General features: G+C 43.1%; 3 protein-coding genes across 4 annotated transcripts; 2 read left to right on the forward strand and 1 right to left on the reverse strand.

Annotated features, from left to right (window-relative positions):
• The first annotated feature begins 7,283 nt into the window (after positions 1–7,283).
• Positions 7,284–30,814, forward strand: LOC126381358 (uncharacterized). Its single transcript, XM_050030852.1, has 3 exons — positions 7,284–7,301; positions 8,228–8,348; positions 30,223–30,814. The coding sequence occupies exons 1-3, from the start codon at positions 7,284–7,286 to the stop codon at positions 30,603–30,605; spliced, it is 522 nt and encodes a 173-aa protein (XP_049886809.1). The 3' UTR covers positions 30,606–30,814.
• Positions 14,306–20,578, forward strand: LOC126381354 (uncharacterized). 2 transcript variants are annotated; one of them, XM_050030847.1, is made up of 2 exons: positions 14,306–14,710; positions 15,159–20,578. In XM_050030847.1, exon 2 carries the CDS (start codon positions 15,182–15,184, stop codon positions 16,499–16,501), a length of 1,320 nt encoding a protein of 439 aa, XP_049886804.1. In that variant the 5' UTR covers positions 14,306–14,710; positions 15,159–15,181; the 3' UTR covers positions 16,502–20,578. The 2 variants fall into 2 exon arrangements, with proteins under 2 accessions (XP_049886804.1, XP_049886805.1); XM_050030848.1 differs by having other exon boundaries at positions 14,306–14,672.
• Positions 30,815–45,083: 14,269 nt separating the features above from the next.
• LOC126381360 (nascent polypeptide-associated complex subunit alpha, muscle-specific form-like) lies at positions 45,084–48,222 on the reverse strand. The gene is made up of 3 exons (XM_050030853.1): positions 47,790–48,222; positions 46,608–47,576; positions 45,084–45,862 (listed from the first exon to the last, which is right to left on the reverse strand). Exons 1-3 carry the CDS (start codon positions 48,220–48,222, stop codon positions 45,084–45,086), a joined length of 2,181 nt encoding a protein of 726 aa, XP_049886810.1.
• Between the last annotated feature and the right edge of the window lie 23,867 nt (positions 48,223–72,089).

Below are 72,089 nucleotides of genomic sequence, written 5' to 3' on the forward strand. Positions count from 1 at the left end.
AAGAGTAGTCTGGATAAACTTATTGTTAAATACTTGGGTAAGAAGGACAATATTTACAATGTTTGCACTAGATTTTCGAATACGTTTACGAATGAAGTAAAAAATATAAAACACATATGTTCTACAAGATTCTTGGAAAGGAAAGACTATGTTAAACCAGCTAATATATCATTTAGGTACAAACAAATAAATGCTTCCCTGGTCGAAAAGTATATAGATAACCTAAGTTCAGAAAAATCACCGGGAATTGATAAGATAAGAGTGAAGGATATCAAGTACATTAAAAGAGAATTAAGTCCGGTGCTTGCATTGTTTGTTAATCTTTGTATAACACGCGGTTCATATCCAGATGAGCTCAAAAAGGCAATAATCCGACCCATATATAAGCAAGGAAGCTACTATGAGTATGAAAATTACCGGCCTATTGCAATATTATCTATAATAAATAAAATAGTAGAAAAAGTAATAATTAGCCAAATCAGCATTTTTTTGGAAAGACATGATATTTTATCGAGTGCCCAGCACGGCTTCAGACCTAACCGCAGCACCTCCACGGCGCTGGCACAATTTGCTGATGAAGTCAACAATAGCCTAGATAATTTACGACAGGTGGTATGTGTTTTTATAGACTATAAAAAGGCATTCGACACCTTAGACCATGAAATCCTATTACAGTCAATGGACGAGTGTGGGATCCGCGGTCCGACGAATTCATGGTTCCGCAATTACCTAAAAAATAGAACAATCCGCACAGTGGTCAGCGGCGTGGAGGGTGCAGAGTGTGACGTCGTGTTGGGTGTCCCAACTGGCTCCGTGTTTGGCCCAGTCGGCTACGTGATGCACGTTAACAGCGTGCCTAACGTGGTGCAGCACTGCAATGTGTATATGTATGCGGACGACATGTGCCTACTTTATTCTTCAAAGGATATACATGAAATTGTTAAATATATACAAATAGACTTAAATAATATTACCAAATGGGCACATGATAACGGAATCATTATAAATCAATCTAAAACAAAATGTATGCATATACACTCACCATATAACAGATCAGCTGTTAGGTTGAATCTCGATGACGTCAGTATCGTCTGTCATACCTACGCGTGCCTGCACGCGGCCGGTCACAGCTGTCGTTGCGATAAACTTTGTTTTGTTGATACATTTAAATACCTAGGCTTGTATATCGATCGCAAATTTAACTGGAAGGTACATGTTGGCGAGGTTTGTTCGAAACTTAGAGTATTGCTAGGAAAATTTTATTACCTTAGTTACATCCTAAATAGACGTACACTTCGCATGGTATACTTTGCATTGGTTGATTCGACCTTCAGTTATGGTTTAAGTTGCTATGGGCGAACCTTCGATACGTACCTTAAAGACATTAAAAACCTACAAATTAGATTCTTAAAGTTCTTAATTAGCCCAAATACCAGGAAGAAATATTGTGACGACTACGGCAGATTATTTTCTTTACTCAAAATACTCCCGGTTGATGCCAAAGCAGAATACCTAATAGTTTTGGAAAATTACTATGATGACTACTTCAGAAAAATTGTTTCAAATAAATATAATACCAGAAGAGTTAGACAAAGAACTTATATTTGTCCAAAAGTAAGAAACTATTATGGCCAACGTACCAACAAATACCTTTTGCCAAAGGTGTTTAACAGAAGATATTTCTTGAGAGAGGAGAATGAAATATGTAAAAGTACGTTAAAAAGAAAACTTAAAATATCATTATTTGAGAATTTATAACTACCTACTACACAAATATCACATGCTTCTGACAGTGCTTATTTCAATTTTTATATTGAGTGATAAATGTAAGTTGTGCTAATTCTGTTTTGCTAGCAAATCTTTTCTTTGAATATTACTCTTATTTAAAGGTAGGTATTATAATTAGACTAAGGTAACGAGTGCAGGCTTGCCAACAAACTGCCTCTGCAGTTTGGCGAGACTATTGTTATGTAAATATTATAATACCACTTTGTGAATAAATAAATAAAAAAAAAAAAAATGTCCCGATGATTCGGTCCGAATGTTGGAACCATGGGTGGTGGAGGGCCCCTTCGCGCTAACGCCCTTAGGCGCGTTAAATTACGAGAGACTGTGTAACCGTTACGAATACCGTGACGTTGCCGTGAGTGTATATCTTATGCTGTGACTTTATCTAATCGTGATACAGGAACTATGTGGAAGTAAATAAAATGATTGTGATACTATTGACGGCCATTATTGTCTTCTAACGCCCACCCTCCATTCTGATGATGATGTTACGACACGACCCACTGTTACGACAGACATATTACTAGTGTCAGAATCCCACCTGACTAAAAACAATAACATCAAGATACGTAATTATAACACTTATGCAACGAATCATCCAGATGGTACTGCTCATGCGGGAGCAGCTATAATTGTGAGATCCAGCATTAAACACTATGAACAACCACAATTCCAAAAAGCCCACATACAAGCAGCAACTATAGCTGTAGAAGATCGAAATGGAATGTTCAATGTATCCGCCATATACTGCCCTCCAAAACATATTATAAAACAGGAGCAATACGATGAGCTATTCAATACCCTTGGTTTACGCTTTTTAGCGGGAGGAGACTGGAATGCCAAGCATACACATTGGGCTTCTAGACTTTCTAGCACAAGAGGAAGAGAGCTCAAGAAAAGTATCGACAAGAATAACCTCACCACTATCTCAACAACGGATCCGACCCACTGGCCAACCGATCCCAACCGACTTCCTGATGTCATAGACTTCTTTATTGCAAAAGGCCTATCGAGACTCTCCTACCAAATACAAACAATTTTGGATTCTAGCACTAACCATGTCCCGGTAATACTGAAAATTGGCACCACAGTCCTCGGCAAGGATAACAATCTCAAACTATACAATAAGCGAACAGACTGGAACTCCTTCCGCGAGCTGGTACATAAGAGCTTAAATCTAAAAATATCTTTAAAAACGGAGTCAGATATAGACGACGCTGCTAGATATATAACATCGGTTATACAGGAAAGTTGTTGGATAGTCACCCCAGAAACCACCGAACGTTCTCCGCAGAGTAAAATATACTCAGATATTATACGCCGCAAAATACTAGAAAAGAGAAGGCTACGACGGGTATGGCATACCAGTAGACACTCAAGCGACAAAACTGTGTTGAACAAAGCTATTCAAGAACTGAAAACCCTCATATCTGAAGCCAACAACGCTGCTCTAGATAACTACTTAGAAGGTCTATCGGCAACAAAAGCAACCAATTACTCGTTGTGGAGAGCTTGCAAGCATTTTAATCGACCATTACAGCACAAACCACCCCTTCGGACCAGAGACGCTCAATGGATTAAAACTGGACAAGATAAAGCTGAGGCCTTTGCAAATCACCTCAGCCATGTATTTAAACCTAACTTTCCTAGACCAAATGCAGATGAATCGGACATTGAATTGATCCTCAATCAGGACCTTCAACTTGACTTGCCCTTAAAATTGGTGACACCTAAAGAAATCTACATGAATATTAAGTCCATGGAGAACAATAAAGCACCGGGCTATGACAAAATCGATAAAAAGGTCCTAGAAGAGTTACCCCGAAAAGCAATTGTGTACCTTACTGTGTTATTTAATGCTATCCTGAGAATTGGATACTTCCCGGACTTATGGAAAGTATCCCAAGTTATAATGATCCTGAAACCTGGAAAACCTATTCATGAGGTCACTTCATACAGACCAATCAGTCTTCTGCCGACAATGTCAAAGCTATTGGAGAAGTCTCTACTACATAGGATGCTAAAAGTCATGAAAGAAAAATCTATCATCCCGGATCACCAATTCGGCTTTCGGAAGGAACATGCCACCATAGAACAGGTCCACAGAGTGTGTAGAACAATTAGAACGACCTTTGAGAAAAAAGAATACTGCTCATCTGCTTTCCTCGACATACAACAAGCCTTTGATCGTGTCTGGCACAAAGGCTTGATGTTTAAAATAAAATTATTACTACCACATACATTCTATGGAGTCTTGAAATCTTATATAATTAATAGGATATTTCAAGTAAGAGAGGAGAACAACACATCAGGCTTTCATGAAATATCTGCTGGGGTACCACAGGGTTCTGTGCTTGGACCTGTTCTATACACATTGTATACTTGTGATCTACCACAGACCCCAGACGTGACAGTGGCAACGTTCGCTGATGACACAGCTATACTCGCTTCAAACAAATGTCCAATCCAGGCCTCTCGAATCCTACAAAACAGCCTTAACAAATTAGAAGATTGGATGGCTAAGTGGAGAATCGCAGCCAGTGTGTCTAAATCGGTACATGTAACATTTACTCTCTGCAGGGAGGATTGCGCACCTGTTACTTTAAACGGCACACAATTACCAAAACAAAACTCGGTAAAGTACCTAGGCATGCACTTAGACCGCAGACTTACATGGAGAAAACACGTTCAAACAAAACGAGATGAAATTAACCTAAAGTACAAGGGTCTATATTGGCTGCTGGGTCGAAACTCTAAACTAACTACTGACAACAAGTTACTAGTTTACACAACAATTCTAAAACCGATTTGGACATACGGCATAGAACTGTGGGGCTCTGCCAGCGCTTCTAATGTAATGGTAATACAAAGGGTGCAAAACTACATATTAAAACATTTATACAACGCACCATGGTTCATCAAAACAATAGAAGTGCACGAAATTCTAAATGTACCAATGGTCAGAGAAGAAATATGCAATCGTGGAACCCAGTACAAAAAAAGATTAGAAATGCACCCAAATCAGCTTGCGGGGCAACTAACTATTCCAGAAACCATACGTCGTCTAAAAAAGAAACGAGACATTTTCGATAAGGACAGTCAGACCGAATGACTACTTTAAAGAAAGGACCGACTTCGCTGGGAGTAGCGTCCTCCATGCCATATAAACCCAACTCATCTGTTTATAGTCAATGAGACTGATCGCAAGATAAAAACACAAAAAAAAAAAATCCTATTAAGTACATAAAAGCCAGGAGACTCTTTGTTATTGAAAAATGAAGCTTGTACCAGTAAGTTAGATTCAATTTATATTGGACCATTTAAAGTAGTTAAAGATTGTGGAACTAATGTTATAATTTTAGATAAGTCTAATAGGGAAAAAACTGTTCATAACAGAACAGAACAAAAATGTATTTTAGTTAAGAATATTAGGTTATACTTAGAAGAAAAAAACTTAATTATAACCTTTTTTTTTTAAATATTGCGTGGGTCGTATAGTGTGGAGTAGATTATGTACTGATTATATATGAATACTGTGTACCCATTTTGGAGTAGTAATAAATCAGATGTAGTCGCGAACACTTGTCTTGTTTCTTTTGCTCTCCCGATCGTCCATCCTTACAGGGTATCGCGACGTGGGTTAGCTTCTTGAGATGTTCTATCCACTCCGTCCACTGTGCGGCGAGGTCGGTGTCGATCGGCTGGTCCCATTCGGTGTTTCTCCTCCATACTTCTTGAAGGAGTTGTTTCGCCTTAGATGTGACAGGCGAAGCGAGACCGAGAGGGTCGAACAATGACATGACTATTTTGAGCGCCTCACGCTTGGTGGGTTGTTTTCTGTTTAGCACGTCTTGTGGCAGACGTGCTAAATCGAGGTTGAAGGCTAACTCGTCGCTGTACGGCTTCCAGATGAGACCTAGTATACGTTCGGTCTTCGTGTTTTCGTCGAGTGAGACTGACTGAGTTGTCGTCGATGGCTCCGAGAGTGCTGTGAGAACCTCTTGTGAGTTTGAGGTCCATTGTCGTAGCTCGTAGTGCGCTTCGCTGTGTATCTCGCGTACTCTGTTCGACGTAGCTACGGCCTGTTCTATTGTCTCAAAGCTCTGTAGATAGTCATCGACGTAGTGATTGCGGACTATTGCGTCGTACGCGTCCGGGTCTGTGACTTTGTGCCGCTCGGCGTTGCTATTCTTTATGTAGATTGCTGTCGCAAGTGATGACTTTGCTCCGAAGATGAGCGATGTCATGCGGTACTCTCGGGGAGTCGTGTCGCCTCTATTGTCGCCTCGCCAGAGGTAGCGGAGGGCGTCCCGGTCTTGTTCATGTATCTTGACTTGCATGAACATTTCCTTGATGTCGGCGGACACGGCGTACTTGTGTTGGCGGAGGCGCATGAGTACCCCCGGTAGAGACTGTAATAAGTCGGGACCGGTGAGCAGATAGTCATTGAGTGATACACCTTGCGTTTTGGCTGCGGCATCGTGTACGACGCGTACTTTTCCCGGTTTCATCGCGTTGAGAACGGGGAAATGAGGTAAGTACCAAGTTCTATTGGCTGTTTTGGTACTCGGAGCGGGCTCGGCGTAGCCCTTTTCTATAAGCGCTTCCATCTGTTCGTTGTATTTCTGTTTAAGTAGTGGATCTTTATCTATCTTTTTTTCTGTAGACAGTAGGCGGTTGTACGCGTTGTTGTAGTTGTCGGGCATGGACGCGTTGTCTGTGTGCCACAGTAGCGACGTTACGTAACGACCGTCGTCGCGACGTGTAGTGCGTTCGGCGAGTATGTTGAGCGCACGCTGTTCGGGGTCGCTTTGTGGCCTTTTCTGTTCTATAGCGAGAGACTCGATGGCGAAGTACTGACGGAGCTGTTCGTCCATACTATCTTCGGGTGTGGGTGCGGTAATGTAGTTGATTCGATGTCCTATAGTGCGCGTGTGTGCGCCGTGTAGCACCCAGCCGAGAGGGGTGAGGGAGGCGAGCGGTTGATGCCGCGCCCCTCTTCTTGTTTCTGTGGCGAGGAGTAGCTCCCAGTTGTCCTGTCCTATTAGTATCTTCGGTGTCGCCTCGTAGACTAGTTATTGGGCGATGTCGGACAAGTGGTGGCACTCGGTGAGGTCGGCGTTTTCGATGCGTTGCGGTGAGAGCTGTAGGTTTTCTATCGTCCGGGCATGCGTGTCGAAGGTGTTAGTCGCCCCGTGTAACGTGAGTGTTACACGCTGTGATTTCCTGACTCCTATGTCGGTTGAGAGGGCTTCTATGCGTAGCGGGTCGCTCGGTCCCTTTATGCCGACTTGGTTGGTGATGTCGGCGTCGACTAGGGTGACTGTGGACCCGTCGTCGAGTAAGGCGAAGGTGTCGACATCGCCTTGTGGACCGGAGACTTTGACAGGGAGGATTTTTAAGAAGGTGTGAGTTCTTCTCGTCGTCCATGCCGTGCTGACTGTTTCTGTTTTCTCTTCGGGGACTTCTCTTTTCAGGAAATGTAGCATAGTGTAATGAGTGCGGTTGCACTGGTTGGTGTTGCATGCTCGGGCTTTGCACTCATGTTTGAGAGTGCGTCGAGTGAGGCATCGAAAACATAGTGACTTGTTTTTTGCCATTTCCCATCGTTTGTCTGTGTTCGCGTCGGTGAACTGTTGACATTTTACCGCCGTGTGTCCCGTCTTGTCGCATACGGGGTGTTTGCGCCTAGCATAAATTTCATAGCAAAGTCTCACAAGAACGTGTTGATTAATATTAGTTTAAGTAATATTTTTATATTTGAATTGTAAGGTAGATCATTCTTTTTTCACTTTTTCGTTCGGCTTTGTCTCGCACACACTATCTGTACGTCGTAATTTATATAATCCAAAATTATACCAAATCGAAGACATTATCGAGTTTCATTGAAGAAATTCCATTCTTGGGCTTAAACAAGAAGTTTTTGGCGACCGGACAACGACAACTAACAAAAGAAGACCTACTTACAAAATATTTCTACACACGAAATACAACGTGTCACATACCCATTACGCAGTTACTCGTTTCAAGAAATATCTAGAAGAAGAAGATTGGGTGTACTGGGTTAAGCAAAGACAGCGTGCATTCCTAGACAACGAGTCAGCTAAAGATCGTGCTGGATCATCGCGCAGTGTCGTCATTTCACCGAGTTAAGTGCCATTCCTTTGTTCTCTTCCATACCTTCTAAAATTACTTACTTATCTAAATCCATTCCTACTACCTAATTCCATTAACATTCATCTAAATTTATAATACGCCGTTTCCACTTGTTCAATTTCTATATTTTTCGTGTAAAGTATATTAGTAAAATACCTATCTACACTTTGATTTCTTTATAATTATTATATTTAAATATTATTCACGTTCAATCTCGAATAATTAACGTCACAATAGGATATTTCATATCGCAATTTCAAGTGGATTTGCCGAACAATTCCAGGAATTGCGTCGCATTCTTCTCAGCCTCGGTGCGCTTATCAGTGAAGTACCGTTATCGCCGGCATCAGCTGTGCGGTGCGGACTACGCGGCTGCCTACCCTGTGTGCCGCCGAAAGGGGAGCGTGAGACTATTTTGAATTTTATTCCTATTTTAACTAAACTCAAACTTTGTAGATTTTATTAAATTTTCGTCAAATAAGTGCATTATATATCTTGTAAACGATAACTAAATTACTTTTTTTCTGATTTATAGTACATTATTACATATTTTAAAATATAAATTCATTAAAATGTCATATGACGGTGGTGAAAAATCTACCCTCTCTTTAAAAGATATATTGGCACGACGCAGCTCCATCAAGGGACAAATAACGAAGTTTAAAAACTATATAGATAAAATAAAGAAGTCACTTGCGCTGTCTAACACGGAGCTAGCTGAATTATCTTTAAAACTTAATAAATTTGAAGGGTTATCTACAAAGTTTGATGATTTGCAAACTGAGATCGAGGTGTTAAATGCTCAAAATATACAAGTGGAGCTTGATGAACGTGAACGCATTGAACATGATATTATTCAAAATATAGCTATAGCTAAGACTTTAATACAAAAATACAACCAAGCAGTTGATGATGATCACAGTAAACGACGACCATCCATGTCCAATGCGGACAACGATCATCAAAAGGTGAGTTTCAAATTGCCACAGATTCAAGTTTCGAAATTTGACGGATCTTACTTCCGTTGGTTGGAATTTCGGGATACATTTTTAAGCCTAGTACACAACAATGGTAACATTGCAGACATTCATAAATTTCATTATTTATTATCGTATCTCGAAGGTGACGCGGCACGCATCATATCAAATCTTGAGGTTTCCTCGTCTAATTACAAGGAAGCTTGGAAACTGCTTCGCGAGCGGTATGATAATAAAAGAATACTTATTAGTCATCATTTAGATTCATTATTTAATATTCAAACGTTAACCCGTGAGTCTGATAGGTCTTTACGTTTCTTAGTCGACCATGTCACTAAAAATCTACGTGCGCTGTCTAGTCTCGGTCAACCTACAGGCCAGTGGGATTTATTAATCATCTACATCGAGGGTTGAAAGGCAAATGGGTTTAAGCGACATTTTGTGAACTTTACAGGAGAGCCATTTAAAGTTTTATTTTTTCGAAAAAAATTCATATAAAAAAAACTACTGGATCAAAAGTGTTCAAAATGCTAAGAATTATTTTAAATTAAACGTTGCACAATTCTGTATTTATTTGGTTCGAAAAACACATCAGTTATAGATTTTAGAAGTCGCTTAATACAAAATGCCTCAATTGAACTAAATTACAGTTGAAGGAAAAACGGTTGATATCCACTAGAGCCAAATATTGGCTAAAAGCAAAATGCTTTAAGAGACCTCTCACTTATTAGTTTGACTAAAGCTAAATGAGTTAAACGACTTCTTAAAAAAAGAAGACTAGAGGCAAATCAGCTTAACCTCCATAAAAGGTTATATGACAGGGAAGGAAAATATCTTAAGTGACCATCCGCTACTAATTTCAATTGTATGAAATCCAAATATTAGTAAGATCGGAAATAAAGTCGGTCCATAAGCCGTTTTTCCTGGGAGAGATTTTAGTCGGGCAAGGCATTTGTACCTTACAATATTAGGAAAAATCACGGCGGATATAATGAGTAAATCGATTTCATTAAGAAATAGGATCTAGAATATAACCATAAAGATTGTTACACATGCTTAATTCGACTTTTTAAGTATATGGTAAACCGCGTATGATGGCGGATGACAGATGACTGTCACCAACTGAATGCGGGCAATAAAAGAAACAAATAGCTTTGAAAAAGTCTTAATATGCTTATACTCTGTGCTGAGTTTAATCTCACTATCACAACCTGTTTCCGATTTACTGAAAAATTTAAGACCACGTGGCTGGATGCAAGTTCCAAGTACTGGCTCCTACTAGATGGTACGCGGTACTAGGACAGACTGCAGTGAAGTACTGATTGCTCTCATATTAAGAGGCGGCCAGGGGTGGATAGATCAGCGACTTCTTTGATCAAAATTTCTGTTACATTTGCGCCTAAGACCTCCACTTCGAGCTGGCCATAAGATACCTTCGAAGTTGACAAACAATAACAGAACTCGATCATGCTTTTAAAGCCGAGATACGTCGGACATCGCAGCAGACACATCTGTCGATGAGATAATATAGATGATAATAATAATAAATAGATGGTGTTCCTTTGCCGAGCATTTTTATAGCTGTGCTCTGCTCTACCGAAGTTATTGGTTGGTAAACCAGACCGCAAAACTAAGATTGGTGCGATGGTTCTAACGTGAAAATCAGCTCGTGGGGAACTACAGGCGGGCTTTTCTGTCACCATATGTCTCAAAAACAAATGCCAGGTGGAATAAGCTTGTGAAATTCAGCTCTATGCTGATTCCTATCAATTCAGTTCCAGTAGATCATGCTTTTAAAGCCGAGATACGTCGGACATCGCAGCAGACACATCTGTCGATGAGATAATATAGATGATAATAATAATAAATAGATGGTGTTCCTTTGCCGAGCATTTTTATAGCTGTGCTCTGCTTTACCGAAGTTATTGGTTGGTAAACCAGACCGCAAAACTAAGATTGGTGCGATGGTTCTAACGTGAAAATCAGCTCGTGGGGAACTACAGGCGGGCTTTTCTGTCACCGTATGTCTCAAAAACAAATGCCAGGTGGAATAAGCTTGTGAAATTCAGCTCTATGCTGATTCCTATCAATTCAGTTCCGGTAGATTTTCGACAGCTTCAAGACTGTTTTCGGCCACAAACTTTGAAGAGAGTTTAAATCTACAACAAGGAAAAGACCCAACGCCTCACTGATCAGAAAGACTTATTAGCAGCGCTTTGGACACATTTTAACGATGTCTTAAATCCCAATAGTAATACCAGTGACTTGTTTGTTACAACATATCGGTCGAGTTTGTTACAACAAGGTCGGGGGTTTCGCTTAAGATCTAGCGGCACCCCCGACCTTTGAAGAACTTCTTACCGCGCTAAGAAGGATGACAAATACCAACACATCAAAAATACCATCTGAACTGTATAATATGCCTACACATTAATAACTGGTTATACAAACTCATCCTGAAGATATGGGAGTCAGCTGCTGGAATGATTTTAGCCTTCTTCCTCTTTGCGAGTCGATGGCGATCGATATTAAATTTTAGCCTTAACGTTATTCTATCCCATGATGCAGAAAAGGTACTTCCGGAAACCCAATGATGATTTTGTCCGGACAGAGATATGGGGGTACGGTTTTGTTATTAAATAGATTCAGGCCAAAAGGCTTGAACAACATCGGCCTTTGTTATGTGCTGCGTGAGGCTTCACGCGGCTTGTGGATTGCTCTAAAGAAAACAGATTGTCCTGAAAAGTTATGACTTATCCTGATACGACAATATCATGACGACATGATGACGACAGTTTGATTTAGAAGTAACTTTTCAGAGCTATTCGTCGTTACCTACGGCGCGAAACAAGGCTATGTCATAACACATGGAGCCATGGTTCCTAGTCTATTTTCTTTATATATCGCTTCTGTATCACGCATAAGTGGGATACTCTGTGGAATTGTTATTTATAGCTTAATTGAAATTAAGGCTAAAATGAATAAGATTATTTTTGATCTCTCACGTCTCACATCTATGCGTCAGTTAACCAAACTTGCCGAGGAATGGCCGATTCAATTAAGTCACACACCAGAATATTTATAGTTTTGTGCAAAACCCTTTTAAAATAACCATCCAGAGGATGCTCCGGGGATGTAGCTTCTTCCAATGTTGCTTTAAAGGGCGCTGAGCTGGAGGAAATTTCAAAATTAAAATATTTGGTTTCTCAAATATGAAATGACTCCAAAGTCATCGGAGTTGCCAGCCCGGATAACAGGTGCGGTGGCAGCCTTTGGAAAACTTAAAATATTAGTGTACAAAGTCTCAGCGGCGTACTTGATACGTAACACTTTAAATGTCTAAGGTCCATCCTTCGCATAAAGCGGCAAGATGGTTTTCCAATAACAGAAGTATTACGTCGTTCTGGCATATTCGAAATAGAAGCTCTCATCATAAAACATCACCTACGATGGTGCGGTCACGTCATGCGAATGGATGACAGAAAGGTTTTCTATTTCGAGATGTCTAGAAGGAACTGTAAACAAGGTGGACAATACCTGCGGTACAAAGACGTACTCAAGCGCAACCATGTGGCTTTCAACATGCCAACTGATAGTTGGGATGAGTGTGTCTGAACCTGGAATAGCGCGTGATATAGTCCTCGAAAATCTTAGTCCAAGACGCCTAATACGGAAAACTCAACGGAAACCTTCCTACAATTACACGGTAAACTCGGCTGGCCAGCTTGATTGTATGCCATGTGACCAGATCTTCAATTCGAAGTTCGGTTCCGCTAGCCACGTCAAAGTCTACCACAACAACGACTTGGGATAGACACAAATAGAAGTCACCATCAACGGATACGGCTTGGGTGACATGATGACACGCACACTCCCGGTCTTCCCAATCGTAATTTTTAGCTGTGTGAATCGCCCAACCAGGACCTGCCCATACTTATTTTGATATGTTGAAGTGATGCGGGCACAAGGTTTCATACAAAATTGCGATGACTGAAATGTTAACATTATTTCTTTTTTGTTTTGGAAAAACGTTTTAAGTCCTTTCAAAAGAAAATGATAGTTGTTTTATACGACAAAAAATTTAAAAAAATGTAGCATAAATAGCTGAAGTCAAATTCTATGAATATTTTCGGTAAAGGCAAAACAGTTCAAGTGCCAATTTTACTTTTAAACTGTCGAAGGCAAAACGGTTGAAGCGACAATATTTATAAAATCTGGATTATAGCAAAATGATTTAAGCGCCAAATCTATTTTCGTTTCGTCTAAGGACAAATGATTTAACCGACTTATCTATAACAAAACACTGTCAGGGAAAACGCTTTAACAGACTTCGAATCATGAAAATGAAAAGACATAACAGCTTATGTGACCGACTCATATCCCGGAATACGACTGATATGCCACCCGCCCAGAATTTTGTGCATTTTTTTGTCGGTTAAAACACGGGTTTTTAAAAATGTACCCAAAGTGCTAATTGGTTGAAGCGCCAAAAAGTAGCTTCGATTGATCTGAAACCAAGATCAGTCGACGCGGAAAAAATCGCTGATTCCGAATATTATATATAAGTCAATTTCGCCCAAAATGTCGCTTAAACCCATTTGCCTTTCAACCCTCGATATGTTGTCAGCTAAATTGGATAATCGTACCATCGTGAAGTGGGAAGAATATCGTAACACCTTAAACGATGTTCCAAGCTTGGAACAATTTAAGAAATTTTTGATTTATCGTGCTGATGTTTTAGAATCACTTAATCGTAACAAATTTGTTAACAACAATAACAATGCTCCCAAACAACAGTTTAATCCGCGTCCCTTGCAACCAACAAGCAAATTCCAATCGAATCAAAATAATATTTATAATAAACCAAGTCAATTTCAAAATACTAAAACTTTTGCTACTACAACCCAACCACAACAATATCAATCAAAGTCGTTTCTATGTGTAGTATGTAACGGAAATCATAGAATATATGATTGTCCCACATTCAAATTAAAATCCATACCAGACAAGATGTCATGCGTATCACAGTATAAACTATGTGTGAACTGTCTTCGGCAAGGAAATCCTGTTAGTGAGTGTCACATGGGCCCTTGCCGTCAATGTAATCAGAGACACAACACTCTTTTGCATAATCCAAAGGTTTCAGTAAATTGCAATATTGATGAAAATCAAAATGAAGCCGTCGTAGCGTTTTCACAACAAAGATCAAATCATGTGGTTTTGTCTACCGCCATGATAAATGTTTGCAACCCGCTAAATAATAAGGCAGAAAGGGTTCGAGCACTCTTGGATAGCGGTAGCCAATCTTCCTTCATAACAAAATCTCTGCAACAAAAATTGATGTTAAAATGCAATCCAATAGATACATTAAATGTAATTGGAATTGGTAACAACTGTTGAAGCGCCTGTCGTCGTATGCGGAGCAAATCATTGTTTTAATGAGTAGCTATTACTTTTCCTGCAGGCGCTTTCTTCCTGAGTTTTAGGGCGTGGTTCAACCCCCCTCACAATAAATAAGTCATCAGAACGTGCAAGTTGTATTTATTTTTTTTGAAAACCTTCTGGAATACCTATAGCGCTAAATCCATTTCAAATCAAGTTAATTCACAACATGGTCCTTCGAAGCTGGATGTTGAGTGGATATCATCAGCAATAGGAATTTGGAGTTTGGAACAGTTTGGAGGTTATGACGATTGAGGCAATTATATGGTGTTAAGTCAAGATTATTTAATAACCCAGCACTCTAATCAGGTATTATCTAAATGTGAAATTACTCATTTGTATATCAGGTTAGTAAAGTGCATTTAAACCTTTTACTAGTACTATTATTGTTATTGCGCATTGTGAATGATATTTTGTTCTCAAATGTTGAAAAATTGTAGTCAAATCGGTATAGTTAGCTTAGCTACATGATTTCAATTCATTTTTAGAGATATATAATAATTATTTCATTAGTCGTTCACGTTATTTATTTTGCGTAGGTACATTATAAATGTAAAAGTGTTTTTTCGTGGCAAAGTCACCAAATAATTTCATAAACTTATTGTATTAGTAATTTTCAATTGTCATTTACTGTGTTACTTGCACGTTTATTATTGTTATTACACTTATTATATAAGATTAATATTTCAAAGTAGGTCCGAATGTGTTAGATATTTGTTCCCCATTTGTAATTGGTACTGTATACATTCTTTATTTGCCCATTCTAAGGTAATTAACATTGTAATTACATTCCAGGTTGACGTTGTTCGACTCCCAGAATGGCCGGGGATGAGGTGGTAAAGGATTTAGTGAAAAAGAGAGGCAGTTTTAAGGGACGATTGACTGGTTTCATTAACTTCTGCACAGAGTTATCTAAGAAAGAATTAACTAGTTCTGACGCGAGGGAATTGCAGTTGCGTTTAAGTAAACTTCAGTCTTTGTATGACCAATATGACGAGGTGCAGTTGCAGATAGAATGTTTAGTGTTAGAACCTGAGCCTCAATATACCGCACGTACTGAGTTTGACGCGCAGTACTACCGTGCTTTAGCCGACGCCGAGGAAATGTTGTCTACATTTAATAAGGCTAATGAGCCGCCGGCACCTGCGGGTAGTGATAAGAGCACTCATACAAGTAACCGTAATCAGCTCGTCAAGTTGCCTACAATACAGTTGCCAAAATTCAATGGTGTTTATGAGAGTTGGTTGGAGTTTCGTGACACTTTCACTAGTCTTGTTCACTCAAATGACGACATTGACGCAATAAATAAATTCCACTATTTACGCGCATGTTTAGAAGGCTCTGCTGCCGTGGTAATTAATTCCATTGAGTTCTCGGCTAGTAATTACTCAGTGGCATGGAAACTGTTGTGCGAAAGATTCGACAATAAACGTCTGCTAATTCATAATCACGTCGCAGCGTTATTCAACATTGAAAATGTCAAAGAGTCTTCTGCTCATTTAAAACGCTTAATTGACCAACTTAATAAAAATATTCGGGCTTTAAAGTCCTTAGGTGAGGCTGTTGAGCACTGGGACACCTTATTAATTTACATTGTGACTCAAAAGTTGGACCTCAAAACCTTTAGAGAATGGGAAGAGTACAAGGGCCGCTTAGAAGAGGATGACCCTATCACATTCAAAAAGTTCATTAAGTTCATACGTAATCGCGCGGACTTGATTGAGACGTTAGAGATGTCACGCAGTGGTCCCGCAAGTACCTGCAACAAGTCCAATCCTAAACTGAAGTCTATGGTCGGTGTGCAAAACACTTCTAATGCGCAATTGTCATCTAAGGTTTGTCCTAAATGCAAGGGTAATCATACTTTAACTGATTGTTCTTCCTTTTTGGCCTTAAGCAACGAAGAACGGCTGAAGTTAGTCCCCACTTTCAAAATATGTTACAACTGTTTGACAGCCGGTCATTTTGCAAATCGTTGTAGGAAACAAGGGTGTAAAATCTGCAAACGTCGTCACAATACATTGTTGCATACAACTGAATATAAATCGATTGCAAATGCACATAATGAGAATGTTCACTTACCTTATAATGAGCCTTCCACTTCCAAGTCGCACACCATCGTCTGGAAATTGTACTAGTGAGAATATGGTCCTGTCTGCAAACGCCACTTTAACTTCTTCGGGTAATACAAATCAAAACGATGTTTTATTATCAACCGCTCTAATTAAATTGTGCGACAATGATAATCACGAACACGTGGTTCGCGCCGTACTCGATAGCGGTAGCACGTCGTCCCTGATCACTGAGCAACTTTGCCGGCAGTTAAATTTAAGAACCAGTCAGATTGATAGGTCGATTCTGGGCATAAACAACGTGACCTCACACGTAGGTAAAACTTGTCAGGTTAATATGAAGTCATTGGATGACAATTTTGTGGCTGACATCAATTGTTTTGTTTTACCGTCAATTACAAACTGTGTACCCAGTCGTGAGGTCGACATAAGTGATCTTAAAATACCTTCAGACATTTGCTTAGCCGATCCAACATTTTATAAGCCCGCTGATGTGCATATGTTGATTGGGGCCGATCTCTTCTGGGATCTGTTAGGATCGCAGAAAATAAAGTTAGGCGATAAAAAACCTGTTCTCTGCGAAACCAAGTTGGGTTGGATTATATCAGGTCCTGTTTCTAGCTGTCATGCTACATTATTGTCGAATGATATTCGCTGTAATCTGCTTAAAACGACGCACAGCCCTGGTAGCGCTGATAATTGTGGCATCGATTTGACTCGATTTTGGCAGCTGGAGGAAATTGATTCCAAGTCAAATCATTTTTCACCCAGTGAAAAATTATGTGAGGACCATTTTATTAAAACGACTACCCGTCTCGATGATGGTCGTTTCTGTGTCCGTATCCCATTGAAACAAAATCCTGATGTTTTAGGGAAATCATTTGACCGAGCCGTCCAATGTTTATATTCTCTGGAGCGTAGACTGAAAAGCAAACCTGATTTGAGTAAAATGTATTACGACTTCATGGCAAAGTACCAATCGTTAGGTCATATGTCTGAGTGTCAGCAACCTGATTCGAACTGCAATGCCTATTTTATACCCCATCACGGAGTCTTACGCGAAAGCAGTACAACCACTAAGCTCAGAGTGGTGTACAACGCAAGTTGTCCTACAACGTCCGGGGTTTCCATGAATGACATCCAAATGGTTGGACCTACGGTTCAGGACGACCTCCTGTCTATACTGATTCGTTTTAGACAGCATAAATATATATTATCGGCAGATGTCGAAAAAATGTATAGACAGATTGTCGTCCATCCGTCTGATAGGTATTTGCAACAGGTCCTCTGGCGCGATAATACGTGTCAACCTGTCAAGATCTTTCAACTCAATACCGTGACCTACGGCACGGCTAGTGCCCCTTATCTTGCCACACGATGCTTGCGGCAGGTCGGGCTCGATTGCAAGGATGATAGGATCGCTGAAATCATCAAGCACGACTTTTATGTCGATGACCTGCTTACCGGTGCTGACGAACTGAATGAGGCCCTTAATATACGCACAGAGATTACTAACGCATTTGCCCAGGTAGGTATGTTATTAAGAAAATGGAAATCTAACGAATCTCAGTTAGTGCCCGATAGTGAAACCGCACTCCTCGATTTAAATATAGGAACTCATGAGCCTAGCAAGCTGTTAGGTCTTGGTTGGCACGCAGATTCGGATGAACTTTGCTTCCCGATTGGTTTTTGTTTACCAAATGGAAATAGTAAGCGTGACGTGTTGTCAGTTATTGCACAGATCTTCGATCCATTAGGTTTATTAGCTCCAAGTGTGATCGTTATGAAAATGTTGTTACAGAGATTATGGTTAGAGAAGGTCTCATGGGATGAACCCTTATCTCAAAGCATCCGCAATCTTTGGGATGAAGTTTTAAAGACATTACCATTATTGAACACCATTCGGATTCCTCGTGTAATTGTTTGTAACATGTATAAGTTGTTACAACTACACATTTTTACTGACGCGTCAGAGCGTGCATATGGTGCGTGTGCGTATGTTCGCACTACTAATAGGGATGGTCAAGTTTTGGTTCGCTTGTTAATGGCTAAAAGTCGTGTAGCCCCAATCAAAGCCACGACTATTCCGAGGCTTGAGTTGTGTGGTGCTCTCGTGGGTACTCAATTGTTTGAGAAGATAAGTAGTTCACTTCGGGCTACAATTGATGAAGTTTTTTTTTGGACTGATTCTACCATCGTATTGGGTTGGTTGCGTATGTTACCTTCTAAACTTCAGCCGTTCGTACGCAATCGCGTTGCTGAAATTTTAGATAAGGCAGGCAGCTGCACTTGGCTTCACGTCCCAACTGATAAGAACCCTGCTGACCTAATATCGCGCGGTATGAATATTAGTGCCATGCTTAATTCGGAGTTCTGGTGGACAGGTCCCGATTTTTTAAAACAAGAACCCATTCAATTACCTTCTCAGCCCACACATTCTGGGAAATTACCGGAGACTAAACTTGAAACTACATTGAACGTTACTGTTACTGATAACAATAATGAATTAATTGACTTTTCGCGTTTTTCTAATTACTCACGGCTTGTACGTACCGTAGCTTACGTTCTGCGGTTTATTAACCGCTGCAGAAAGCAGTCATTGTCGGCCGATTATTTGAGTAGTGAGGAGTTACAAAATGCACTGAATTTGATCATCGTGAAGTGTCAAGACGAATCCTTTCCAGAATATAAACTTCTATTAAATAATAAAGATTTACCGAAAAAGAGTCCGTTACTAAAATTTAATGTTTATCTGGATGAGAATAAAATCATGCGTGTTGGCGGTCGTCTTGACAATTCCGATTTTTCTTTTAGTAAAAAGCATCCTATCTTATTACAGTCCACTCATTATGTTACAAGACTAGTTTTTGAATCTGAACACAAACGGTTGATGCATGCTGGTCCCCAATTGCTACTGGCATCTATCCGAGAAACTTATTGGCCCATAGGGGGCCGTAATTTGGCTAGGGCTTGCTACTATAAATGCGTGTTATGCAGTCGTATGAAGGGTAAGGTTATTAACCCCTTGATGGGAAACTTACCACGGCAGCGTCTTTCTGGATCATTTCCATTTGAGAACGTCGGCGTCGATTACGCGGGTCCCATTATGTGCGCTAGTCGTCAAGGTCGTGGATGTAGATTGGTGAAGGTGTATATTGCGGTATTTATCTGTTTTTCCACTAAAGCTATACATCTAGAGTTAGTGGGCAACTTGACGAGCAATCATTTCTTACTGGTATTACGTCGATTCATATCGCGCAGAGGAAAACCTGTTAATCTCTATTCAGATAACGGTACTTCGTTTGTTGGTGCATACAAAGACATTTCCAATTTTTTGAAGACTAACTGCAATTCTTTAGGTGAAAGTCTATCCAATGATGGCATTACGTTCCATTTTATCCCATCTTATACCCCTCACTTTGGAGGCCTCTGGGAGGCGGGCGTGAAGTCAACCAAGTACCACTTAGTAAGAGTGTTGGGAAATTGTCACTTAACGTATGAGGAGCTTAACACCACACTGACGCAAATCGAAGCCATTTTGAATTCACGGCCTCTGACTCCATTATCTTCCAATCCTGCAGACTGCACTCCTTTGACGCCGGGACACTTTTTAATCGGAAGACCGCTGACTTGTTTGCCTCAACCGGATCACCAGGACCGACCCACTCACTCTCTGTCACGTTTTGAACGCATCGAGCAGATTCGCCACCAATTTTGGAACCGGTGGAGTAAAGAATATATTGCCGAGTTGCAGCATCGAGTAAAGTGGCGATCGTGTAAGAACGAGTTGAAATTGGATTCTCTGGTTGTGGTGAAAGACGACCAGCTACCGCCGCTTAAATGGAGGTTGGGCAGAATCGTCGCAGTTCATCCGGGTCCCGATGGCATCGTCCGCGTGGCTGACATTCGAACGACGACTGGAATTATTCGGAGAGCATTCAGTAAGCTTTGCCCGCTGCCTGTTTCTTCAGAAGCTTGTTGAAAACGCTGTTTTCAACGCCGGGGGGCATGTTGAAGCGCCTGTCGTCGTATGCGGAGCAAATCATTGTTTTAATGAGTAGCTATTACTTTTCCTGCAGGCGCTTTCTTCCTGAGTTTTAGGGCGTGGTTCAACCCCCCTCACAATAAATAAGTCATCAGAACGTGCAAGTTGTATTTATTTTTTTTGAAAACCTTCTGGAATACCTATAGCGCTAAATCCATTTCAAATCAAGTTAATTCACAACAACAACTGTTGTACTAAAGTCATGGAAAGTTGTGTTACTCAATTTCAATCCCTGCAAAATACTTACAATGTCACATTATCTTGCTATGTTCTTGAGGATCTGACAGGAGATCTACCAAAGGCTCCAATAGATACGCAGAACTTGAATATACCCGAAAGTATAATATTAGCCGATCCTAAATTCAATGAACCTGCTCCGATTGAAGTGTTAATTGGAGCAGATATATTTTGGGATATCCTGGGTAGTGAAAAACGCTCCCTAGGGCCCAACAACCCTAAATTGCAAAATTCAAAGCTTGGCTGGATAATTGCCGGTCCTATAATTTCTAAATATACAAATAATCATAACATTCATTGCAATCATACCACTATTTCAAAACCCGGTATTGACCAAATGCTTACTAAATTCTGGGAGCTTGAAGATCTTCCACAAAAGAAGATATTGAGTTCCAACGACATGTTATGCGAAAAACACTTTCTAAATAATACCATTCGCCTAAGCGATGGCAGGTTTTGTGTGAAGTTGCCCCTAAAGGACTCGCCTGACTGCCTTGGTAATTCTTACATACAAGCTAAAAAACGACTGCTAAATATGGAAAAACGATTTCGCAAAAATCCACAATTAAAATCACAATATTCAGAATTTATTCGTGAATATGCAGACTTGGGACATCTGTCTGAGTCTCCTGTTCCTATTCCAAATACATCATATTTTTTATGCCATCATGCCGTTTTTAAAGATGATAGCGAGTCTACTAAAATCAGAGTAGTATTTGATGGGTCGGCTCCCACTACGTCTGGCTATTCTGTCAATGACATCTTAATGAAAGGCCCTAATATGCAAGACTCTCTCTTTTCCATTCTGCTCAGGGCACGTCAATACAAATACATATTGACCGGTGACATAGCTAAAATGTACCGTCAAGTTGCAGTCGACGAAAGTAACCGTGACCTGCAGTTGATTTTATGGAGAGACGATGAGTCGCAGCCTATCAAGACTCTGCGACTGAGTACTGTCACTTACGGTACCGCAAGTGCCAGTTACCTGAGCACGAGATGTCTTTGGCAGGTGGGGGAGGAGTGTGATGACGAACTGATCAAAACCATAATCCAGAAGGATTTTTACGTTGACGATCTAATAACCGGTTCTGATGATGCAAATGAACTCCAGTACATTCAAAATTCAATTTCTAATGCTCTAAATTCCGCTTGTTTCCCTCTGCGAAAATACAAAACTAATTTACCTACACTTTTTCAAAACTCAGACATTAATACAAAGGAAAAACTCACTCTCAGTGAGTCATCAAATACTCTAGTACTAGGGTGGGATCCATCGAATGATAAATTTCATTTTCCTGTCAAAATAGCTGTCCTTCAAAATGACGAAATCACTAAAAGGTCTATAATGTCACATTCATTTCGTATATTCGATCCTCTCGGTTTATTGAGCCCCTGCATAATTCAGTCAAAAATATTGCTACAAAAGATATGGATGAAAGGTATTGATTGGGACCAGGCTGTACCTGAAGACATAAAGGCAAAATGGCATGAAATTGCTAGTAATTTTCCCTTGCTTTCAGAACTTCAAATTCCTCGTAGAGTTGTATGCGATTCATCAAAATCAATAGAGCTTCATTCCTTCAGTGATGCCTCACAGTCAGCCTACGGAGCCTGTATTTATATGCGATCATTGAATGAGAATGACGAGGTAACAGTAAGATTACTTTGCGCGAAATCAAAGGTCGCGCCTCTAAAACCCAATACCATACCTCGTCTAGAGCTTTGCGCAGCTCTACTAGCAGCAAAACTATGCGAAACTGTTATCGACTCTATCAGGTACACTCCTACAAGCATCGTACATTGGTGTGATTCTAACATCGTACTATGTTGGATTAAAGGTGATCCTAGTAAACTAAAAACATTTGTAGCTAACCGAATAGGTGAAATAATAGAAATGACTGATAGGGCATCCTGGCGTTATGTCCCAACTGATGCAAATCCTGCTGATTTGATTTCGAGAGGTGCTAATGCTTCTCAGCTTTGTAATAATGCATTATGGTGGACAGGTCCTGCCTACCTCCGTTGTAGCGAAGATAGGTGGCCTTTACTAAATAAAACAGAAAATATCGATTTACCGGAAATAAAGGCTAATACTGTTATAACCACACCTGAAGCAAAATTTGACTTTACTAAATATTCCAAATTTTCTAAACTACAAAGAATATTTGCTTATATTTTACGATTTTTACATAATTCTAAATCAGTAAATTATAACAACAAGCTTACTGGAATCTTAACTGTGGACGAATTGAACAATTCATTTCACTTTATTTGTCGTGTATCACAAAAACAATCTTTTATTTCAGACTACAGAAAAATGCAGGAAAACAAGCAATTAGAATCAAAATGTAAACTATTATGCTTGTCGCCATTCATGGATACTAATACCAATCTAATTAGAGTCGGTGGAAGGATAGGTACTTCTAATTATCCATTCAATAAGCGACATCCTATTCTACTGGATTCTTCTCACCACATATCTAAGCTCTACTTTGAACGCGAACACATACGGAATCTTCATGCCGGCCCACAATTATTATTATCCATTATTCGAGAATCAGTATGGCCTATCAACGGTAGAAAGTTAGCACGACGTATTGTCAAAAATTGTGTCACCTGTACACGTGTTCGCGGCCAAACTTTATATCCTAAAATGGGAAATTTACCTGCCTATCGTGTTTCCGTTGACTACCCTTTTAAATCGGTAGGTGTTGACTACGCGGGCCCCTTCTTTATTCTAAATCGTAAGGGGCGCGGAGCAAAATTATTGAAATGCTATTTATGTTTGTTTGTTTGTCTGCGTTTCAAATGCGTTCATTTAGAGGCTGTCAGCGACCTTACCAACGAAGCCTATATTATGACGCTACGTAGATTTGTTGCCCGTCGAGGAAAACCAACGGAGATATATTCCGACAACGGCCGAAACTTCGTTGCCGCTGCTAAAGACATTACTAAATTCCTAAATGATAATCAACAATCTTTATCTGAGTTTGCATCGGAGGAAGGAATAAAATTTAATTTTATACCAGCTTATGCCCCTTATTTCGGTGGCATATGGGAAGCCGGAGTAAAATCGGCTAAATACCACATTAAACGTGTTATGGGAAATTCTAGCGTGGGGTAGCACAGATGGAATTGAAAATCGGGTTTAGTTCGCCACACTAGTTTTTTATTTTATATTAGTGAACACTGTAACAGCTTTTGCAACAGAACAGAGAGTAACTTAAACTACGGGGCGCAGCGGCGCAGCGCGTGCGCGGACGGTTCGCTCGGGCGGCGCGCAAACGGTCTATCGCGTATGAAGCTCGGCGGCAAACTGAGTGAGTGCGAGTGAGCGAGAGTCAACGAGCGCGCTCGCGCATGCTACTCGCGCAGGCGCGCGGGGGGAACGACGGCGCGGCCCGACCGAGCCGTTCTATACGTTCTATTATTATTAATATTTTTACCTCCCGCTACAACCTCCCCCTCCAAATCACCGGATCGACCCGATGGTGACTTGGCCGGACGACCCTTTTTACGGGGGTGTTCTATGAGGGTAGCAGTCCCCACATAAGGGGTAAGGGCACTAGCATGATACTTCCCTCTGATGGTACCTTGCTTATCCTTAAGCAGAAACGAGGTTGGGCTGACAATCTCAGATATCTCGTACGGTCCCTCGCGACGCGGGGCAAATTTACTACTAAAACCCTTAGCGGCATTACTAAGCCGGTGAGACTCAACGAGGACGAGGTCTCCCACCTGGTAGGAAGAAATCGGGCGGCGATTCTTATCAGCGACCTCCTTTCTACGATCCTGTTGCTCTTCGGTTCTCCATTTGACTTCCTGGAGGGTCTCGGTGAATTTTAGCAGATATGGAGTTATCTGAGGAACGAAATTCTCGCGTTCAACAACCCCTCTGAGGTCAGTAACTACATCCATTGGTGAGCGCAATTCACGGGCAAACGTTAAAAATGCAGCAGTCCTCCCAGTACCTTCATTGTACGAGCTATTAAGGGCAAACCGAACGGCGGGCAATGCTTCAGGCCAATTCCGATGTACAGGCCCCACAAGCATAGCAAGCATTTGCTTCATGTCGCGGTTCTTGCGCTCGGACGGGTTAGCTTCCGGATGGTAAGCAGGAATGAGGCTCTGCTTAACGTCGAATACATACATCAATTTCTGCATTACAGCAGAGACAAACTGTGAGCCGTTATCAGAAATTACACGGCGAGGAAACCCATATCTGAGGAATACTTCCTCCAACAACACTTTAGCGCAGGCTTCAGCTGTAGCGTCAACTAAGGGGAACACTTCCACCCATCTACTTGCAGTGTCCACGATGAGGAAGATCCATCTCTCTCCGTTGCTTCCTTCGGGAAGAGGTCCAAATAGATCCATCGCAAGGACTTCCATACGCTGATGAGCTACGGGCGTCTGCAACAACCCCGCAGGCTTCATGTTGCTGGGTTTGTAGGTTTGACACAGGTCACATGACTTGATATACTTGGCAACATATTGTCGCATGTTTCTAAAATAGTATCTCTCCTTCATCTTCTTCAGGGTTCGTTCCAGGCCAAGGTGTCCAGCGGTAGGTGCATCATGCAGCATCTTCATGACCTCTTCACGCATGGACTCGGGAACTACCAGCTGCGGTTCTTCAGAATCTCCGTCCAGATCTATACGGTAAAGTACGCCTAAGGTCATATAATATCCGCGATCAGTCCAGCGGTCCGATGCATCGGCCGTCTGACCTTCAAAGTCATTAATAATTTTCTTTATTTCAGGATCTTCGAGCTGCGCACTACGGATCTCTTCGGGACGACGATGTGGTAAGTCTATACTTACAGGGCAAACATCGCATGAGGAACTGGCAACAACATCCTTTTCTGGTAAGGCATCACCGCACACGGGCCTACTCATCGTGTCGGCAATGACATTCGCCCTCCCTGGGGTATACTCTATTTCCAGGTTAAAGGCCTGAATCTTCATGGCCCAACGGGCTAATCGACCGCTGGGAGTCTTCAGCGATAACAACCACTTCAGTGGTTGGTGGTCAGTCGCAACGCGCACTTGCGCGCCTTCAAGGTAACCCCTAAACTTCTCAAGGGCCCATACAACTGCAAGAGCCTCACGCTCGGTGGTATGGTAGTTACGTTCAGCTGGCGTTAAAAGTCTGCTCGCATATTCGATCGGCCGTTCCTCCTTCGGATCATCTCCCTGAAGGAGAACAGCACCCAGGGCGTATGCACTGGCGTCAGTACGCAGGATGAATGGCTTCTCAAAATCAGGCTGCTGCAGAATGGGGCTAGTCGCAAGACGACGCTTCAGCTCTTCAAACGCGAATTGCTGATCGTCAGCCCATCGCCAGGTTCGATTCTTTTTGGTAAGATCGGTGAGTGGACGCGCTACTTCCGAAAACTGTGGTATAAATTTCCTGAACCACGCACAGGTTTGTAAAAACGTTCTCATTTGTTTCAGATTCTTTGGCGGCTCCATATTTAGTACAGCTTCAACCTTCGCGGGATCTGGCTCGACGCCACGACAGGTAAGTACATGTCCAAGATATACAACTCTATCTCTTCCAAAAACACACTTCTTTCGATTTGCTCGGAGACCAAATAATCGAAGTCTGTCAAAGACCTGTTGTAAGTCACGTACGTGAGTTTCAATATCAGGCGAGACTATAAGGAGATCATCTAAGTATGCAACTACGCATACATCCTTCAGGCCGGCACGAAATCGATCAATTAAGCGTTGAAATGTCGCCGGGGAATTCTTAAGACCAAACGGCATTCGCTTAAATTGGTAAGTCCCGAACGGTGTGGTAAAAGCCGTCTTATGGCGATCCTCTGGCGCCACTTCTATCTGCCAATAACCTGCTTTGAGATCAATGGTGGACATGATGCTGTTGGCTTTCGTTGACTGTATCAAATCGTCGATCAAGGGGAGCGGGTACTGGTCGGATCGCGTCACGCGGTTTAGCTTCCGGTAATCTACAGAAAAGCGGACTTCCCCATCCTTCTTAGGGACTAAAACAACGGGAGAAGCCCAATCCGATTCTGCATCCTCGATGACGTCTTCGTCCAACATTTTGTCCAATTCCAGGCGGATGATTTCCTTCTTAGAGGGCGTGACTCGATACGGCGGTCCCGCTACTGGTGCGGCGTCACCGGTGTCAATGCGATGAGTGGCAAACTTGGTGGGTGCTCCCCCTAGCTTGAAGATATCTTCATTTTCTTGCAGGAGAGTCGTGAGCTTGATCCGAGCGTCTAAATCAAGGTGGGCGCCCTCGTCCTCACGAAGTTCCACAGTCGATAGATGAACTAAATCAGTCTTGCCCTCAAAACACATTGGTTCCGGTTGAGAATTTCTCAAATACCAAACATTACGATCAAAGTCAAGTATCATGCCCGTACCCTCAATGAAATCCATACCTAGCAATGAGTTAGTAGCATGTGGTAACATTAGGAAACAAACCTCAGTCACTACATTACTACAAGTAACATTAACACGTGCTACATTAACTTCTTCTATACAACTTCGCCCATCGGCGTATCTAAGTTCAGTTACAAATTTATCAAAAGTTTGACCACAATTTACAAGATGGTTATACAGACTCTTACTACCAATAGATTGTTTTGCACCAGTGTCCACAATTGCACTACCCACTAAACCACAAACCGAAATGTTCACAACGGGACGGTCCCGTGGAACCATAAGATCACTCACTCCTATAGCCGACACTGAGTTGAATGTAGACGACACAGCAGGAACTACTTTGCTCTGCTCTTTGCATTTAGGGCAATTGGATCTTATCACGCCGAGTGCTCCGCAGCCAAAACAACTGACTGGACGAGGATCAGGAGCAACTTCCTTCTTAATCTCTACTTTATTCTTCAACTTTTGACATTCTTCCCTTGTATGTCCGTAGCATTTGCAATATATGCATTTCGGACGGGACTGTGTCGGGATAGCACGTGCAGTAGTGACGGCAGGTGTAGCAGTAGTGGGGGTAACAGCGGTTACCCGATTGTGTCCGGTCACTGGTCGACTCTCGTCTAACATATCTTCTACGCTTCTGGCATGCTGTAGTAGCTCGGCAAATGATGAGAAGGAGCTACGTGACACCCTCTCGCGTATTCTGCGATGTAACAATCCATATGTCATATCCAATTGTACTGGATTTTCTGGTAGAGTGTCAGGTGGTAATTGAGCTATCAGAGCTCTCACTCGGCAAACAAATATATCTGTTGATTCTTCTGCTTGCTCTTTCTTGAAGATCTGTCGGTAGATCTTATGTGGAGGCATGCGCGGACCGAAGGTTACTCGTAGCAGTTGAACAGCATCAACCCAGGACTCTGTAGAATGCTTGACTCCCCGCCACCAGGAAGCAGCAAAGTCGGTCAGCAACATAGGCAAGCCTCGCAGTGCAACAGTATCATCAACTCCCAAACATTGCTTATACATCTCCACGGCGTCTATGAACGCGTTTATGTCGCCGGCACCATTGAAACGTGACGTGCAGTTCGCAAAATTAGAGGTTTGCGGACCAGGCGGCAAGGGTGAAGGTGCAGGTGATGATTGCGTGCACATGGACAGCAGTCGGCTGAATTGTTCGTCTGTCATCAGTACTGAAGATGGTGATGGGAAGACCTGGCTTGCATGCGTGGGTTCCAGCACACCACGAGGAGAAGCAGCGGCAGGTGCACCATAAGGAGAAGGGGCGATTGGCCTCGGCACAGTAGGCGCAGAGGTGCCTGGCGCCATGAAGCTCACGCCGGGCGACTCGTCATCAGCGAGCAGCGTGACATCGACGTGCGACGCGCCCTCGGCAGGCAGCGTGACATCAATGGGAGACGTGGCGTAGACGGGCATCGTGGCATCTGCTGGCGGCGTACGACTGACGGGCGGCGTGCGAACGACGGGCAGCGTGCGTTCGACGGGCGGCGTGCGATCGACGGGCGGCGTGCGATCGACGGGCGGCGCTAAATCGTTACCACTTCTAGTTAAAACCATTTTAACACTTTAGTTCGTTTTAATTTACTTTAAGTACTTTCACTTTAGTTTGTAGTATATAGCAGTCAATATAACAGATAAAATAACAGTTCCGCGTATAGTTCAAATGTTCATTAGCACTGTGTGAAAAATAGGTAAGGGGTACTTCCCTAAGTCCAAGCAGGTTGCGGGCATGCGCGGCTGGCGCAGCGGTATAGCAGCTCTGCATCAATCGTGCCAGCGCAAGGGCATGCGCAGGGCACGCACGGTGTACTCGTACGTATGGCAAATACGAGCAACTGAAACATCGACCCTCCACGGTCGACAGCAACTCGTCTCATACGAAACAAAACGAGACACACTAACGTATTTCACTTTACGTATGCACTGTTAGTACCTAACTGAAGTATTTTCCAGTCAACACTAAGTTTTCACACTATAATAACTATAAAACTGATTTACAACAGTTAATAAACAAAAGTTTTTCACGAAAGAGTTCGATAACGCGATTGACAATTTGACATTGACAGTTCGAATGGCGGTAAAAAGTGGCACTTAGAAAATGGAATCGCCCGATTTTCAAAAACGACCACGCCCACTTGTGGACAACGCGCAATGATAAAATACTTATTTAAAACTGTCCGCAAAAGATATTTAACACAACTATCCGTAAAATATAGTCAATCTGAGTCTAAAAACACTTATAAGAAGTATTCGAACACGTGAAAATCGCAATTACAAAGTCTAGAACATGAATGTTCGAGAAAAAACTAGAAAATAAACGAAACATAAAACGATAGACACACAGTCCTAATATTCGTCAGCTAGTTACGACACTCAATAAAGTCTAGATCTAGGTAATAATTTACAGTTCACACGTAGTAGGTATGTACTTAGATTTGGTCACTCGGGCGGGAGTCTTCGAGACTCAAAAGGCACACACAGTAACACGATCGCGACTTCTTCTAGAAGATAAAACGATGCTTAAGCACATGAAAGTCACTCCGAACGTACGCAAAGTCCATCACAATATCCAGCTTCACGTTGGGACGCCATCTTCTAGCGTGGGGTAGCACAGATGGAATTGAAAATCGGGTTTAGTTCGCCACACTAGTTTTTTATTTTATATTAGTGAACACTGTAACAGCTTTTGCAACAGAACAGAGAGTAACTTAAACTACGGGGCGCAGCGGCGCAGCGCGTGCGCGGACGGTTCGCTCGGGCGGCGCGAAAACGGTCTATCGCGTATGAAGCTCGGCGGCAAACTGAGTGAGTGCGAGTGAGCGAGAGTCAACGAGCGCGCTCGCGCATGCTACTCGCGCAGGCGCGCGGGGGGAACGACGGCGCGGCCCGACCGAGCCGTTCTATACGTTCTATTATTATTAATATTTTTACCTCCCGCTACAAAATACCCATTTAACCTTTGAAGAACTATGTACATTATTGGCACAAGTGGAGGCAATTCTAAACAGCCGTCCATTGTGTCCTATGTCATCATCCCCTAACGACTTCCTTTTCCTCTCCCCAGGGCACTTCATCATAGGAAGACCGCTGAATGCGTTACCAGCTCCCAGCCTAGAGGAAAGCAAGGAAAACAATTTGCAAAGATACGCTCGCCTTGAACAAATAAGGCAAGTTTTCTGGCGGAGATGGCAGAGGGAGTATATATCTGAATTACAGTCACGCACAAAATGGAGGGCTGATACTACAAGACTAAATGTTGGAGACCTGGTGCTGCTGCATAAAGACAATGTGCCACCACTAAATTGGCGCCTTGGACGAGTATCTAGACTCTTCCCCGGACCAGACGGCATCTCTAGAGTCGCAGACATCAACACTATGAGAGGCAGCGTGCGTCGCCCACTGTTCCGCCTGTGTCCCCTGCCCACTGCTGGTGAAATTCAAGCTTGAAAGTCTACGCCTTTCAACGGGGGGAAGATATGTTTGCGCCTAGCATAAATTTCATAGCAAAGTCTCACAAGAACGTGTTGATTAATATTATTTTAAGTAATATTTTTATATTTGAATTGTAAGGTAGATCATTCTTTTTTCACTTTTTCGTTCGGCTTTGTCTCGCACACACTATCTGTACGTCGTAATTTATATAATCCAAAATTATACCAAATCGAAGACATTATCGAGTTTCATTGAAGAAATTCCATTCTTGGGCTTAAACACGGGGCACGCTGTCTTATCCTTTTCCTGTGTGGAGTAAGTACGCTGTTGTGTCTGTTTTCGAATTTGGACGGCGCCGGGTGCTGTTCGCTGTGTCTGTGATGAGACTGTGTCGCGTTCTGGTTGCGCGTAAGGTCCACAGCCTTCAGCCTCGCGTTCGAGGAACCTTGCGAGTTTCAGTAGGTCGGCGTCACCTTCTGGTTGCTCAGCCGCGAAGTCGTACCATCTATAGCGTATTTTCGGTGTCAGTTTGTCTATAGTGAGCTTAGTTATCTCGGGGTTATACAGGTACTGTTGTTTTCGGAGGGCGCGTAGCGTGGCCACGATGTTGTTCACCCTCGTCGCAAATACGCATACTTCTTTGGCTGAGTCGCTGAGGCGCGGCAGAGCTCGGAGGCGGTCGAGCTCAGTGTGAGCTATAGCGTCGGGGCGGCCGAATCGAAGCTGTAGTGTCTTCATTACGTCGGTGGGGTTTGCGTTGTACATGAGAAGACTTTCGACCGTTTCTTTCGCCATTCCCTTCAGACTCTTCCGCAGGCGTACTAAGTTCTCCTGGTCGGAGTAGGATAGAGCTGTCGCTGTGTAGGCTGCGTAGAAGGACAGCCACTCTGTGTGAGATCCACTGTATGTTGGAAGCTCGAAGGTGCTGCGCGGCGTGGGACACGCTGATCGCGCAGCTAACGTGATCGCTTGTGCTAACTGTGTAATTTCTATCGATGGCTGTTTGGCGATCGCATGTTCTCCCGCCGTGACGGGAGTTGAGATGCATCCGACTTGTGTAGTGGGTGCTGCTATGCTGTGTTTTGCCCCCTTGTTTATAGGTGTCGCGGGAGGGGCGTGACTGTGCTGAGCTTGCGGCGGTTTTTCTTCTACCGTGGTTCTGTATTCACCCGTTATAGTTAAGGGTGCTATGTCGGCGGGCAGCGGGGGGGCCAGCGTTGAGTGCTGGTCCACCCACGTCTTTGTGCGTGTGCGTACGTCGCTCACACTTGCTATCTCTATGTCTGTGTCGTCGTCGGATTCTTCGGCTAAAGTAGCGACGCGTGCCTCTGCCAGTTCGACTTCTTTTTTCAGGAGTTCCTCTTTTGCTTTAAGTAAGGCTAGGCGCCGTTTTTTGAAGCTGTAGAGTGTGGCGCTGATGGGGCTCTGACCACCGATCCAGGTCGTAGCGTCTCGTTCTGTACGCTATCTTCTGTGTTGGATTCCCCCGTAGTCCTATCTGTATCGTCTGTTGTGCCCGTCGTCGTCGTTGTGGTGCCCGAGCTGGTCCCAGTAGTAGTAGATGTTTCGGTACTACCACCACCAGGCTGTTCTGTAACCAGCGGGGCTGCTGTATCTATTCTATTTGTGATGGCGGCGGCCGCGACTGCGGGAGGTGCTGTGTTGGTGACCGGTGGGTCTTCTGTTGATGGCCGTTCCATCTCTGTCGACTTCATACTCCTGGTTTTCATACTGTGTCGTGTCTGGCTGTTGTCCAGACACTCCTGTATCCCGGCTGTTACCCGGGATTTGACTATACCCGGCTGTTATCCGAGTTGTACTATAGGTTTTCCGACTGTTGTTCGGAACTATGTTTTCGATATCCGACTGTTATTCGGAATCTTCTATGTTCTATCCGGCTGTAATCCGGCTCGAAGGACCAATGTACGGGACTGTAGACCGCACGCTATGTTCTATGGGATGCTGGTTCGAAATAAAAACAACTATTTAAGATTTGTTTCTGTACGGTTGTGTCTGTTCCTAAGCTATGTTGTGTAAGGTCCTATTGCGACCTTCCTATTAAAAATAAACCTCGAGTTGCGAGGTGTTCGAATTGTGTGTGTTTTCGGCAGTTGCAGTTGTTGTCTTCTCGACGTCCGCGAAGCGGACGTCGGGGAGGCACCCTCGGGGCTTGGCCCCTTTGGTGCGGTAGCTCTCGCCGCCCGCTAAAACGGGCGGGGCACGGGGGCGGGCCACGGCGGGCGAGTTTCGCGCCTCCGAAGGCCCAATCTCTTGTCCGGGGTGGTACCGCCGGCGAGTCAGCCCACCGGGTGAGACCCTGTTGAGGGAGGCCCAGTGAGCGACTCCAGCCAGGCGGTACGTGTCTCGTCATAGCAGGTGGCCGGCGAGCTTGACCCGAAGTTTCCAGGTCAGCTCGAGCCGGCGGGGTCAGTCCGGTGGGGTCAGTCTGATGAGTCCGCCGGCAAGGTCGAAACCGTCAACAATGACGGTTGCCCTCAAACCGGCGGCTTGGGTCAGTCCGTTGCTGGGTAGGTATCCTCGTCGAGCTCCTCCACATCAGCCAGCTCGCGAGGATACGGCTTCCAGTCCGGGGGGCGCGCGTGGTATGGAGACAGATTTCGTAGGTGCACGAAATCTGACTCGTCCGCGCGCGCAAACATCCCAGTCGAGAGCCTGGAGATAAACTCATCCAAGGTCTCGACTTTTAGGTCCCTCCGAATTACTTCGTTGCGGACGAATCTCGGCGCGTCCGCGATGGTGCGCAACGCCTTGGACTGCTGTGCCCGCAGTCTTTGGCGATGGGTCTCAGAGACCAATGCGTACCACGCGGGGGCGGCATAGGTAAGCCGTGTCCTAATGTACGCCTTATACACGCCGAGCTTCATGCGCAACGGGAGACTCGAGCAAAGAATGGGGCGGAGCAGAGCAGTGGCAGCACCTGCCTGTCCGATCACATTCCTCGCATGCTGGGCCATGGTGAGGTGGCGGTCTATGGTCACACCCAGGTATTTAGCCTGCGAGGACCACCCGATCTCCTCACCATGCAGCGTCAGATTCGGAGGGTGTAGCCGACCACGTCCCACAGTGATCGCTTGGGTTTTCCCCACGTTCACCGTCAATCTCCACTTTGCCAGCCAGGCAGGGAGGGCATCCAAGGTTCGCTGCATCTTCTTCGCGGCGTGCTTGGCGTTCAAGGACGTCGCGAAGAAGGCAGCGTCATCGGCGTAAAGCGCCAGCTTGGACCCTCCCTCCACGGGGATGTCATCCGTGTACCTGGCGTAGCAAACCGGAGATAGGCAGCTACCCTGGGGAACTCCCGCAGCGATCCTTCGGACTTGGGAGAGGGCGCCTTCCACTGCCACCTGGAAGCGCCTATTCTCTAAAAAGGTGGCCACAGTCTTAACGACTCGACGTGGAGTCGTAGACGTGGACAGCTTATATACCAAGCCCGGGTGCCATACGCGATCGAACGCCTTCCATATCCAAGAATACCGCTACGGTGGTCTCCCTCTTGTTGAGGGCCGCCGTCATGTCGTGCAGCACCCTTGTCAGTTGAAGGGTCGTGGAATGCTCGGCTCGAAAGCCGAATTGTTCCTCGCGTGGCATGATGTGTGGGATCATGTGACGCAGAAGAAGTCTCTCAAACACCTTGCTGATGTTCGGTAGCAAGGTGATTGGCCGATAGCTCTCAGGCTTCAGGATATTCTTCCCGGGCTTGGGGAGCATGATAACTCGCCCAAGCTTCCAGCAATCCGGAAAGTGCCCCGTCCGCGTGATGCCATTAAAAATGCGCGTCACCGCTGCGACTGAACGCGGTGGAAGGTGACGCAGCATTTCGTTGGTAATGCCATCCGGGCCGGGGGCCTTCCGGAGCGGAGTCCGTCTTAGCGCCCGGAGCACCTGTCCGGGCGTAAAGACGACGGGATCCTCATCAGGGGCTATCGGCTGACTGAAATAGCCCGCTAGATTTCGGGAGACTTCTTCTTCGTCATGGTCGGCGCCTGGGTTCGGCCGAAATTGGCTCTCCAGACACTCAGCGAAGATTTCCGCTCGATCCTCAGCTCTAAAACGGGGTGTCCCGTCCTGAGCGAGGAGAGGTCGCACTGGTGTCGGCTTCCCGGAGAGCTGTCGACACAGTCTATGGATGCCGGTCCAATCCTCGCCGGCTGAGTCGATAGTGTGTTGCCAATGTAGGTAGTTGTCTTTAGATTATTATTTATATTTTGATGGATGAAGGTAGATATACATTGAGGAGAATAAAGTCAGTCTTTGGTCAATCGCTGTTTCATTAACACCTAACATAACATGGCGCAGCCGGTTTAGTGAAAAATATCTAGTAAAATAATCATAAGATTCATGTGCGAAGTGAAGAAAAATCAAAAGCCTACTTTGGATATAAAACACTTACTTATTTGAAGAGAACGGGCGCTGTACAATGGAGTCCGTGTTACAGCCACCACCGCCATTTCACTTTGAGTATAACTTGGCGAATGTAACATCGGGGAACCTAAGTAACGACTGGGAGAAATGGAAAAAGTCATTGCAGATATATTACCAAGCTTGTGAACTGTCGAAAAAAGATAAAAAGTGCAAGTGAATATTTTATTACATGTAATAGGCGAACAATGCCGAGAAGTTTACGAACAGTTTAATGCTGAGGAGATAGTTAGCGTGGAAGTGTTATTGAAGAAGTTCGACGAGTTTTTTATACCAAGAAAAAACTTAGCGGTTGAAAGACACAAATTTTTCAGGCGAGACCAAAAAGAGCAAGAATCATCTGAACAATATGTATTTGAACTTAACAAAATAGCGGCAAAGTGTGAATTTAAAGATTTACGAGACGATTTAATTTGTAGTAGATTTATATGCGGCTTAAAAGAAGTTGTATTATCAGAACGACTGTTGCGAGAACCGAACATCACTCTGCAGAAAGCGTTAGACATTAGTAAGTTAGCGGAGATGTCCAGGATGCAAGCTGTGTGTATAAAAACAGAAAATCAAGAACAAGAACACCACGTACAAGAAATAAGAAGCAACGAAACAGCTGATGTGTATATGGTGAAACATCGTCGGTTCAATCAACAGCGGCCGGCTAACGGTACAGGTACCTACTATGCGGCGTGACGTAACGCCAGCGGCGCCCGCGTCGCCGCACAGGGCGAGTGCGAACGGTACGCGAGATCATGCGCGGAGTGAATATTTACCTACATCACAGCCGAAATCAGCTGGAGTGGAAACACACAGTCAGAAATACCGAAATCAACAATATAGAAATAGGGGTTGCGGAAATTGCGGCCGAGTGCATAGAAAAATGGATTGTCCGGCTTACGGTCTCGTGTGTAATAAGTGTAACCGAATGAACCACTACGCAAGAATGTGTAGGTCATCACAGCGTGTATATGCAGTACAGGAGGACTCCACCGATCAGGTAAAATGCAATGTCTATACTTTAAAGAGTGAATGGTCAGTCAATTTACAAATTAATAATAAATCACTAGATTTTAAATTGGATACGGGAGCTGACGTATTGCCAAAAAGTTGTTTAAATAGTTTAAACATAGATGAGTCAGAATTAACAAAAACGAAAACAAAACTTCAAGGTTATTCTGGAAGTAATATTGCCGTTGTTGGAAAGTGCTATCTAAAAGTATTATATAAAGAAAATGTGTATTTTTTAAATTTTATTATAGCTGATGTCGATTCACCACCAATAATAGGCAGGGATTCCTGTACAGAATTAAAATTAATTAAAAGAATAATGTCGATAAAAGAACAAAATAACATTGAATGTATTTTAAATGAATATTCAGAGGTGTTCGAAGGCATGGGATGTCTTCCAGGCGAATATAAAATACAATTAAAAGACGATGCACGACCGGTAGTTCACCCACCCAGAAAGTTGCCAATCGCTCTGAGAGATAGGATTAAAAATAAATTAGCAGAAATGGAACAGGAGGGTATCATTGCAAAAGTGGAGGGACCGACGGATTGGGTAAATAGCATGACAACAGTCGTAAAACCAAACGGTGATTTACGAATTTGTTTAGATCCACTTGATTTAAATAAGGCGATCAGGCGTGAGCATTATAAATTACCCACTTTCGATGAGATAACTGGGAATTTGTTAGGAGCAAAGTACTTTAGCACGTTAGATGCAAAGCAGGGGTTTTGGCAGATCAAATTGCATCCTGAGAGTACAGACTTATGTACTTTTAATACAGTTTTCGGTCGATATAAGTTTTTACGCATGCCATATTCATTCATATTCATATTCATATAATTTATTGGATTCGTATTACACGTCAAGATCAAAATTAGTCACATTACAATATTAAAAATTAAAATAAAATTGTTACATCAATAGATTCATACAAATAATGTACCTGGTCTACACAATATTTGAACTGTACTGTCCAGTACCTAATTATCTAAATTACAAATTAATAAATTCATCGTAACTATATAACGTGTGCTCAAGAAGCCAACGTTTGAGTCGTGATTTAAAACTAGGTATAGACGGTGCGTCAGTGACGTGTGTCGGCAGTTTATTGTACACCGACGGGCCCATGACGTGGGTCAGCCGATCGGACTTTGCGAGTCTGTGACGAACACCTACCAGTCTACCACCATTCCGCAGGTTGCGTCTATGCACCTCCCTAGCCGTTATGTATTCGTCTAGGTTACAGCGCACATAAGTGGCTACCTGCAGCACGACTATGGACGGCAGTGTCAGGATACCCAGAGACCTAAATAGCGGCTTTGCGGACGTATCTTTTGGCACCTGTACAATAGCCCTGACGGCTCTCTTCTGCATGCGGAAGACTCGCTCCCAGTCAGCAGCGCGTCCCCACAGCTCTGCGCCGTATTGTACAAGCGAATGCACAGTGGCAAAGTAACTTGAGCGAACTACATTTTTGGGCACGACTCTCGCTAGCCTTCGGAGTGCGAAGCATGCGCTTCCTATCCTTTTGCAAAGCTTCTCGATATGTGCTTCCCATTTTAAGCCGCGATCTAATTCAAAACCCAAAAATTTAGTTGCTTGCACCTGCTCTATTTTTGTATTGTCTACAAAAACCGTCAAGTCCCTCGGATATCTTCCACCAAGATGAAAATGGAGAAAGTGGGTCTTTTTTAGGTTTAACGCGAGCCCGTTGCCACGGAAGTATTGCGCTAACTGGGTCGCCGCCTCATTCAGTTTCTGCTCAAGCTCGTTAATAGTGGGTGAGCAGATTACACCGGCAACATCGTCCGCATACATGAGGATTTCCCCTGCTGTGACTGCCTCGGGAAGATCGTTGAGGAGCAGCGAGAACAGAATGTTAGAGACGGATGACCCCTGCGCTACACCCATCGACGTGGTTAGTGGTACTGACCTCACTCTCCCTCCATCGCTCACGACTACTTGTGACCGGTCGTGAAGAATGTCGGTTAACAGTGCATGTGCCCGTCCAACTATCCCGTAGTGCTGCAGTTTAATTGCGAGTACGTCATGATCAGCAACATCGAAAGCCTTCGACAAGTCGCAGCACAGGACTGCAACCTGCAACTTGCGCTCTCGGGCGTCGGCCACCCGGCGCAGGAGCTCCCGCGCCAGGGTGGTAGTGGAGCGACCTTCGCGGTACGCGTGTTGCCGATCGGACAGAGCATTCGTCGACTGCAAGTAATCCGCCAACCGGGAGCAGAGCCCATTCTCAAATATTTTCGCCACAGCCGGTATAATGGAAACCGGTCTGTATCCGTCAATATCCTCTCTTTTTCCCTTTCCTTTGAAAATAGGTGACACCCTACTTATTTTCAAATGCTGCGGGTACACTCCTTCTTCAAGACATCTATTAAATAAACGCGCTAGCACAGGCGCTAGTGGATAAGCGGCAATATTTATTAGCTGCATTGATATGTCATAGATGTCTTTCGTAGGCTTGTGAGGTATACGAGCAGTTATAATGCAATATACCTCATGCGCACTGAACGCTCGGAGTCGCAGACAGCGGTCGGCCAGCGGGCGTGCTGCGCACAACGCGGCGCTCACCTGTGACAAGTCAGCACGCGGGGCGCCGCACGCTGCCGCTGCTCCTGTGAACCTAGCATTTATTGCATTCGCTGCAGCTTCTTTAGTTGAGAATTTTATTCCATTCGCGTCAGTTACTACGTCGGTAACTTCGATCTTGGGACTGGAACTTAATCCTCTCTCTTTGTTTATAATTTGCCACATAGATTTGGCAACATTTGGACTGTTTGTCATTAATTTATTATAATAGTTATATTTGCTGCGTCTTATTAATTCTTTGTATGTTTTATTAGTTAAATTAATTAAATCTTTAATAATGTCATGTTGTGGAAATTGATTACCTAATTTTATGATGTCAAATAATAATGATTTAGTTGTGAAAATGTCATCAGAAATCCATGAATTACTTTTAGAATTATTAATTTTTTTGAGTGGGAAGCAAATGTCAATATTATTACGCACTACATTAGTTATGGACATCGCCATCTCGGCGGCAGTACCTCCATAGCGAGTCAGCATCTCTGTCCAGTCGATGCTATCTAGAGATAGCACAAAGTTACGACGGTTAGCAGCAGAGAATGTGCGGGCAATCCTCATCAACGGGCGGGGCGCGCGCCGGTCGAACACTACTTCACTGCGCACCGCTAAATGGTCGCCTATGTCTGTGGTCACTGGTTCACACAACATACCTCCGGTACGGTTGGTGTACACATGATCAAGACTTGTGGCAGAGTGGGTAGTTATTCTAGTAGGAAAGTCTACATGGCATCTAAAACTATAGGTAGACAGGATTTCGCATAGCATTTTTTTTTGTTCCCTGTCGTATCGTGAGTAACCTAAGTTGTCAATGTTTGTGTCACCCACTATAATGCATTCCCTGTCAAGTTCGTCAATCTTCTCAAGCACACGTTCTAGGTGGGTCAAGAAGTCATACGCATCAACTAGATTCGTCCTATAAATACATACAATTATTACATTAAAATCGATTAATTCTATTGCAGATACCTCACAATATAACTCAACAGATAACTGTTGTAATTCGGTCACTTCAACAGCCTTTAAATTGTTTTTTACAAACAAACATGATCCACCGTGTGTCGTTCCTAGACGACAGTAGCAAGATAATAATACGTACTCTTTCAAGTTGATACACATAATTTTGTCTTTGGTAAGCCAATGCTCAGTAATAGCTAGAACGTCACACTTTCGATCCGTTCTTAATAGCACTTCCAACCTATCAGTCTTATTATTAAGAGATTGAACGTTTTGTAAACAGATAACAATTTTACGTGATGGTGGTGCGTCATTCGTAATAACCGAAGTGGACGTATGCGCGTGCGCTTGCTTACTGGGAGCCGGTTCCGAGTGCGGCGAATGCTGGCGTCGCGGCGGCTGCGGTCCCCCGCTGCGCATATGGTATATGTTCGGCTTCCGAAATCTTTCATAAACGCTTATACGAACATTTCGATGATCTAGAGGGGGTAGTTCTCTTCGTAGATGATTTATTGGTTTATGGTCCCACTAAAGAGATACATGACAAGCGGCTTCGATCAGTGCTAAAACGGTGTCAAGAAATAAATATAAAACTCAATAGGCAAAAGTGCAAAATAGGTTTATCCGAAATTAAATATTTAGGCCATAAAATTAGTGCGGAAGGAATACGTCCCGATGACTCACACACTAAAGCCATCACAACAATGCAAACACCAAAAAATGTAAAAGAATTAGAAAGATTTTTAGTAACATACGTAAATAATTTTATACCAAACTTATCAGAAAAATCAACATTATTGCGAGAGCTTCTAAAGAAAGATGTAGAATGGCATTGGAATGAAATTCACGAACAACGTTTCAAGGAAATAAAACAATGTTTAACTAGCCCGCCAATATTACAATATTATGATTTACAAAAACCAATTGTTATTTCGGTAGACGCCAGTAAAAACGGCCTCGGTGCCTGTTTAATGCAAAATAATTTGCCGGTTTGTTACGCTTCTAAATCACTTACAAAAACAGAGCAGGCCTATGCCCAAATTGAGAAAGAGTTATACGCGTGTGTTTTTGCGTGCGAAAAATTTTATACATACATATACGGTAGAACAGACATAACAATCGAGACGGACCACAAACCGTTGGTAAGTATTATAAACAAGCCATTAGCAAACGCTCCGGCCCGTCTACAAAGGATGCTAATGCGTCTTCAACCATACAGCTTTAAGCTAGTGTACAAACCAGGCAAGTATTTATATATTGCAGACACGTTATCACGTGCGCCTGCATTCGCCGCCACCGCCGCCCCGCGTGACCACCTCGATGCGCAGGCGCAGGTATGTGTTCTCACGGCAAGTAATTCATTAACCGATACACATTTATTGCTCGTTCAAAGACATACTAAAGAGGATAATGAAATGCAAAAATTAATCAAATTAATCAAACGTGGTTGGCCAAACGAGAAAAACAAATTAGAACATGAGATGAGAAGTTATTGGGATAGCAAAGATGAATTAACGACAAATTTTGGCATTGTCTGGAGAGGTAATCGAATTGTTATACCGAAATGTTTACGTTATGATATGTTAAAAAAGGTACATTCAAGTCATATGAGCATAGAAAAAAGTAAGTTACGTGCGCGTGAGATAATGTTTTGGCCTAACATGAATACACAATTAGAAGACTATTTATCGCATTGTCAAGCTTGTTTGTCGCATAAAAAACAAAACAGTAGAGAGCCGCTAATTTCCCATGAAATACCAAATAGGCCATGGTGTAAAGTAGGTGTCGATATATTCCATATGGGCAATAAGTCGTTCATTGGTGTAGTTGACTATTTTAGTAAATACATTGAAGTGGACCAATTAATATGTCTAAGAACAAACCATGTCATAGACAAGTTAAAAACAATTTTTCGGCAGGCATGGCATTCCATAACAAGTCATGTCAGATAATGGCCCAGAATTCGCATCAAGCTTATTCAGTGATTTTAGCAATCAATGGAAGTTCAAACACATTACATCATCCCCTCGTTACCCGCAGTCGAACGGCCAAATCGAAAGAACTATACAAACGGTGAAAAATATGATGAAAAAAATAAGTTACGACAAAACCGATTTCAGTTTGGCATTATTGGAGTATCACAATACACCGATATCAAATACAATACCATCACCAGCAGAATTATTATATAATCGCAAACTACGTAGTATCATTCCTTGTCATCCATCACATCTTACACCTAAAATACATGAAAACGTTATTAGTAAATTAAAAAATAGACAAACGATACAAAAACAATACTACGACAAACGATCAAAACCATTAAAAACTTTGCGCGTAGGGCAAAAGGTTAAGGTAAGGATAAACAATACCTGGGTACCAGGCACTGTAAAGTCTTTAGTAGGCATTAGATCTTATAATATCTTGATGCCGGATGGCAATACATTAAGAAGGAATAGAAGACATCTCACAGCCGATTCATATTTGCGTGATGAGTCACGCTTAGAGACACAAAGCTACGATATTGAACTGCCTAGCAACGACAATATTACGTCCGCGATACAGGAATCACAGGCGTCTAGCTCCCGTGTAGCTAGTGATAATGACACTAATTGTTATCGCACTCCTTCCAGCAGGATAGTGCAGCCTCCTGACCGGTGGGGATATCCGGTTGCATCGTAACCACGACGAAAGTGCAACTACATGTAGTTAAATAAGTAAACCTACTTACGTTATTCGTTATTAAGATAAAAATAAATGTATATTGAAGGGTTATTTTCACTTAAGTACCTACATAAATAATTGCAAATATTTTTTTTATATTATTTAATTATGCATGAGAAGAAATAAAACTAATTATTCGAAATAACATTAACTAACTTATATATTTTTAAGAAAAGTTAGGTTATTCGAAATAACTACACCAAATGTTAAAAAACAAATTTCACTTACCGAATTACTAATAGATAAATTGATAATTTTGCATGTAAGAAGAAAATGAATAAGTAATTTACATTTAATTAAAATGAAATATGTTATTAAAAAAAAAAAATGTAGGCAGGTATATGTATCGTAATTATATTGTTAATAGTTGATTAAATTATTACTTTATATTTCGTCCACTTTGCTCTGCAAAATGGAAAGGAGATAAGGTTAATATGTTGTTTAATTTATTGTGTCAAAAATGATTAATGTAAATAACAAACGATTATAATTAGTAGATTTAATGTCATACACTTTACTTTGTAAAATGATATGAAATTAACTATATACAATATCGTAGTTGATATACAATATCAAATTTCATTTTGTTAATAAGGGGATTGTAGGTAGTTGTCTTTAGATTATTATTTATATTTTGATGGATGAAGGTAGATATACATTGAGGAGAATAAAGTCAGTCTTTGGTCAATCGCTGTTTCATTAACACCTAACATAACAGCCAAGAGTCGGCGGAGGCACTATCGAGCGCGGCCGAGATCTTCTCGGCCAGCCCATTCAGCCGGGACTTCATGGTGGGGCAACGCGTGGTATTCCACTGCTTGCGGAGTCGCCTCTTTTCCGCGAGCATATTCGCAATATGCTTCGGCGTGGGAGGAGCGGCTCCCGGTTTGGGAGCTTCGAGCGCGGCATTTTGCAATGCCCGCTGGACTGTAGAGGCGAACTCGGTTGCCAACTCGTCGACATCCGTGGGGGTCGAGACTGGTCGCATTGGAGTGTTCTCTACCATGTACTGGCCGAATTTATCCCAGGAGTACTTCCGCCGCGGCGGCAGCAGCCTCGTCCTGGTAGGATGGTTAGAAATGACCATCAGGACTGGTTGATGGTCGGAGCCTGTGTGATAGTCTAACGTCTCAACGGTGGGATCGGGCCGGAGCCCCTTGACCACCGCGAGGTCTATCACGTCTGGGAGATGAGCGGGGTTGTGCGGGTAGTGGGTCGGGGTCTCCGGCCCCAGAACCACATACCCGCCCCCGTTGGCGTCATCGAACAGACGTCGTCCATTTGGACAGGTCCACGTGGAATTCCAACCAACGTGCTTACAGTTCCAGTCACCGGCCGCGATCGTTGGCCCCGGGCTGTCCAGAATTTTCTGAACGTCCGCGAGGACAAGGCGCGCCGCCGGCGGCTTATAAACCGCAAACACCCGTGTTGGGACGTCTCCGAGAGCGATCTCCACTCCCAGGGCGTAGATCGACTGAAGACCAGCGATAGGTGGCAGAGGCTGGTGCACCAACCTTCTTCTTACCAGGACGGCTAGGCCTCTATAGGCCTGACCGAGGTCACTGAGCTCGTCCTTCCGGTATACGAAGAAGTTGGGGATCTTCAGTCGATCTGCGCCTCTCAGCTTGGTCTCTGAGATCAGGGCGACATCAATGTTCTGCTCCCTCAAGAGAACACGTAGAAGACCTATCTTTCTAGACAGGCCTTCGGCGTTCCAATGAAGGATTCTTAACGACATAAATTTTATGCCGTTAACAACCTCTTCATCCCGTCCAAAAGCACTGTAACAGGATCGAGATCCTGCTCCAGTGCCTTCAGGACATCTTGGAGTACCCCCATGGCGACCAGTAGTGCCGCCTTCTTGGCGGCGGCTGGATCGCCAGTTCCGGCCGACTTCCCCTTCCCCTGGCTTGGGGCGGGGGGTCGGATGGAGGGGGTTGTCTTAGGAGCAGACGATGTCGCCGGCTCCTTAGGCTGCTGTCGCGGCGGGATTTGGGGCAAGGAGGGACCTTTTCCTCCCCTGCCGCGCCTCCTCTTACGCCGCTTCGTGGGGCCACTCTTCGGGCCGTTGGCCGCCGCCATGAGCGACCCCTGGGCGTTCGACTCGCCTGTGGGCGCGACCAAGACCTTCTTGGTCGCTTGCCCCGAGGAGGTGCGGGCTGTGGTTCCGGCCTTCTTGTTGCGCGCCTCGCGCACGAAGGCCGGGCAGGCCACATGGTTGGCGGGATGTGGCCCACCACAGTTGGCGCAGGTCGCCGGTTGCTCCCTTGGTCTGGGGCAGTCCCTGGCCGCGTGTTCCTCCCCGCACCGCACACACGCAATCTTGCGGTGGCACTTGTGCGAGGAGTGGCGGAACTGCTGGCACCGGTGGCACTGCGCCGGTCCCTTTTTGCCCCGCCAGGCCTCTATCTTCACCCCGGGCATGTTAAAGAGTTCCGTGACTCCATAAATGCCCGGGATGGTCGCAGAGTTACGCTCGAGCTGGGCATGGTATACATATACATCCGGGTCGTCCGAAACGCGCCTGGATGGCGCGCACGAACTCAGGGGTGTACCCCAGTCGGCGTAACTCGGCCTCAATGAGGGCTGGGTCGGTGTCGACCGGCAGCCCTCGGATGGCAACCTTGAGGTTGCGCTCCGCCGGAAGGGAGTAGGAGAACTACGATATCGTGGTCTCCTTTTCCAGGGCCATCAGGTAGGACTGAATGGTCCTGTACTCCTCCCCTGTGCGCGGTATAAAGCGCACCCCCCGCCCGTATGGACGGGCGTTAGGGGGGTGTCCGAGCTTCTCCCGGAGGGCTCGGAAATGCCGAGCCCAGTCCGGGAGTACCTCCACCACCAAAGGGGGGTAACGCTCTCGCTTCGGCGGAGCAGGCTGCGACGCGGGCTTGGCCTGGAGCGGGGAATGTGCGTCCCGCTGTGGTGTCGTCGAGGCCGCAGCCGCGTACGACGGCTGCGTGTCCATCGCCTCCGGCGACTGACGTGGCGCCGGCGTGGGCGCGACCTGGGGGGGGAGACACGGCTCCGCGCACCGGCAGTCGAAGGGCATGCCTGCCCTCTCCCGAAGACGGGGACTGGGACTGGGCGGCGAGCACCTTGGCCGGTGGCGGGGACGTCGAGCGGGCCGGGGAGCGGCTCGCGCGAGAGGGGCGCTGCGGCAACGGGGCCGCTGCTAAGTGCAGCGGCGGCGCTGTCCGGCGCGGCGGCGGCGATGGCGGTCCCAGCTCCGGCATGGAGAGGGACGGCCCCGGTGACGGGGGGCCCTCGCCCGCAGGGGCGAGGGGCGCGTCGAAGTACGTCTCCCCCGCCCCCGGCGTGGAGGGGGGGGAGGGACGCACTGCGTCACGCGCGGGTTGGCGCAGTGACGCCAGGGTCTCCCGCAGGTGCGGAATCCCAAGTAGGGAAGCCGCCGCGCTCCTGCGGAAGACCCTGGGGCGCTTAGGGTGCCGTTTGGGGAGGGAGGGGGCGGCATGACCCCCCACCACCCCAGTTGACGATTCACCCGGCGGCGGAGTCAGAACTCCTTTCCCGCCGGGGGAACAACCACCTGGCGCACCAGGCGTCCCCAGCCCGCTGGGCAAAGAACTCCCGACCTCTCGGAAGCCGACCGACACCCAATCTTACCCGTGCCAGGCGATCGCTCCCGCCGGCTTCCCTCCCGGCCTAACCACACCCGACAGACTAGTGCCGAAGTGTGTGGTTCCGGGAGCTCACCGGCACTTAGTCGCGACCACCTGTCGCGGGTCGGGGTGCAGGCCGGACCTAGCGAGCCCTAATCTCGAGCTTTGTCGAGAGATTTCGGAGGGGGGGAGATGCCCGCCACTTCCACGACCAATCACAAGCGAGCGTAGAAAGTGAAAGTGCGCACGGATTGCAACTCCGACTGTGTTTTCGGCTGGTTGCTTCTTCTCGTCGCGGGCGAAGCCCGCGGCGGGGAGACGCCCTCGGGGCTATGCCCCCTTGGCGTGGTCGCACTCGCCGCCCGCGGAAGCGGGCGTGGCACGGGGGTGGAACACGGCGGGCGCTGATCGCCCCTCCGTGAGCCCGATGGTCAGTCAGTCCGTGGAGCCGCTAGCGAGGTCGAGCCCACCGGGTGGTTCCCCGTTGGGGGAGGCCCAGTGAGCGCCCGTCAGCTGGTGTCGAGTCGGCTGGAGGGGGGGAGAGGACTGCTTCCACTGCCACTGGAAGCGTCAACTCATCCCCCGGGGGGTGGCCACGATCCTAACTACTCGACGGGGAGTAGTGGATGTGGGCAGCCCCTGTCCAGTCCGGTGTTGGTGTTCAGTGCCCACCGGTGAGTTGGCCTAGCAGTGAAGCCAGGCCTCCCACGATGATGGGCACTGGGTCAGTCCTAGAGCGAATGGCGGCTAAGATGTTGTGGAGCAGCTGTATGGTCTGCTCCAACACTTCCAGCTTCTCGCTGGAGGGAGCTGGGGGTGCCTCCGCTCGGGGCCTCGCCTTCTTCCCCTTGGGAGGGGCGGCGGCTGCTGTCTCTGTTGACGTAGAGGGCTGCGGTGGGACGGGTACCACGGCGATTGGCTCGGCGGTGGTGGTAGCGGTGGGGGCGGGTGTCGCCCTTTTTCGGGAGCGCCTCTGCCTCTGCGGCTTGGGCCCGTTCGGGCCGTTCGCCGCGGCCATGAGCGAGCTCCTCGCTGTCGGTTCGCTGCTCGGGTCCACAGTGGAGGTCGCAGGTGCAGCTCTTCTTGCACTGGTCAAGGGCGCGGTGCCTGCCCTTGTGTTGCGCAACTCGCGCGACTTCACAGGGCAAGAAGGGCTGTTGGCTGGGTGTGCACCTCCGCAGTTGCAGCACGTGGCCGGTACCTCCCGGGGTCGCTGGCAGTCCTTCGCTGCGTGGCTTTCGCCACAGCGAACGCAGGCCGCCGGGCGGTGGCAGTTGTGGCTACTGTGCCGAAACTGCTGGCAGCGATGACATTGAGGAGCTCCTTTTCGTCCCCTCCAGGCTTCAATTTTAATACCGGGCATGCAGAGGAGCTCGGTGGTGGCGTAGATGGATTCGAAGCCCAGTGTCCGTCTGATCTCCACGAAGAAGATTCCGCCCACCCTGCCCTGGATGGGGCGGATGTACTGGGGGTCGTAGCCGCGACTACGCAGCTCTCCCTCCAGTTCGGTGGTGCTGGTGTCCGTGGGCAGGCCCTTGATGGCCAGCTTCAAGGCGCGTTCCGCCGGGGGGGCGTAGGCGAACCAGGAGAGTCCCGTCGCTTTTTCCAGGCCGGCAAGGTAGCGCTGGTAAAGCCGGAACTCTTCGTTGGTCTTCGCCATAAAACGCACACCCTTCCCGTACGGGCGCGCGTTGGGGACGTGGCCGAGCACCTCCCGCAGCTTGCGGAAGTGGTGCGGCCAGTCGGGCAGCTGGTCCACCACGATGGGCGGAATCTTCTTACTCGCTAGGGCGAGCGGCGGCTGAAGGCGGACGGGCTTCGGCGACGGCGTGGGCGTCGTCCGGAGGGACGGACGCGGAGGCGCGTGCGGCGGCGAGTCGGGGTTGGTGTTGAGCACCGCCGCGTATGAGCGCGGCGGTGTTGTCTCCGTGTCCGGCCTGGACATGGAGGGCGGCGAAAAGGGGTTGGTGGGCGCAAAAGAGAAAGTGCGCGGCGGCGTTGTCTCCATGTCCAGTGAGGGCATGGAGAGTGTGACGGGCGGGGTAGTCCTCGCGCTGGGTTTCGGTGGTGAAGGCCGCTCTGGCGGCGTCGTTGCTCTCTTCTTTTCCGCAGCTCCTGTTCCCGGAAGTCGAGGCAGGGGCAGCGGGAAGGGGGACTGCCGTAGATCTGCGCCGGTGAGGCGCGGTGGAGGCGGTGGTGCGTAGGCGGCGATGGGCGTCGTGGCGGCGCGGGTGCGCACAAATGTGCGCGCCCTGCGCTTCGTTACTCCGGCTGACGGGGGAGCCATCCTTGCCTGCTCACCCCGATTAGTATGGTCGCGATGTGACTTGTGATTTGTTCACCTGTGCGGAGCCTGGCGGTCCGCCTGGCACAGCACACGTTATCACACCCTCCCCGGTGAGACCCGCTGGTGGGAGGCCGGGGGTGATAGGTGCGACAACGGTGGTGCCGATTGGAGGGTACTTTTAATAAAAATACCCCCTCTGCTTCTATTTCGCCTGCGGCGGCAGTATGTAGGTAGGCGACGAAACTTCTGGCTCCCGAACACTGCGGGTGGACAAAGCAATCCTTGGCGCCGTCTCGCCCCAGTTATATACGATTTTACGGTTCGCAACTAGTGGGCCTTGCGCGCATTAAGACAAGACGGCGCCGCGAATGAGGTGAGTGTAATTTTATTGGAAAAATAATAATATCACATACAATCGTTATCACAATATTTTCTTAACTATACTTATTTAACTATCTATATCTTTATTTCAAAATCTAAGCTATTTACAATAATTTGTTAAACTATGAAATTATGAGATCGTTCTGGGTGTAGTCCGGCACACAACCGTTTTTCATTACCATCATTTTTCTTATCAACCAGAAGTGCTGGACTAGCGTACTCCGAACTACTTTCCCTTATTATTCCGTTTTTCAGTAATTCATTTACCATGTCGCGTATAATTTGCCTATCTGAGTTAGAAGCTCTATATGGTCTAAATTGAATGGGCTTAGTACTATTTAACTCTATTTTCATTTCATGGGCATTTACTTTACCCAACTCTTTAATGTTCGAAGCTACACACTCCTTATATTTACGAAATAGAGCCACTAACTCCGTATGATGAGAATCTGCATTAATACATAAATCTTCAACGGTCCAACAAAATTCTTGAAAATCTGAAGCATAATCAAAATTCAGAGAATTACCTATCCGAGAATACATCAAATCTGGTCTTTCTGTCACGTTCCTACCGATTAGAATATTACAACCGGCTAGATCTTCAATCACGTATATCTCTACATTTGTTATAGAGACCGAGTCCATTATAATGTTAACCCGTACCAACTTTGTGACAGTTTTCTGGGAATCTTTAGAAAATCCTTGTAAAATCACGGGAACAGTAAGCGTAGTCACGTCCAGTTTACACCGTTCCACAAGAGACTCGGATATTATCGAGCAACTACTGCCAGTGTCTATAAAAGCATCGAACTCAGACCCATTGAGGGTAATTTGTTTACATAATTTATCCTTTGCAAAAGAAGAATTTATAAATATGGTTTCTTTTTCGACGCTTTTAGAGTCTCTGCATTCCTTTTGAAAAAGCAATTAGTCTCTGTATGACCTCTTTTTTTTTACAAAATTCACACTTGATAGAGCAATTAATCCTTTTATGATTCCCCCCACAAGTAGAACATTCAATTGGTTTCCGATTCAAGCTTTGACCAGAGATCGCTTTATTATTAGACGTACCAGCTATAGCATCACGGTCGCGATCAGCATTTCCTGTAGTAGGCTGAGTCACTGTTACCTGTGCCTGGACGGATTGCCTTACGTTTGGGTCTCGAGAGTTATTCGAAATCTGTTTCCATGTTTTTGTTTTGTGAAAGCGGCTGTGTAAAAATCCCGCTAAACTGTCACACGTTTAGAAAGTACTAGCTTCAACGGAAGCACTTAGATTTACATCACCTATGTTCCCTAATATAATAGAGACAATATCAGATTCCGAGAAATAAAGATGTAACCTGTCAATTTTTGACTTTTGTTCGAAAAAGAATTCATAGAGAGATTGATTTTTAGTCGGCTTAGTCTCTACGATATCTTTCAACATATCAAACATATTGCGTTTGACTTGGAACGTAGAAAAAATCTTATCCTTCCAGTCTTTCCATACCCAGCCCACATGTAGTCATTGCGTAATAAAGAGTCGTACCATGTTTTTGCAGAGCCCTTTAGCTTATTCAACGCTTGGTAATGAATTATATTATCCGTCCATGAAAATGTTACTGCGTAGGATTCAATCACATTTAACCAGGCATGAACATTGTCCGTCAGAGGATCAAATTCCGGAATCATAATATGCAAGGTACTCGTACTCGCAGTTTCAGCATTATGGGATACCTTACTCTTTTTCCTTGGCGGTGGTGATGGCGTCCTTGCACTACTAGAGGATAATGTCGAGCTCAGACGTGAATGGTGCCTTTTACTTTTCTTCGATCAGAATCATTTATTCAACGTAATTATCATGGACTAGCTTTTGCCCGCGACTCCGTCCGCGTGGCGTGTTATAAAAGAAAGATCTTTGTGTGTGTGGGAGAAAGGTTAAAAAATGCTTAATTTTATTATTTTTAAATGAGGTTACAGTATAAGTAGCTCAGTTAAATAATGAATTGTTATTAATTTCTAGATTATTAGTTTATGATTTGGTTTGATATTTTAGGAAAATACGATCAGTTTCGAAAATTTAAACAAAATTTAAAAATGACAACAGAAATACGCCGTGAAACGTCCGCCTGGAAAATTCAACAGAAAACTACCTACGAAAGATTTGAACCATCCAAGAATAGTGAAAAGTTCCCCCGCAAAATTCAATATTTGACACGACCAGTGTATTTGTATTGTATTGTATTGACCATCAACGACGTCTGCCCTCACGCATCTGCCGCGTTCCGGTTGCTCACTCGGGTATCTGCCCCCCCCCCCCCCCTCCGCGCCTCGTCACCGCTGTCGCCGCCCCACAGACGTCGCCGCGGCCGCGACGTTTCTTGGTTGCCACTACCGCAAGCTATAAATTTCAAGCCTCTAACTCGCTTCCCGTTCCCAGGGAAATTTTTAACTTTGCATTCACTAAGGTATATTATATAATAATATGCATGTCAAATTTCAAGCATCTAACTTATGCAGTTTAAATTTTTTCATACAATTTTTTTTTACCCGCCAATTCCCATTTTTCAAATTACAGCCATAACTAAAAGTTATATTTACTAAGGTATGCATGCATGCTTTTATTCGTAGCATGCATGCTAGATTGAAAACATCTATCTTACGCGGTTTAGATTTTATCATACAAATGTTTTTTCCGCGGGTTTTTATCACTCTTATATTAATGAATGACTTTTAAATAGTCGCACAGCAATTAGACTATTTGGCCTTTCATTGCTTGGTGTACAATGATCGTCCCGTCATTTTCTCATCGTCTGACCAGACGGTCCTTCATCATCTTGATAATACAATGGTGGTCCCAATATGTTTTCTCACCGTCTGACAAGACGGTCCTTCATCACCTTAATAATACAATGGTGGTCCCATTATGTTCTTATTTATCACGTTAATACATAACAGTGGTTCCATTTCCTCGTCATCCTATTAGACGGCACTTAACCAGCAAATTTTAAAAGATAAAAAAGTAATTGTTGTTATGAAACCTGATTATATCCAATTAACAAGCAACCATATATATATGTCGGAGAGTGCGTATAGTGTCGCCATCTAGTTCCGAAATTGTAAAGCAGTTGTTTCGATTATGAATCGAAAACGTCAAGCAGTTAGCTTGGGTGAGGTCGCTACTGGGCTGGTTAAGAAATGGCAACATTAATAATTAGGTTATCAAGTTGTCACACCTGTACTAGATTCAAGATGGACAACATAACAGATGAACAGTTGAATGAATGAAGGACGACTTGTCACTTTGACAAGTTTGAGAGGACTCTGTTCGCGACTGATCGGATCGGTGGTCAAGCCAGCCCGTAACGAACTCGCCGCGTTTTCTAATCGTTTCGTATCAGTGTCATTCGCCATTATTTGTTGTGATTACAATTGTGATATTTGAATACACGTTTGTTACTGGACGTTTATGGTATAATTTAAATAAAAGACAATGTGTGAACCCGAGAATGAGATGGATCTACCCGTCCCTCCGTCATCAGAAGTGGGATCTGAAAACACCACCCCACATGCTTCAAATCGTAATCTGGACGACGAAAAATGGCAAAAGCTTTTGGACCAACAAAACCAAAATTTTCTAACCTTGGTACGAGCCATGAAAACACCGTCTTCGTCTGGTGAGTTGAGATTACCCGATTTTTATCCGGAAAAATCGGATATAGACGCACGTGCTTGGATTTCGACTGCGGATTTGTGCATAAATAATGAACATGGTCCGCAGCTTATGGTTGCTTTGAGCCGTGCTTTGAAGGGGCAAGCTTCCGTTTGGCTTTCAACTGTGTCCTTTCCTGGAATGACATGGACCGATTTCAAGGAGTTATTCATACAAAGATACGATTGTCCGGAGACTACTGCTTCTTTCTTAATCAATTTAAACGAAAGCAGGCCTAAAGATAATGAGAGCCTTTCTACATACGCTGCCTCGTTGATGACTTCAGTTATGTCACGCTGGAAAAATTTGACGATCGAACAGCTTGCTATTTCTACGGTTTTGGCACATGTTTCCCGTTTTGACCCACGTGTTCAACGATTGGCGTTTACGACGGAAGTTACTACACGCAACCAGCTTCAACAGGAGCTCAAGGCCGTTTCGTTCCTTAAACGGAAGCTACCTGCCACCGATAACGACAGCCCAGATGTGAAGAAGAGCCGCACATTCACCAGTTCTCCCGTAAAATGTTTTCACTGTGGCAAATTGGGCCACAAATCCACAGTCTGCCTACTGAAAAGACGCGTCTGGAAACGACCAGAGGAGCGTTCTACAAATCAAAAGGAAGACCATTTTAAGAAAGCACCGACGCCCGGAGCCAAGCCTGCTGCTGTCACCTGTTTCAACTGCCGGGGTCAAGGCCACTACGCTTCTAACTGTCCGCAGCGACGCAGCCAGGACGGAAGCAGCAATGGTGCTGGTGGAGCCGGTGCAAGCAAAGAAAAGCGAGTCGACCTGTGTATCGTGAATGCACCCACTGGAACTTTACGTCATAACGGTGAACAGTTTTCATATCATTATGATTCTGGAGCTGAATGTTCTCTGGTTAAGGAGTCCATTGCTTGTAAGCTTAGTGGTAGGAGATATAACAATATTGTGACTATGACAGGTATAGGTCAGACTTCCGTAAAATCTACCGTTCAATTACTGTCGGTCGTTGACATCGATGGCATCAATTTAGAGATACTTTTCCACGTTTTGCCTAACTATTGTTTGCGCCATGATATTATGGTTGGTCGTGAGATTTTAAACCAAGGCATAGCGGTTCATATGTCTGCCGATAAGTTGAGTTTCGTAAACGAGCATGTAGTTCAGTCATGTGAGCTACAGCCACCTGAGTGCCCAGACTTTGAGGCAATCGACACTGATGTACCATTCGAGAACAAAAGTCAGTTAGTAAACATTTTGAGGTCATTTGAGGATTCTTTCTCGAAGGGTATTCCTACAAGGCATGCTGATACTGAACTGATGCAGATACGTTTGAAAGATCCTCAAAAGACTGTCAACAGACGCCCTTATCGACTGAGTCCTCAGGAGCGACAGGTAGTTCGAGACAAGGTAAAGGAACTGCTTGATGCCAAGATTATTCGTCCTAGCTCATCACCATTTGCAAGCCCCATTCTCCTCGTCAAGAAAAAAGACGACTCTGACAGGATGTGTGTGGATTACCGGGAGCTTAACGATAATACTGTACCTGATAGATTCCCGCTACCACTGATCGATGACCAGATTGCAAGATTACACGGAGGTCAGTATTTTTCCGTTTTAGATTTAGCATCGGGTTTTCATCAGATCCCCATCGCAGAGGAATCCATCGAGCGAACAGCCTTCGTAACTCCTGATGGCCAATATGAGTACCTTTCGATGCCATTTGGCCTCAGGAATGCCCCGTCCGTCTTCCAACGCGCCATCATCAAAGCCCTAGGTGACTTGGTGAATACCTATGTTGTGGTCTATATGGATGACGTGATGATTGTTGCGAGTAGCGTCGACGAAGCTTTGGAACGTCTTCAAGTGGTGCTGAAAGTGTTAACAGACAAAGGCTTTTCTTTGAACTTCAAGAAATGTAAGTTCTTGAAAAAGAAAGTAGAGTACTTGGGGTTTGAAGTCTGTGAAGGAGAGGTACGGCCGAATCCACGTAAAGTGGAAGCACTTACCTCGTTGCCGCCGCCCGAGACTGTGACACAGCTGCGGCAGTTTATAGGGCTAGCCTCGTACTTCCGCCAGTTCGTGCCGAAGTTCTCCCAAATCATGGCACCGCTTCATGCTCTCACCACAGGCAACGGTAAGTTGAATTGGAAACCTGAACATGAAGTCATAAGACAGAAAATCGTGTCCGTGCTAACTAGTGAGCCAGTACTGACTATTTACGATCCGAACTTAGACGTGGAGCTTCACACAGATGCGAGCGCGATTGGATATGGTGCAGTCCTCTTGCAGAAAAAAGCCGGTAAGTCACATGCTGTTGCCTATTTCAGCAAGCGTACGACGGCCGCGGAGTCGAAGTACCACTCATATGAGTTGGAGACTCTAGCAGTCGTCAACGCAGTGAAATACTTTAGGCATTACTTGCATGGCCGTAAATTTCTCGTGGTAACGGACTGTAGTTCCCTTCAGATGACACGAAAAAAGTTGGACCTGACACCGCGTGTCCACAGGTGGTGGGCCTTTCTGCAGGGGTTCGACTTTGATATCATTCATCGTAGAGGGAAGCTGATGTCGCACGTCGACTTCCTGTCTAGAAATCCTCTACCATCTGCCGCTGTGAACACAGGTACTTTCGAAAAGATAGAACCAAAGCGAATTGACGTTACTGAGTTGACCGAAAACTGGCTTATAGCAGAGCAGCAAAGAGATAGTGAGATATCTAGTATCATCTCAGATCTAAAAGAGCACAAGCTTTCTAATGATGTCTCGAAAACGTACGAGTTACGATCGGGAATCTTATATCGCAAAGTTCAACGCAAAGGTAAGAATCGTTGTCTACCCATTATCCCCCGCTCTCTTCGCTGGTCCATAATCAATAGTGTGCATGAGGGACTGATTCATACTGGTTGGGAGAAGACCCTTGAAAAGGCATTCGAGATGTACTGGTTCGAGCACATGTCTAAGTATGTAAGGCGTTTCGTCGAGAATTGCGTCACATGTAAAGTGTCGAAATCACACTCTGGTAAGGTTCAGGCACAAATGCATCCCATACCCAAAATAGCGATCCCATGGCACACAGTACACATTGATGCTACCGGGAAACTGAGTGGTAAGAGCGACCGTAAAGAGTACGTCTTCGTCTTAATAGATGGTTTTACAAAGTACGTATTGCTACGTCATACTTTACGAATTGACTCTACTAGTGCTACCAGGGCTCTAAAGGACTGTGTATCGTTATTTGGTGCTCCGACGCGACTCATCGCTGACCAGGGTCGATGCTTTGCAAGTCGAGACTTCAAAGACTACTGCGAATCGGTAAACGTCAAGCTTCATTTGATAGCGACGGGTAGCTCAAGGGCCAATGGTCAAGTTGAGCGCATCATGAGTACTCTCAAAAACTTACTTACCGCCGCTGAAACCACCAACCGTTCCTGGCAGGATGCTCTACCTGACGTGCAGCTAGCACTTAACTGTACTCAGAACCGTACGACGAAGGCAAGTCCCTTGGAATTACTTATCGGTAAAGTTGCCAGACCTTTAGACATTATGTTGGCTGATGGCGTGGAACCTGAGGTCGACATTGAACAGGTAAGGGCTGAAGCAGTTCAGAATATGGAACGAACCGCCGATTACGATAAAGGACGATTTGATAGCACCAAGGCTAAGTTGCAACCATTTGCAGTAGGAGATTATGTTCTTCTGCAGAATGAAGAACGTAATCAAACCAAACTTGATCCGAAGTACAAAGGTCCTTTTAAAATCTCTGAAGTTTTAGAAGGTGACCGTTACGTCTTAAGAGCTCTGAATTCAAATCGCACGTACAAATACGCTCATGATAGATTGCGCAAAATGCCAGAAACCACCAATGCTATCGATGACAACGACTTTGACTCTGATCAGGACTAGTTATTTTTGTTTGTTAACCGAACAGCACCTTATTGCTATTTTCTTTACGCGACGTGATTTAGGTTACGCGGAATACGCGCAATATTTTTTTTTGTTTATAGAATTTCGTGAAGGTGTCAGATGCCGGATAGAGGCTATCTAGTGATGACTTGCAATGTATTGAATGTGCCTATCAGACGCCGGATGGAGGTTGTCTTCGAAGGGCAGGATTGACTATCAGACGCCGGATAGAGGTTGTCTTGAGTCACTATCAGACGCCGGATGGAGGTTGTCTTGTGTCACTGTCAGACGCCGGATAGAGGTTGTCTTGAGGTTTCATTATGAAACGGACGAAGGCTTTTGTTTCAATAATGCAATAGTTTTATGAGGTACATTTTTCTGTTTGGTGCTGTTCGATGGATCAGTTTTGCTGTGTGATTAAGATTTTAAACCCAATGTCTGCTTATCCTTGGTCAGGTTGACCGAGCTGGAGAGCGCTTTCACTGTGCGCACTTCTCTGTCTTTACAGGTATCTCACACGAGGACGTGTGAGAAGTCAGGACGGCCGTGTCGGAGAGTGCGTATAGTGTCGCCATCTAGTTCCGAAATTGTAAAGCAGTTGTTTCGATTATGAATCGAAAACGTCAAGCAGTTAGCTTGGGTGAGGTCGCTACTGGGCTGGTTAAGAAATGGCAACATTAATAATTAGGTTATCAAGTTGTCACACCTGTACTAGATTCAAGATGGACAACATAACAGATGAACAGTTGAATGAATGAAGGACGACTTATCACTTTGACAAGTTTGAGAGGACTCTGTTCGCGACTGATCGGATCGGTGGTCAAGCCAGCCCGTAACGAACTCGCCGCGTTTTCTAATCGTTTCGTATCAGTGTCATTCGCCATTATTTGTTGTGATTACAATTGTGATATTTGAATACACGTTTGTTACTGGACGTTTATGGTATAATTTAAATAAAAGACAATGTGTGAACCCGAGAATGAGATGGATCTACCCGTCCCTCCGTCATATATATATAATTTATATTTATTAAAATTTTGTTATGTTGGTTCTAGCCGATGTATTTACCTCTATTATTATCCTTCTAGCAAGTCTATCAGTTCCTCGATGCTATCTGCACGAGACTCTCCCGAGTCACTTTGACTGTTTCCATAATCATCATCTGCAAACTTCCTGAGTGCATCTGACGCTACTATTGCACTATACTTCTTATAGCCTTTTACTCCCTTTATAGATGAAATAATATATCTGTCGTTTCCAAGAACTTTCGTAACTTTGTACGGACCACTATATTTCTCCTTCAATTTACGAACTGAGTCTTTATTTTTACTTTGTGCTCCCTTCCAAAGCACCAGATCCCCTAATTTGTACAACGTTGGTTTTCTTCTCTTTTCATCAAATCTCTTCTTCATGGCTTGTGAGTTCTTTATAATATTCTCCGTAGCTCGTTCCCTGTTCCTGATTATGGTCTGTTCATCGTCATAATTATTTGAAGACATACCTTGCATCAAGGTACGTTTGCCATGAAACATTAGTTGATAAGCTGGATAACCTGTTGTTGTATTTACAGTATTATTAATTCCCCATACAACTTTATGAATGCATTTGTCCCAGTCCCTTTCCTCTTTAGTACTCTTGTTTATAGCCTCTAGTAGAGTTCTGTTGAAACGCTCTACCTGACCATTAGACCTTGGTGAAGCAACCGAGTTAATAACATGTTTTATTTGATTTGAGACACAAAATTGTTTGAAACGTTTACTTGTAAAAGCCGCTCCGCTGTCAGAGATGATTCTTTTCGGATAGTTAAATGAAGTAAAGATCTCCTGTAGCTTTTGCTCCGCTTCAGCTGACTTGGTAGTCCTGGTTGGTTGTGCCCATGTGAATTTTGTATACAAGTCTACAGTAACGAATAAATAAGACATGCCACTACCACTCTTGCAGAATGGTCCTAAGTGATCAATATGTAAAGTGTGTAGGGGTTCCGCAATCTTTTCTATTGGATGAAGTTCTCCTTCCATTTTCCCATATTGACCTCGCTTATAAAGACAGTCTATACAACAATTTACATATTTCCTTATAAATCTAGTCATGCGTGGGAACCAGCAATTTTCTTTGACTAAACTGTCACATCTCTTAAGTCCGGGGTGACCTATGTCATCGTGGTATTTGCGTATGATGTTCCATCGTGCCGCTTTCGGCACTGCTATCCTAAGTTCGCCGCTGCCTAATTTTCTGTAAACCTTGTCTTCGTTCAATATGTAATTATTCGTGATATCCGAGTCATTGATATTATTTTCCAATTTGTGTTTAATTGTGCGAATAGCCTCATCTTGACTCTGTAAGCAATAAACCCAATCCAGTAGATCGAGAACGAGTACCTGATGGGCATCGACTGGCGATCTGCTTAGCGCGTCCACGTGTTTGTGACATGCTCCTGGTCTATGTACGATATTCATGTCATATTCTTGTATATTGAGCCACCACCTGGCAACCCTAGGTAAAAGGTCCTTTTTTTCAAAGGTTTGTCTCACAGCAACACAATCTGTAACTACGCGAAAGCTTATGCCTGCAAGATAAACTCTAAATCTTCGGAGCGTTTCCACCACAGCCCGAGTTTCCAACTCAAAAGAATGGTAGAGTGCTTCTTCCTTGCTAGTCTTGCGGCTAAAATATGCCACCGGTCTCATACAATCATTGTGTTTTTGTAGTAAAATCATATACCGCTAAGATAGGTCTCTTGGTTAAAACTTGTTTTAAGTAGTCAAAAGCCTTTTGTTGTTCTTCTCCCCAATTCCACGGGTAATCCTTTTTTAGTAATTTATAAAGGTCATGAGTAATAATTGCATAGTCTTGTACAAATTTTCTGAAGTAACTCGTTAACCCCAAAAACATGCGTAACTCGTGAATGTTAGCTGGTTCTCTATATTTTGTTACCGCTTCTATTTTCTTTTCTCCTGGTCTTATACCATTTTCATCAATATCATATCCGAGATATTCTATTTTAGTTTGCAAGAATGAACATTTATCCATATTTAGAATCAGTTTAGCGTCTCTCAAAATCTGTAAAACTTGTTGTAGTACGTGTAAGCCATCTTCTTCTGTTGCCGTTGGGATAAGAAGGTCGTCTATGTAAGGCAATACTTTATCAAATCTAAGTGGTCCTAATATTTTGTCCATAAGTCTCTGGAAAACGCAAGGAGAGTTCGCCAATCCAAAGGGCATTCGAAGAAATTCGTAATGCCCTTCGGGAGTAACAAACCCTGTTTTCGTAACAGATTTTCCAGCCATAGGTATTTGATAGAACCCTTGGGATAGATCAAGACTGGTGAAAAATGATTTTCCTGCCAGCTTCTCCACTTGGTCTTCAATAATTGGAAGTGGATACTTGTCCTTAATCGTTGAACTATTCAGCTTCCTGTAATCAACACATAGTCTATAATCACCCGTTTTCTTTTTTACTAATATAATAGGGCTCGCAAATTCCGAGGTTGATTCCCGTATTATTTGGTTTTTAATAAGATCGTCAATCTTATCTCTTACTATCTCCTTTTCTGCTACTGAAAGCCGATATGGTCTATAGCACACTGGTTTTTCCGTATTCAGCTCTATATTCATCTCAATCTTGTCCGTACATCCAAGTTCTGCCGTATCCATGGAAAAACAGTCGCTATATTCTTCTAAAATCTCAAGTAATCTCTTCTTGACACCGGGATTCGTAGACCCGCATTTTACCTTGGTGAAATCCACTGTCAATACTGCACTTGCCTTAGAAGATGATGTATTTTTTTCTGAAACTTCATAGGAAACTTCATCACATTTTGTTCCTCTTACCAATGTTTCTCCTGCTGAGAACCTTAATGGAGAATCGGAAACGTTTCGAACTTCAAGTAAACTCTCGCCGCCATTTAAATCCCCTGCTGATATAATGAAGTATTTTCTATCATAGGTGCGGCTACAAGTTTCTACGTAGATGGTGTCGTATTGGGCACTATGGGAAACAACATTAATCAACATGATGTGATTTGGTGGAACTTCTGTATCCTCTTGACATTGGATCTTGACTTTGCTGTGTTCTGGTTCAATGCCGTCAATCTTTAGTATTTCGGAGGTCGATTGCTCCCTTTTCTTGATTGTAAATTCTCTTCCGGAAATAGTAAAAACGTAATCTGGATCGTTCATTACTGGCTGTCCCAGTATAACGTCCATTTTACCCATATTACAATCGGTCACAATCAGTTCTGTTGTAATACATTGTCATTCACATTAATGGTCAGGCACAGGGAACCTTTTGCAAGGATGGGTTTCCAGCCAAATCCCCCTATAGCTATATCGCACGGGCTCATGGTCAATCCGATTTTTTTATAAAACTCGAAACTCATAACATTCACTTTTGCGCCTGAATCGAAATAAGCAGTAGCAGCTACGCCATTTATCGTTACATTCTTAAAATAAATATCGACCAGCAAACAAGTGAATCGGGAAGAACTCAGCGAATATGGAGAAAATTGAACACCGCGCCGTCATTAAGTTCCTCACCAAGCAAGGAAAATCCGCTCAGACGATTTTTCAAGAGCTGTTAGCAGTTTACGCGGACTCTGCCCCTGGTAAAACCATGGTTTACAAGTGGCATAGTCTTTTCAAGCAAGGAAGAGAGTCGATTGAAGATGACCCCCGCTCCGGACGGCCCATTGAGGCCACCACGCCGGAAATCATCGAAAAAGTAGAGAAACTTGTATTAGAAGATACCCGCTTGAAGAAGAAGCAGCTTGCAGCAATGGTCGGTGTATCCGAAACAAGTATTTTAAATATCCTACATCAACATCTTGGGATGACTAAGGTCAGCGCAAGATGGGTTCCAAGAATGCTCACGCCACTTCAAGAAAGCGAGCGTGTCGAGTGTTCTCGCCAGTTTTTAGAGCTCTGCGGAGAGAATAAGGAAGAAGTTATGGCCCGGATTGTTACTGGAGATAAAACCTGGGTTCACCACTATGAACCTGAGTCGAAGCAAGAGTCGATGCAGTGGCATAAAAAAGGCACACCTCCTCCAAAGAAGTTTAAGGTGTCACAATCGGCCGGAAAGATCATGGCCACTATTTTTTGGGATACAGAAGGTATTTTGCTGATTGATTATAAAGATCGTGGTGTGACTATAACGGGACATTACTACGCTTCTTTACTGGATAGATTGAAAGAGGCTATCAAGGAAAAAAGAAGAGGAAAGCTGTCAAGAGGTGTGCTCCTTTTGCACGACAACGCACCCGTCCACACGTGCCATGTTGCGACGGCTGCCATTCACCGATGCGGGTTCGAAAAATTAAACCACCCGCCTTACAGTCCAGACTTGGCCCCCAGCGATTATTATTTGTTCCCAAAAATGAAAAAGGAACTGCGTGGACGAAAATTTGGCGATGATGAAGAAGTCAAGTCTGCAATTTCGGCCTATTTTGACAGCAAAGAGAAATCTTTTTTTTATGATGGAATAAACAAATTATTTGATAGATCCGGAAAATGTGTTAAGGTTAAGGGAGAATATATTGAAAAGGAAAAATAGTTTCGTGTTTAATTTCGACCCCCTTCCCCCTCATTCCGCGAACTTTTTGACCTCCCCTCGTAATTAGCCATGTTTATTCATTTTTAAATTAATTACAATAACATAACGAGGAATGTTTCTTTAACAAATTCATAGCTTACGACAAACAAAATCAAAACTAATGTAACTATAAATTACCATAACCTAATCAAATTAGAATATAGTTTTTTTAAATAACAATCCAAATAAAATGATCCATAAATTCTATAATTAATAACACTAACATCGAATATTTAATGTAGGAAATAAATACTTATCTCTTTTTTTGGTTTTATCGTCGGGCAGAGTAACCGCCTGCCCAGAGTTCACGGGGCCGGAGCCCCCTTAAAGTTCCTGACTTACACTTTTATACCCTGTCGTAAACAAGTGTCGCATGGTGGGGGTCAGTGCGAACAAATAACATGTAGTCATCGTTTACTTACTCTATTATTACACAGGTACAATAATGCAATTATTTAGTTTTGTAAAATTATTATTGTCCAAATTAATCATAATTATTCCATTAGTTTCATATTTAATCATAATTATTAAATAATACGTTCAAAAATACGAAGCGCACAGATCACTATTATAACAATATCTTTGAAAACTTAATATATATGTGTCGGAGTTAGTTATGAATTAAGAAGAGAAATTGATCAAATCGGAAAATAAAATGAAGTTACATCACTTCCGTCATGAAGTTGCAACGCTCCGACGTGTGAGCTCGCCTAGAAAATTATTCAAATAATCGATTATTATTGTATCGATTTTAACCGAAAAAGGCAATATTTTAAGATTTAGTAAGTATTTTTAAATTTATTGAAATGGTAACACTGTGTTATTCGTATTGGTTCGCACCACCACCACACGACTGAGTAGTGTTGTGGTGGGAAGAAGTAGTAATTTTGAATACGGTGGAAAATTGTAAAAAACAGTTCAGTTCGTCTGTATTGCTTGCAAGAGTAAAAATAAAGTGATTAATCCTACGATTGGTAATTTTTCTTATAAATTCAGAAGTGGGATCGTCTACGAACACAAAGGTACGGTTAACCTATTTACATTATGTTGCTTATTTTCTCATTGTTATTTTTATTGAATGGGTAGATTGCATGAAGGTTATTTTAATAACTTTTAGGAATATTTACTACTAGCTGGTACCCGCGACTTCGTCTGCGTACTTTTAATTTGAATATTAAGGATTATATAAAAGGAACGGTATAGCATGTGATTAAAAGAGAGTAAGTAGGTATATTTAAAAAAAATAAAAAAATATCTGTTTACAGTAGTTATAAAGTACCTATGTATTCCATTGAGTGGCAGAAATTACCTAGGAATATTTATCGGTCCCTTATGTCCAAGACACTTACAGGGGTCAGCGTCACGTTGTGTACAAAAATATTTTAAAATGACCTAATTTAAAACTTTTTTGTACACAACAGTCGTCCGTCGTCATTCGTGCGGTGCGGTTCGTGTTGCGATACGCTAATAGCAGGTGAAATGGCGGTTAATGCGAACATTTTGAAGTGCACTCAATGTAACATAGTGATTGAAGAAATGTTATCTTTTATTCAGAACAAAGTTGATGTGATGAATAATGTGAGTCTTCTTCAGATATGTGCCACATCTTTTACCGAAGAAGAAATAACTAGTGCAAAGTGTTTGCTGTTTCAATCACTATCTGACGGAGCCGTTGCGGCAGCAAACCGTATGATACAGCGAAAAGGAAAAAAGAAGACAGAAAGGGATTTGGAGGATATTATTGGTGTTTTTAAGCAAGTGGATCCGGAGTTGATGCCGACTTTTGTAGCGCGAGATCTTCAAAAGTTACCTCCCATTACCTTCGATCATATTGACGTCACTCGTTTACTTAAGGATCTACTCGCCCTGCAAAATGATGTTAAGAGTATAAGGGAAAACTATGCTACTTTGAGTCTAGTTAAATCTATATGTTCCGATACAATTAACTTGCGATTGAGCGAAGGTAATTCTGAACGGAACAGGACACACGTATTATAACAGAACCTGTCATCATAGTAATATTATTTATTTAGATTTGAATAAGTTTATTCGAAATTGTATAATAACGACAGATAGAATATATCTATCTAAGTACTTTAAAAAAATTATATGTTCAGTACTAGTTTTTTATATTACAGACACTTCTGCCAGACCAGGCAGTAAACTTATTGACTGTACTGTCTTTTACAGTACAAAACTTTTTATTGACGGTAGTCAGCCATGTACCACGAATGGTACTTCATCTTTAAACTAGACAATAAGACAAAAGAGAAGCTTGGAATATTAAAACTAGTTCACCAAAATATTCAAGGCTTCTCTGGCAAAGAATTAGACGTAGAATTATTTTTAGAGACATTTTTTATTGACATTTTATGTATTACAGAGCATTGGTTGAAGGATTATGAATTGTTATTCGGTTTTAAAAATTATCATTTCGCTAGCGCTTTCTATCGAAAGATCAAATTACGTGGTGGCTCCCTTATTTTTATCAGAAATAGTTTAAAATATAAAGAACGCAAAGATATTACTGGACTTTCGATAGAGGGCACTATGGAGATTTCATGTATAGAAACAGAGAAACATTATTGTTGTAGCCGTATACAGACCCCCATACAGTGCTAACTTCACAGTTTTTGAATCAGTGATGGAAAATGTACTGAAGGTCATATCTAAAAGTAATAAAGCCATTATAGTGTGTGGAGATTTTAACGTTGATTTATATGAAGTAGATTCAATTACAACTAGATTTCTAAGTTTGTTTACATCTTTTAACCTTGTTAATATATTTATGGAGCCAACTAGAATTACAGAAACAACTGCCTCATGTTTAGATAACGTTTTTTGCAATTGTGACTTCCAAGACAACAGTATCCTTAACTGTTTCAAGTCAGATCACAGTGGGCAGCTGGTCAGTTTTCCAGTACTTAAAAATGTTCAGAAAATTAAATTTCGTACACGACCCATCACTGATACTCGGATAGAGAAATATCGAAATAGTCTTATAAGTAACTTACCTTGTCCAAACTTTGATACAGACAATCCTGACGATTTTTACAGGGATTTCTTGACTATTATCCATAAAGAATTTGAAAATAATTTTCCTCAAAAGGTAGTTACCAACAGTCAATCATTCAAGTTCAGTGACTGGGCTACCGTAGGCATTCGCAAAAGTAGAAATACTCTTTATTCTTTATATGAGGAAAAAACGTATACACACACTGATAGTTTTAAAAGCTACGTCAAAAATTATTCTAAAATATTTCGAAGAGTGTGTTATACAGCCAAACAGATGCATATTAGTAGTAAAATAAAGACCGCGGATAATAAAATAAAGGCAGTTTGGCAAGTAATAAATAGCGAAACAAAGGCTTCGAAACCGCGTGAATTAGAATATAATATAGAATCGGGCACTGGGTTAGTTAAACAAGATAAAGATGTAGCTGAAGTTTTTGATAAATTCTTTACGAACATCCCTGTAAAAACTACAGAATCTCTCAGGTCCTCTCCTGTTCAAGCTGATATATTGTTGAAAAGTAATGTTACTGCTTGCACTGAATTATTTGATTTTAAACGCGTTGATCCGAGTAGTATTGTTAAAGTATTCAAACAGCTGAAACTTAAAACCTCGAAAGATTTATGGGGATTGTCTGTCAAATTGATGAGCTCTGTTATTGATATCTTAGCACCATATCTAGCTTACATTTTTAATATGAGTGTTGAAAATAGCACTTTTCCAAATTTAATGAAAATCAGTAAAGTTATAACTCTTTTTAAATCGGGCACAAAATCAGACCTCACGAATTATAGACCGGTTTCTATTCTACCAGTATTTAGTAAAATTTTCGAGAAAATTATTCTCGACCACCTGCTATGTCATTTTAATTTAAATAACTTACTTCACAGCCAGCAGTTTGGTTTTACTAAGGGTCGGTCTACAACAGACGCGAGTGTCACATTTGTTCGACACATTTTCGATGCTTGGGAGAAGTCGCAGAATGCCGTAGGAGTATTCTGTGACTTGTCTAAGGCATTCGACTGCGTGGATCACGAGACCTTGCTTTTGAAATTGAGGCACTATGGATTAAATAATGGAGCTCTCAGTTTGTTAAATTCATATCTAGGTGATAGGATACAAAAGGTACAAATCAATAGTACGACTTCTTCGGGCTCTCATGTTCAAATGGGAGTTCCTCAAGGATCCATTTTGGGGCCGTTCCTTTTTTTAGTGTACATAAATGATTTACCTTATGTAGTACAGAACCAAGCTGACATTGTACTGTTCGCGGATAACACTTCTCTTATATTTAAAATCGATAGAAAGTTAGAGGAACTTGACGAAGCAAACAGCGCTGTGTCGCAGGTTCTAGTTCTAAATGCTAAGAAAACGAAGTGTATTAAATTTGTTCTACCAAACGTAAAGAAAGTAAATAATAACATTAAAATTAACGACGAGAAACTAGATTTTGTTGAACACACCGTTTTCTTAGGAATTACTGTAGATTCAAAACTTCAATGGGGCCCACATATTGTATCACTAGCGGGCAAGCTAAGTTCAGCAGCATATGCCGTCAGAAGAATCCGACAACTCACAGATGTACCCACTGCTAGACTTGTCTACTTCAGCTACTTCCACAGCATAATGTCTTACGGTATTTTATTGTGGGGTCGAGCCGCTGATGTAGAAACTATTTTCATTATTCAAAAAAGGGCAGTTCGCGCTATTTATAATCTGCGTTGTCGGGACTCTTTAAGGGAGCTGTTTAAAGAAATAAATATACTGACGGCCGCAAGTCAATATATTTATGAAAACATTATGTATGTGCGTAAAAATGTATCTCTCCTTCCGAGAAACTGTGAAAGGCATACTTACAATACAAGGAATAAAAATAAAATTGTTGTTCAAAATTCTAGATTAAGTAAATTAAATTCATCTTTTTTGGGGTTATGTATACGTTTTTACAATAAAATACCAGATAATATTTTAAGGGCTATGAACCTTTCTGGCATATCTCAGTGGCGCCACCTAGCGGATTTTTTAAAACTGCGGCGCACGATGAAACCTGTGCAAATCGATAGGGGACACTTGTCTGAACAAAAAAGCTTTAATGGACCTATGCTCTAAAGTGTCACGTTTTCAAGATATCTAGCTTGAAAGTTACGAAAAGTGTCGTATGGATAAATCGATTTTACTCTTTATCTAAGTATATACAATCGTAATATAGTGACAAAGTGATTGATTATACATGAAACATTATTTAATATACAACATATTTATCTTATTGAAAAAATGAAATTAATAAATACTTGCAACAACATTAATGGTTTTTGTCTTTGCTACATTATATAGGAAGTACATAGGTACTTAACTGTGCACACCTTATCTAAGGTTACTAATTGCAAACTGAGTTTATCAGTTTGTGTTATGTATGATATAGGCGTCATTTACTCCTTAACTTGATTTTACTTGACACAACGACAGGATCTAATGAAATATAAAATAAAGTTTACATTTTTATATACGCAATGCGTTTAGTGCGGCATCATTAGTACTCGTTAAAAAGCAGAATTCTCGAAGTTTAAGAAATCTGTGTAAGAGAAACAAAATGGTGTACTTATTAACTGCCATTTTGCTTTCTCGTTTAATTCCAGGAACTACGAAAATGGAGGTCCTTTGTTTAAAGTTGCACGAATTTCTATTATTTCGGCGGAATCAACAAGGATAGCGAATAGCCATACAATAAGTGTGAGTGAGACAACATCATACAATAAATACAATAGGACGATTGGCAGCCGGGTGAACTTTCAGTCACTTTGCCACTTTCATCTTCAGCGTGCGCACGCGCTTTTCTCTGTTCTGAGACTCTATCCTGTTCATTCTGTTGTATTTGTTACCACTGTTGAGTTTGTTAATATTCCTCTTGAGTTTGTTAGTATTTTTGTTGACTGTTAGTGTTATTGTTGAATTTGTTGTTGTTGTCTTGGCAAGATGTCCAGTCATCTTTGTGCCAGGCAATGATTTTTGTTGTGGTGTAAGCACTGTTCGTGGCCCGCGCCGAAGATCTCGGCGTCCTATACAGTCTTACTTGACAACTGAAGATTATATTGCTAGGCACCCCAACATCCTGAATTATGCTCGCCACTTATTTGACGATCGAGAGCTAAGTAATCTTATTTGAACATTGCAAAAATTAAAAATCTCAGTATGCAGTGTATCTGGTATCTATATTATAGTCCTTGGTCAGTATAATACATAAAATGACAATGTATAATTCGGCTCGTTTCTCAATCGTGCTTTTCATAATCGAAATGTCATATGAAAAAAATTCGTGTATGGAAATAATATATCCTACTTTATCGAAGCTCTCATTATGTAGCGTCTTAGACGAAGTGTAATCAACGTAAAACATTTTTAACAGAAAGTCGTCAACTTATCTCTATTATAATTAGCCAGAGATAGCTCTTACGCCAAGCGTATCACTTTTGTAATAGACTTACGCTTTCAATAATAGATTTTATAGCCAACTATTACCACTTAATTATGTATAATAAATGATATTTGCATTTTTTTGTAACAGTAGAGAGTAATCAGTTCATATTAATGCAAGCACAACGGTAAGGCTGTTTTTTCATCTGACATGTGCTACGTTGCTAGGTTTAATATCCACCAATCAGATAATTATATTCATGTGTTATGTCTGATTGTTGAAATTCTAGTTCTGTGCAATAAAGTATATTTGATTTGATTTGATAATTGGGTCTGATTCTGACCGGCACAATGAACCCGATTGTAGGGTATGCAACGTATCATCTAGCATGTTACTGGTGGAAACGCAGTCTAAATGTGACGTACTTACTTCATTATTGATGGAACAGTATTCTTATCGTTTCCAGCTAACTACGCAATACCGAATATGCCACATTTAAAAGAGGAAGTGAGGATTGCTTGCGCCCTAATAAATGCCTTCGGAAAATGGGTGACAGATCACCCACTCGTAAATGAAATAATCAACGATATATATACCTTAAGCACGACGCCCCAAACTATCTGTGCGAGTTTGTAATACAAAACAATTTAAATCAACGCAGAGCCGCTTTCCAAGCTATAAACTCAAGTGAAGGCTTTCAACAGTTTCCCATCTTATCATATGAGGATCTGTTGATAATGTATCTGGGGCCGTATCAAGTGACGCAGGCAAGAAGCTACTATGGCGAACACCTAAAAGAAAACGGAACGTTTTTCATTGAAGTGTATGAAGATTTTGAAGTTGACTATAATTTAAATCAATACAACATAGTAGTTTGTGATCCTTGGCTGACAAGAGCTAAAATACTCTCGAGGCACTAGAGCAACATAATTTATTTTGTATATATCTTGCTAAATAATAGTTTGAAAAACAGAAATAAACTTGTCGGTCACTATTGCAGCTGTATAGTTGGAAAACGGACACTCGGGTGCTGTGCTCATGTCATGTGCATAGTTTGGTATATGGGATGGGCTCGGCACCAAGAAATTCAACCCCCTGCTGCCTTTTTAGATCAAGTTATTATTTCTGATGAAGAAGAAGATTGATTATTATTGAGTATTATTGATTGATTGATTGATTATTCAAGAAGACTGATATTCATTATCCTAATAGGTACGAATTTGTATAAAAAAAGCCTATTTGTTATAAGTATATACACTGTATGTATTCAATAACAATTAGTATTGATTTCATTTTTAAGCAAAATATAAATAACTATATGTACTTTTACGATGTTTTATTTCATACTTATATAAGACCAGGCAAAATAAAAGAGGTACACGTAGTATCAACGTCAGATATTTATTCAGCACTTGCACTGTACAACTTGGTACATCGACATTCAAACATGAACTGCTCGCGCGCACGTGCTACTCACCAGTTTTATTCTCTCGGAGTGGGGGTGACACGATCGACAAAATAGTGGTTGAACCAATGACTGAGTAGCACGTAAGTGCTGTTGTTTGAGCAATTATTTAGATCACAACACAGTATTCATTTGTGAATAATATAGCGATACTTACTTTAAAATAAATCCTAATTTTATTAAACTCTAACAGTCGGCCTTTCCTGAATTCTTTCCCGTCTCGGGAAACTCGTGATTTCAACCAAAAGTAATCACAATCAATATGTATCACAAACAATTTACACATCGCCGTCCCCGGAGAATAAAAGTATAAGTGCAAAAAGTCAACTTTTCAGGAAAAATAAAAAACTGAAATATCGTCATAACTTTGTAACTAATAGACTGTGTGGAACATGAAAAATTGAATTAAATAGCTAATTTTTAATACTAACTCTTATTTATTATTAATTTGCTATTACGTCTACGGTATGGGAGATAATGTGTTTTTTTTACTTTAGCAAAAGAACAAATAATATTTATTTTTTTAATATTCACTTGTCATTTTATTCTTGTAAATTTTATTTTACACTAGCTTTTGCCCGCGACTTCGTCCGCGTGGCGTGTTATATAAGAGAGAGATCTTTGTGTGTGTGGGAGTGCATATCAAATTTCAAGCATCTAACTTATGCAGTTTAGATTTTTTCATACAATTTTTTTCCCAATAACTCCCATTTTTCAAAATACAGCCAAAAATAAACTTTATATTTACTAAGGTATGCATGCATGCTAGATTGAATCAATTGATTGAATTGATTTTTTTTTTAATTGATTGTTCATTGAGTTTTAATTTTAATACACACTTCCTCTCTTCCCTTCAACGTTGCTGTGCCCTACAGGGTCCATGTTTTAGTTCCTATGCCTATGTAACACCCCATTGTACTACATGGAATGCAATAAATAATTTAATTGAATTGAATTGAAAACATCTATCTTACGCGGTTTCGATTTTTTCATACAAATGTTTTTTTCCCGCTAACTCCCGTTTCCGTGGGAATTTTGCAATATCCTGTTGCAACTAAGGTTTAAGTTAACTAAGGTACCTGCATGCCAAATTTCAAGCGTCTAACTTAAGCGGTTTAGATTTTTCATACAAAAGGATTTTCCCGCTAATTTCCGTTCCCGTGGGAATTCCGGGAATTCCTTTCTTAGTGCACCTCTACGGTACCTAAGCTATGTCCCTTCCAAATTTCAAATGCCTACATTTAGCCGTTCAGGCTATGCGTTGATATGTCAGTCACTGAGTCAGTCAGTTTCTCCTTTTATTTAGATTTGATTTTTTCATACAAATGTTTTTTCCCGCTAACTACCGTTCCCGTGGGAATTTTGTAATATCCTGTTGCAACTAAGCTTTAAGTTTACTAAAGTACCTGCATGCCAAATTTCAAACGTCTAACTTGAGTGGTTTAGATTTTTCATACAAAAGGATTTTCCCGTTAATTCCCGTTCCCGTGGGAATTTCGGGAATTCCTTTCTTAGTGCACCTCCACGGTACCTAAGGTACCTGCGTGCCAAATTTTAAACATCTTACTTGAATGGTTTAGATTTTTCATACAAAAGGATTTTCCCGTTAATTCCCGTTCCCGTGGGAATTTCGGGAATTCCTTTCTTAGTGCACCTCCACGGTACCTAAGGTACCTGCATGACAAATTTCAAACGTCTAACTTGAATGGTTTAGATTTTTCATACAAAAGGATTTTCCCGCTAATTCCCGTTCTCGTGAGAATTTCGGGAATTCCTTTCTTAGTGCACCTCCACGGTACCTAAGGTATCTGCATGCTAAATTTCAAATGTCTAACTTGAGTGGTTTAGATTTTTCATACAAAAGGTATTTCCCGCTAATTCCCGTTCCCGTGAGAATTTTGGGAATTCCTTTCTTAGTGCACCTCTACGGTACCTATGGTACCTGCATGCCAAATTTCAAACGTCTAACTTGAGTGGTTTAGATTTTTCATACAAAAGGATTTTCCCGTTCCCGTGGGAATTTCGGGAATTCCTTTCTTAGTACACCTCTACGGTATCTAAGGTACCTGCATGACAAATTTCAAACATCTAACTTGAATGGTTTAGATTTTTCATACAAAAATATTTTTCCGCTAATTCCCGTTCCCGTGGGAATTTCGGGAATTCCTTTCTTAGTGCACCTCTACGTTATCTAAGGTACCTGCATGCCAAATTTCAAAAGTCTAACTTGAGTGGTTTAGATTTTTCATACAAAAGGATTTTCCCGCTAATTCCCGTTCCCGTAGGAATTTCGGGAATTCCTTTCTTAGTGCACCTCTACGGTATCTAAGGTACCTGCATGCCAAATTTCAAACGTCTAACTTGAGTGGTTTAGATTTTTCATACAAAAGGATTTCCCTTCACTACTCTGCTCCTATTGAT

This window comes from Pectinophora gossypiella, unplaced genomic scaffold, assembly GCF_024362695.1.
Source record: "Pectinophora gossypiella unplaced genomic scaffold, ilPecGoss1.1 Pgos_47, whole genome shotgun sequence".
NCBI lineage: Eukaryota > Metazoa > Arthropoda > Insecta > Lepidoptera > Gelechiidae > Pectinophora > Pectinophora gossypiella.

Bases quoted from the DNA above. Each gene is read 5' to 3' on its own strand.
- LOC126381354 (XM_050030847.1), top strand. From the start codon at position 15,182: ATGGCCGGGGATGAGGTGGTAAAGGATTTAGTGAAAAAGAGAGGCAGT.
- LOC126381360 (XM_050030853.1), bottom strand. From the start codon at position 48,222: ATGGCTCCCCCGTCAGCCGGAGTAACGAAGCGCAGGGCGCGCACATTT. The intron at 47,577-47,789 runs GTCCGTCCCTCC...AGACCAACGAAG, and splicing joins GCCGCCGCACGCGCCTCCGC to AGTTCCGGCTTTACCAGCGC. The intron at 45,863-46,607 runs GTGGGCACTGAA...CTGGTGCGCCAG, and splicing joins ACTGCTAGGCCAACTCACCG to GTGGTTGTTCCCCCGGCGGG.
- LOC126381358 (XM_050030852.1), top strand. The intron at 8,349-30,222 runs GTGAGACTATTT...TCCTCTCCCCAG, and splicing joins TGTGCCGCCGAAAGGGGAGC to GGCACTTCATCATAGGAAGA.